The 72,089-nt window shown below is 34.4% G+C and overlaps 1 protein-coding gene and 2 long non-coding RNA genes across 3 annotated transcripts; all 3 read left to right on the top strand.

Moving 5' to 3' along the window:
* The first annotated feature begins 8,963 nt into the window (after window positions 1-8,963).
* LOC145269619 (uncharacterized) lies at window positions 8,964-19,877 on the top strand. Its single transcript, XR_013865139.1, has 2 exons — window positions 8,964-9,092; window positions 18,364-19,877. It is a non-coding gene; the product is annotated as an uncharacterized LOC145269619 (long non-coding RNA).
* A 10,802-nt stretch (window positions 19,878-30,679) lies between these two features.
* Window positions 30,680-35,177, top strand: LOC145269189 (uncharacterized). The gene is given in 2 exon segments (XM_080124802.1): window positions 30,680-33,133; window positions 35,154-35,177. Coding segments are annotated over 2 exon segments (2,424 nt in total). The 5' UTR covers window positions 30,680-30,733.
* Window positions 35,178-40,694: 5,517 nt separating this feature from the next.
* Window positions 40,695-60,891, top strand: LOC145269089 (uncharacterized). The gene is made up of 4 exons (XR_013864948.1): window positions 40,695-41,030; window positions 55,665-55,693; window positions 55,960-56,063; window positions 60,828-60,891. It is a non-coding gene; the product is annotated as an uncharacterized LOC145269089 (long non-coding RNA).
* Window positions 60,892-72,089: the final 11,198 nt, after the last annotated feature.

Raw genomic sequence — 72,089 nt, 5'->3', positions numbered from 1 at the left:
AGCAGAGCGAAAAATAGCTTGACGTGTCAACTAAAACCCAAGAATCACTGCTTGAGAGATTGTAGGGGAACATAAAAGCTCAGGAGTGAACGTTTCTTGACACACAGTTGGTAAAGTTTTGAAGAGAGCTGGTTTGAAAGCATGTCGCCCAAGACTTCTTTATTGAAACCTGTGCTTCTGAAAGTAAGGCTAGAGTTCGCTAAGTGCCATATTGATAAAGATGCTGCTTTCTGGAAACGTGTTATATAGTCTGACGAAACAAAATTTGAGTTAATCGACTATAATAGTGTTTCTTCCGTTTACAGGAAATCTGGCAACGCCTTATTGCCTAAGAACACCATACCAACTGTGAAGCACGGCAGAGGCAGTTTGATGTTTTTGGGATGATTTGTTGCCACTGGACCAGGAGGACTTGTTAAGGTTACATACACCATGAAAAAGGAGGATTATGCTAACCTTAAACCTGAAGGACTCTGCTATAGAGCTGTCACTTAGTCGACGTTGGTGCTTCATGCAAGATAATGACCCAAAGCTTTCGGCTAATCTGACTAAGAAATGGCTTGAAGACAACAATATCAATGTTTTAGAGTGGCCATCCCAGAACCCGGACTTCAATCCTATTGAAAATTTGTGGAGGATTATAAAATTGAGGGTAATGGAGAGGAAGCCTAAGAATCTCGCTCAGTTAAAGGATTATTGTCAGGAGGAATCGGCTAAATTATTTGCTGAAGAATGCTACACATTAGTAGAAAAATATTATAAACAACTACAGCAAGTAATTAAGGCTAAAGGCCATACAATCGATCATTAGAATTACGGTGCCAATAAATTTGAACAAGGGAAGTTTGAAATATCGTTTGTAATTTCGTTATTATTCTTTTTTTTTTTTAATTGAATTGTTCAGTTGGAAAAACCAGTTCAAAATATATATTATACTTTGTGATTTCCTTTTCTGAAGGATTTTGAAGACAAAATGAGGGTTTTATTGGACCATCCCAATAAATATGATCATGACTTTAAGCAAAGATATAATGCACATATAAACTCCTGTAGGGCTAAAACAAGGATAAAAACGGCCTTAGCAACCCGCGTGTGGGAGCTTAAAGAAAGGGGTGCATCTTTTACCATAAATGGAGAAAAATTGAACATAAACCATCATACGCCCCAGAATTAACACAATGCTTACTTTGTAATGCGGAGAAATACCATATCCTATGATCAATTCATAGCCCAGAAATAAACTGTTTAAATGTGAGGAGCGAATCTCTGAAAAACTGTATACACAGAAGGAAAGCACTTCTTATAAACTGGGACAGTAAAAAAGACAAGACCTAAATGAAAAAAAAAATTACATGTTTATATATTATTCCTTAATTGGAATTCATTTTTTAGATGAGCATTATATATATTAATTTATTTTTATTTCGGACTATTATTCTCATCTTTTTTTTATTAGTTGTTGTTTTCACGACGTTTCGGCCAACTATCCCTCTGGCCTTCGTCAGGTGGTAACCGCGACGGATAGGAACTTCGAATCTCCTAACTGCATTCTCAGCAATCACTGCCATCCATAGTTGTTGTCGTCTCACCACGTTTTGGCCAAGTAAGCCTCTGGCCGGCTTTGGGTGGGATTGAAACCGCTATCTTCAAACAATGCTCATCTGGAACCGTAGAGATTCAACGTTTCTATCAACTGCACCACGGGCCCCGAAGGGCGATCAAGGTTGGATTCTTTGATCTTATAAATCCACGTTTATTTATTATCTGATCTTCCATAGTCGGGTCCGTACTGATTGGTAAATATCTTATTCCTTAATTGGAATTATTTTTGAGATGAGCATTATATAAATTCATTTATTTTATTTTGGACTACTATTTCTCATGGCTTGGCCTTTTGGTCAAGATCAAAGTGTAGTATCTGTTCCGGCAGATACTGCAAGCAAAGACCATATGTGTGGGCAACCTCACATATAAGACCTTGGTCAATGTAGGGGCAACCCTTCATACCAATTGTCACTATCCAACTCCCCTACTCCCCGGGGAGTTGGTCCCCATTTCCCCTTCACTCCTCACATTAAAAATCGGCCTTGTGCCTAATTTGCTCGGTGGGGGAGCTAATAAATACCATCTGTTCTTCAGATGCTGCACTTCCATTTCTTGTTCTCTTTCGGTGGAGGAGCAGTCCTTCACGACTGAGACAATTTTTTATTTTTGTACCTTTTCTCCACGTTAAAAAACGACCCTGGTGTCTAACTCTAACTATATGGGGAGGCATTATAAATAGGTACTATTCTCATCTTTTTTTTAGTTGTTGTTTTCACGACGTTTCCACCTGACGAAGGCCAGAGGAATAGTTGGCTGAAATGTCGTGAAAACAACAACTAATAAAAAAAAAAGATGAGAATAATAGTCTGAAATAAAAATAAATTAATATTTACTGTATTTATTTGCTTCCCCACCAAAGCAAATTAGGCACAAGGCTGTTTTTAATGTGGGGTAAAAACCAGCTCCCCTAAAAGTAGGCAAAAAGGGGGCACTCTGGTTACCAAAAATAATAATTGTCTCCTCCATTGACTGGTACAAATTATCTTAGGTGCAACATCTGCAGAACAGATACTACACTTTGATTCCAGACGCGATGCCGAGAACAATTAATATTTATATGTTTATTTAAATTTTAAGGTCTAATAGTTTTATTTTTTTAGTTTTGTAAATTTTTATTTAAATTGTATTTATATTTTATACATCATATTTTATAAAATGTATTTTACAATTTATTTCAATTTAAACCGATTATGGAAATAAAAGGAATACAATAGTAAGAGGTTAATATAATAGAAAAAAAAATCACTTAGGCAAGATGAGTAATACTCATTAAGTATCTCCCTCCCAAAGAAAGACTACCTTGATGCATTTCTATAAAATTAAATGTGAAATAATTTAGAAATTGAGATAAATTTTATCTTTTAAATTTAGAAGGTTTTAATTTTAAATTGATTTTGGGGTTAATATTAAAGCTATATATATATTTTTTAAATAAATTGAAATTAGACTTTAAATTTAATAAAATCGCCCCATCCAATAAATAAGGGGGGTTATAATAAAGGTTTATCAATAAATTTATATAATCTATACGTCTTCAGACTACTTAAAGATATTCATACTTTTTAGCCATATTAAATAGAGCGTATGAAAGAATATAGGTGTGATACGTGTGGTATATAATATATAATAAGGGGAATAAAAATTTATTTCGATTTGGAGATCGTAGGAAAATAACATACATTTTCATAGAAGACGCAAAAACAGGCCAAATATATATAAACAATAAATAACAAAAAAATTTTAAACATATACAATGCCACCTTTCCTTCCTTTACTTTCCGTTTCTCCTTTTTTTTCTTCCTCTTCTTTTTTCTTCCCTTTTCTGCCTTCTTGTCTTTTATTTTTTAAGGGTTTAGCATCCAAAGCACTAAACGCACTTTTCAAAAAAAAAAAAAATATATATATTTTAAAAATTTAGGTCATACACAAAACGAAAGGTAAATGTGGACTCGTAAGGTATCCATATGTTTCCACTTCCGGCTGTAAAACATGAATATCGGATGAAAAGAACTTGATATGCGTATCTGAAATGGTCCCTAATTACCAGGTTTGAAAATGACGGAACCCATGATTTATTTTATCTAAACTTTCTGTATATAAAACATGAAAATATTATATATATATATATATATATATATATATATATATATATATATATATATATATATATATATATATTGTGTACAGAAAGTTGTTAGTTGAGACAGATCATTGGTACCGTCGGTTTCAAGCCCGATAATAAGGCCCGTTTAAGGTATCCTTATCAAGCTCTCTTCAGCCAATATTCGAACGAATATTGGCTGAAGATAAAAAAAACATATAACGTATAAAAACAACACTAGCAAATAAATACTGGGAACTCAAAGAAAGCGGACATTCGCCGGTAGTCGAATGGAAAATAATGAAACAAGCTACCACATGCAGACATTTAGACGACCCATGTAAATGATGCCTCCATGAAAAATTTTCTATCCTGTACTTTAAAGAACCTCAAAATCTATTAAACTGTAGGCGGGAAATAGCAAACAACTGTGTTCACAAAATAAAACTTACTCTAGGATAGCGATACAAAATAGCTCTAAAACTAACAATAACAATAGAAAACAAACAAATAAATAAATTAAATAAACATGAATATACATAAACGATCACACACACACACACACACACACACACACACACACACACACACACACATATATATATATATATATATATATATATATATATATATATATGTGCATTATTGTGTACACATAGGTATATTTATATGTATAAAAAAAAAAAGGAGAACGGCCACCTAAAACCACTAACCTAGTTCTAAAACAGATCCTTTGTTTGATAAAATGCATGCCCATTGGCTGATAGGAAGGGGCGCGGTGGAGACTAGAAAGCTGATTGGCCAACTAGAAACCCTCAACATATATAAAAACAAGAAGCAACGACAGAATTCGCGCATAAGCCTGACGAATCCTATAGTTGGATGAAACGCAGAATATTCAGTGTAGCTTAATCGCCATATATATTTTATAAATTACTAACTAGCTCTACCTACGTATTGAGCACTTTTGAAGTAAATACTTAAAGTTTACGCATAAATCTATACTTTCGTATATTAAATTTATGTGAATAAATGAAGTAGTTATATATATATATATATATATATATATATATATATATATATATATATATATATTCACATTTAAAAATAAAAATGTTTAAATTTCAATAGTATGTTTTGCGATTAACGGTGGCCAAATGGATTAGGTCCTTGCTAATGAAGGCAGATATGGCTTCTACTTCCGGGTTGGAATCTATCGACCGGTGTTAATTGTTATATCCTGCACTGAAGATTCCCAAAAGGTTGAAACACTAGCGTCTGTAGGTATGTAATAATTATTATATTAAATAATTATGTCAGCCCCTTTGAGAAGCTCGTTTCTTATCGTTGAGCACTTTCAGTTGAAATAAAAATGTCGGTCAATTTAGCTCTTATGCTCAGATCATCATATAATGTTTAGATCACTCTGACAGACGTTAAAAACACATTAAAAAAACAATAAATAAATGCTTACATTTCAACAGTATTTCTCGCAGTTATGGGTGGCTGAATGAAATAGGTCCTTGCTAATGAAGCGAGATATGGCTTCTGTTGCCGGGTTTTAATCCATCACAAGTGTTACTCGTGACACCCTGCACTGATGATTCCCGAAAGGATGAAACATTAGTGTCTGCAGGTATTTAATAAGCATTATAGTAAATATATACAGTGCCAGCAAAAAGGATCTCCCCACTTGTAATTTAAAAAAAAACTGCAAATATAAGCTAAATTTAATGTAACTGTTTGAACAACCTATACCTCATTTGATTTGCCTTTTATTCCTCTATAATTTTACCTGCTCATATTTGACTTTTAATTGTATTAATCTAGTATTCACGTCAATTTAAAAAAAAAAACAAAACTTCAATTTGAGGAGTCAAAAAGAAAGTCCACAGCAACAAATTCGCTTAAAACCAGCTTTAATTATCGCCCCTAAATAAGTTTAAAATATCTACCAACAGGCAACAAAGTATCTCTAATCGTAATTGTGGTTGTCTAGGTTATACAATGTGACATTTAGTCCATATGCCACGACTTTCTCCTAGTGATCGTCAGGAGCTTATTAATCTCTACCTTTCTGGTTTATCCAATCGAGAAATCAGCCACAGATTGAAACGTGATGTGAAAACGGTACGAAAGACTGTGTGAAAGCACCAGAATACTGGCAGTGTTCGTGATGACCTTAAATCTGGTCGTGCTAGAGTAACTTCTAACAGGGAAGACAATGCTATCAAGATCTGCACCCTAAGAAACATTTGAAACGGCTCCCGGAATCCAACAACAGTGCAATCTTGTTAAAAAGTGCTCTCTTTCTACTGTCAAGAACAGATTAAAGGAATTTAATTTGCAAGGAAATGTTGCAAGACACAAGCCAATGATTTCTGTAAAGAACAGAAAGCGCATCCTGGACTTCGTCAGATGCATTGCAGATCATGACTCTTCATATTGGTCAAAAGTACTTTTAGCGACGAAAGCAAATTCAATAGACTATGCAGTGATGGTAGGCAGTACGTCCCTCGGAGGAAAAATGAAGAATTTAATCCTAGGTGCTCAGTTTCAACGCTGAAATGTGGTGGAGGTTCAGTTTTGGTATGGAACATTATTAGGTGTATCAGAATGTTGGGGGAATTTTTGATACCCCTAACACAAAACTGCGAATAAAATATACAAACCTCGTAATTTTTCTTTTTATAGTGGGTTGTTTATTTTCTTTATGGAACATACTTCCAAAATAAACTATTAAAGTTAAAAAAAAAAATTTATTTTATTTAAAAAAAAAAACAGTGTTTACAAAGTGCTTGCGCGCATTCATGCAGCCATTTTTTTACGTAATGAAATCAATTGAATTTTACGAGTTAAATTTTTTTCAATTTTTAAACTTAAAAATTCTATCAAACTTTTTCTATTGGTTCAATTTTTAAGATATTTTCAGGGTCAATGTTAAATTTTACGCTCTTTCCAATAAACCGAGTATAATATTCTAGACAAGCGTTTTTAAAATTCACGCCTCCGATTTTGAAATGTCTATTAAAATGAAAATAATTAATTTTCTCACCTCAAATTTATATATCAAAAATTGAAGATAAAAAATCAATAAATAAAATAAGTTAATTTAAAACAAAAAAGAATAGTTATTTGCAAATTTACCCGTAAATTCCAAAGTTTAAAACCTTTCTTTTAAAACCACATTGAATTCTTTTTTAAGAGAAACCTTAGAATCTTATTATATTGTTCAGAAAATTTCGTAGAATTACAACAATTTTTTTTATTTCATTCAATGATTTTTTAGATATTTAAAAACAAAATTCACTCCATAAAGAACAAATAAAACATATTAAATCCAAAATTCATGTATTTCTTTGAGAGAAGAAAAATAAAAAGCAATCGAAGATTTCAACTCGAAGAAAAGCAGGCATTTGTCTGGCTTTATTTCAACTGTGAACAAATCTGATGTCGCGTTTTTTTTTTAATTCTTGGTTAAAAAAAGTATTTTATTTAAAAAATACATGGAATATAAAATATAAATATGGATAAATTCTTTACAATGAAGAATGGAAGTACCCATTGATTAGTATTTTTGTAGGTAAGTTTTTTGGAATGTATATATATATATATATATATATATATATATATATATATATATATATATATATATATATATATATATATATATATATTATCGAAGTCAGTTAAAATTCGTTGATTTTCTTTTAACCTTTTTAAAAGAAAACCGATTAAAAAAAAAAAAGAAATATTGAATAATTTGTTATTAAAACTATTATTATTTTTTTTTAATTTGGGCTTTGTTATTGTTAGTTTTAAAGCTATTTTGTATCGCTATCCTAGAGTAAGTTTTATTTTGTGAACACAGTTGTTTGCTATTTCTCGTTGAGCACTTTTGAAGTAAATACTGAAAGTTTACGCATAAATCTGTACTTTCGTATATTAAATTTATGTGAGTAAATGAAGTAGTTATATATATATATATATATATATATATATATATATATATATATATATATATATATGCACACACACACACTCGTAATTTATGTGAAAAACATTCAATATATTTTAGGAGAGAGGTAATCATTGTATCTTACATTTCATATTTATTATTTCTATTATTTGAAAAACATTTTATTCCATGAAAAAAATTCAGTGTATATAACATTGAATATTTATAATTTCTATGAAAATGTGCCTGTAAACAATTTCCTATGACGTGGTAAAACGTAGTCAACAACTGGCTCTAGTAAGTTAATATGCGTGATCGTCAATGATTTTAACAATAAAAAAACTAATATATTGGTAATGGTGTATATTGACCTTTCTTTGTTTACAAAGCCATTTGACGGAAGTGATGTTAGACATATTTTTTTTATCTACGGATGGCCAAAACCGTATAGAATGGACCTTTTTATTGTTTTTATATAAGTTTTATTCAAACAGTTTTTATTTGAACTTAATGGACTGTTCTTTTTTTTTGTTTTGTTTTTCTTATTTATTAACTGTTTTATTCTTTTTATCAAACAAAAATAGAACTTGTATAATGAAATATATATTATGGACTGTTTTTAAAAAATCGAAATTTTAAAATTAAAGTTTTATTTAAAAAAAAGAAAAAGACGAGGTTTTTTTTTCTTTTCGAGATAATTTTTTTTTCACCATTTATCACGTTGACATTTAATTCAACAATGAAATGATAAAAAAAGATTGCTTCGTTAAATAAATTTTTTTAAATTATAATATATTTATAAAGTCTATTCTTATGTAAAAGTTTGGTGAAAAGTTAAAATAAAATTAATAATTTAATTAAAAAAAAACATCTCGTCTTTTTTTTTTTTTTTAAATAAAACTAACTTTAATTTTAAAATTTCGATATTTGAAAAACAGTCCATAATATATATTTTATTATAAAAGTTCTATTTTTGTTTGATAAAAGGAATAAAACAGTTAAAAAAAAACCAAAAAAAAACAGTCCATTAAGTTCAAATAAAGACTGTTTGAATAAAACTTATATATATAAAAAAAAAAAAGAAAGGTTTATGCTATACGGTTTTGGCCATCCGTAGATAAAAATATGTCAGACGTCACTTCCGTCAAATGGCTTTGTAAACAAAGGAAGGCTAATCTACACCATTACCAATATATTTGTTTAAAAATGTTATACGATACAAGAAAAAACAAAAAAACAAACAAAAAAAAAACTACACTTGTAATCACAATAAATAAAAATAATTATTTTTATTTTCTGCGAACTTGGTTTTCCGGTCGCCATCGTAAATTGTTGACTTTAACCCGTCAAACTTGTCTTTCTTTAACATCGTTTCTTTCTTCTTTTTTTTTTAAAGAAAGAAGAAAAAAACATATTGCCAAACATAAGGTGAGTATTACTTGAATTTAATTGGTTTTGAGGTACTAGTGCAGTATTGATCCGTGCTGGAATAATAATGGTATTATTTAAAAAGCCATTCTTAACATGGGGAGGGAGGGTGTTTTGTACCTAGTCTATACTTTAACCTTACAATTGAATAATAATAAAAAAAAAACATGTAATAAAACTTTAATTAAACGTGGAAATACGACTTAAAAAATAGCACAGATCAGTAAGTGCAGTTGGTAGCACCGGTTTTGATACTCGGTTTACTAAAGAGACACGTCTAAACCATTGTGTGGTTCCTTTGTTTTGATAAAGAAAAGAGCCAACATTACACGTTTGCATATAAACGAAGAATAGTATTATAGAATTCATTCTGGCCGGATGTTTTTTTTTTTTTTTTTTTTTTAAATTTTCTGTTCCCTTTTTTAATTTTATTTTTGCGAATGACTTGAAAACTATTTTCATAGTGACATCGCAAGTACCTTTTTCGTTATCACATACTGTCCAAAACGCTAACAAAGATTCTAATGAAAAACAAAACACGTTTTACAGATGGTATAGTATAGTAAGGTATATGGTATAGTAAGGTGTGTCAGAATTTGGGGGGATTTTTTGATACCCCTAACACGAAACTGCGAATAAAATATTAAAAAAAAAACACGTAATTTCTCTGTTAAAAGTGGGTTGTTTATTTTCTTTATGGATTATACTTCCAAATAAACTATTAAAGTTGTATAAAAAGTAATAGAAATATTATTTTTATTTTTTTTTTAAAAACAACATTTTTTTACGTAATGAAATCGATTGAATTTTACGAGTTAAATATTTTTCAATTTTTAAACTTTAAAAATCTATCTAAATTTTTCTATTGATTCTGTTTTTACGATATTTTCAGGGTCAGTGTGAAATTTTATGCTTTTTACAATAAACCGAATATAATATTTTAGACAAACTTTTTTTTTAATTCACACCCCCATTTTGAAATGTCTATTACAAAATAAATAATTAATTTACTCACCAAAGTTTTATGTGTCACAAATTGAAGATAAAAATCAATAAATAATATACTCAAATTTAAAACAAAAAAAGAAATGTTTTTTTAGAAATTTACCTGTAAAGTCCGAAGTATAAAACCTTTTTAAAAAACCACATTGTTTTTTTTTTGTGTTTGTTTTTTTTTAAATGAAACCTTGGTCCTTGCTCCTTTAATTGAAAAAAAAAAAGGATTGAATTACATTTTTTACATTATAACTACTTATAAGCTTGGAAAGACAGGGGGTCGAATTATTCAATATTTTTCATGCATTCGTAAGGTCAATTTCTGACACACCTAGGTATAGTTCTGTTAAAATACCCTTTTAATAACGTGCTACTAAAAACAGCGCAGAAAGATATTTAACGTGTTAATTGAATTTTAATGAACATTTCAATGTCTATAAGAAATATTTATTTTTGGTACTAGTGCACTTATTGATCCATCCTGAAATAATAACGTTATTATTTAGAAAGCCATTCTTAACATGGGAAGAGGAGTGTTTTGTAGCTATTCTGTACTTCATAATATAATTATAAAAGACATTATAAAACTAATTAAACTTGAAAAATACTATTTAAAAAATAGCACGGATCAATAAGTGCATTAGCACCTTATTTTTTAAATATACATTTTATGGAAAAGTGGGTAACAGTACTAATACAAACAGAAAAAAAATCAAAAGATAGTGCCGAAGATACTGAGTTCCAGGCGCATGAGTAACTTTAAAAAGTCAACAATGCAAACAGGAACCAGGAAAGAATGCCATTTGTTACCATGTTCCTTTTATTGTTAACTTATTCACCTGCAAAAGTGTTATTTGTTGGTACGTGTAAAATAAATGGCCGATCTCCAAAGTATAAAAACATTTCTATCTCTCTTACATATTAATTTCTAAGCGGACTCTTCATAGTTGTTGTTTTAACACGTTTCGGCCAACTCATTCTCTAGTCTTCTTCAAGTGGTTAACAACAACACGGTAGGAATGCTGAGTCTTGAAACTGCATCCTCAGTAATTACTGCCTTCCATAGTTGTTTTTGTCTCACCATGTTTTGGCCAACTAATCTTCTAGCCTGTTTGGGGAGGATTGAAACCACTATCTTTGGACAATGCTCACCTGGAAACCGTAGAGACTCAATACCTCAATCCATGATGCCATGGGCCCATTGCAGTTAATTACCTTAAGAAGGCTAGGGTATGAGTTAGCCGAAATGTGGTGGAAAAACAACTATGAAGTTGAGGATAATAGTTTGCATAAAAATGAATGCACAAATTATGAAGCCTTATCCCAAGATTTCCAAAAAATAAAACAGTAAAATAATATATAAATTTTTTTTATCTTAGTAAAAACATTATTTTACATAAACAAAAAAACACCTTTATAAAAATTATATTTTCACATATTAAAATACGCATTAAGTTTTTTTATGAAAATAAAATATCGTAGATTTTTGCTATTAATTGAAAAAACATTTTTCATATATGAGAAATGTATGAAAAATAGTTTCCATATATGAGAAATGTATGAAGAAATAGTTTTCATATATAAAAAAATGTATGAAAAAATAGTTTTCATATATGAGAAATGTATGAAAAAATAGTTTTCATATATGAGAAATGTATGAAAAATAGTTTTCGTATATGAGAAATGTATGAAAAAATAGTTTTTGTATATGAGAAATGTATGAAAAAATAGTTTTCATATATGAGAAATGTATGAAAAAATAGTTTTCATATATTACAAAAGGCACTAAAGTCATATGAAGTATGGAAGACGTTGTTCATTGCTGAAATCCACTCAAATTACAAATGGCTTCTTCCATTTGTTCTTATATAGTATTAAGGGGTAGATAATTCACTGGTACTTCCTATACAATAGGTAGATAACTTCCAGTACTTCCTGTATCAGGAGCGGATAATTCACAGTACTATTTTAACACATTATTAAATAACCTTTTTAGAGCTATATCCCCCCACCCCATGATCACTAGAAAAAATGATCATGGTCATCTTTGTGTGCAACAAAGAACTTGTGAGATTGTCCATGCATTTGTGGTGACAAGCACCCTTGTTATGCCACATGAATGGATGTGTATATCATCCTGTACTGTTGCTGTCTACTACCCTTTTGGGAGCATCAATTTCTATTTCTTCATCATCAGACTCGCTGGATGACATGCTATTGATGTTCTGTTCGACAGCCAATGTCTCTCAGGGGGTAGCGTCTGTGAGGGTTCAAGATTTATAGACAGGTTTTAGGCTCCTGGAATAGCATTATGTGGGCCATCTACAAATTAATATATTTTATTAAAAAACTGATGGTTACAGTGTAAGGCGATTGTTCCCCTCTACTTCGTCAATTAATGACTGTAGTTGCCATTCTGATTTGCGATCTGAACAAGATCTCCAACAATGCTAGTTATTAACTATTCATTCTGCATATGATGCTTTGTCATTGTCAAATCCCTATATTCACCTATTTCTTTCCATTGTTTTCATGTTTGATATTTATTATCTTGGAAAGAAAGGGCGTCTTTAATGACTCAACCATATAGCCTTAAAGCTGAGGACGTCAAGGTCCTGGGAAGAAGTATTGCAATGGTTTAGTAATACTCAAACAGACTGAGCATGGCATGGGTGGCTGTAAGTGTCAGTGATGTCAGATATTATGTTTTGCTCTCTTAACAGCTAAGTCAGCCAGAAGAATGATTTGTTAGTATACCATTTATGCATTTGTTAACAGACAATCCATGCATTGATGGGCATATTTAAGGATCCTGTTCCTCTGCAGAGTTATCAAAGTATCAGAATTTTGAGTCCATTGATAATAACTCTTTCAAGGCAGTATATTTTTTGCCGTATAGTCAATGAGAGATGGTTGCATTACTGGGGGAAATAATTTTGATTGAGCTCTCTTCAGATTCTGCCTTTTACATCTTTGGCTGTTTTGGCAACCATCCTTTTTCATATAATAGCCTTCAACGTTGGATCACGTTCGTACATCAATGTAAAGATGGTTTTCATTGTAATGTCTATCATTTGGTTAGGGTTTCAGTGAAGTACCTGCTGGGTCATGGATGAACACTTGGGACCTAAATTAGTGTTTCAGGGCGATGTTTTTTTTCTGCAATCTGTACATCAGTATATTTTCTTTAGAATTTGACAGATGTGGGTTTTTAATATTTTACAGCACCTGGTTAGAAAATATTTGATTATTAATCCTTTCACTGCCACTAGTTATATCTGACAGAAAAGTTACAGAATTGAGCCTCTTTGGCCTTACCACATCAAGAAGATCCTTTTTATTTCCCAGTGTACCTATCTCACATATTCCAGATTGTGACTGGGTCTTTTAACCCACAACTATTTATTGGGCCTATGTGCCTAAAATGTAATCCTATCAAATGTCATTCTGATATTTAACCTTCAACATGTTAGAATGATTGTGAAGCATTTCTTTTCTGACTTATATTTTCCTATATGTCAATAAGTTGCTTCATCAAATGTATACTATATTGCTCCATAGTGGTTGTTGACAAGTTCCATGGCTTACATAGTGTTTAAAAATTCACCATTTACAATTTTAAATCGTGTTAATAGAACTATTTAAAGTATGAAAGCCGTTCTGTTTATTGCTGAGTTTTACTCAAAACGTAAATGGTTGCTTCCATTTGTTCTTTTGTAGTGATAAAGGAAAGATAACTCACTGGCACTTCCTGTACTAGGAGTAAATGCTATCCCTTTGCTTCATTTCAGGGGCACATAACTCCCTGATACTTATTCAATGCAGGAGTTGGTAACTCTTTTATCTATGCAAGTCCATATAGAATAAGTTTAAGAAAAAATAATTAATCAAATTTATCGACTGGAAAGCATGTTAACCTTCTCAGTTGCTGTGCAAACTACATTATGATTGTTGGAATATTAAGAATGACTTGAAACCTTTGTAAACTTGTTCCTGATATTGTGACTTTATTCCCTTACCAAGCACACAATTTTCCACCCTTAGAATTATTCTTTCACTTTTTACTATTATTCATGCAAGACGAGAGTCCACTCTTAAAGATTATGCCTATGACGTTAAATTTGAACTCAACTCCAACTCCAAATCCAACTCCAAATCCAAGTCCCACTCCAACTGTTCTCTTCTCTCTGCACTTTCCACACTGACACCCAAAGGAACAAAGACTGCTCTTTTATAGAGAGACCCAACCACATCTCATTTGCATACCCCCCCTCTCCTCACATCACGTGATCATCAGTCCATAAATACCAGGGGGGCGGCCATTTCTATTTTCTCTTTTTTTTTCTTTCCTAACACGAGCCGCACGATGCATGAGGTAAGGTTCTTTACTTTTAACCACCGCCTATAAGCACACTATGTAGGGAGTTGAGAAGCAGAGTAAAGGAATCACGAAATTAGGAGAAGAAACTATTAGAGTAGAACATTTTTTGGCATCTAAAGATCTATATAGTAAACAGGTGATAGGTTACCACCTTTTTGGTGAGTTGGGATATTCAAGTTCAGGGGGGGCACAGGTGCTGTAAGTACTTCAGAGCAGATTCCACTAAAGTACTTGTAAAATAAACATGTATGCAACATTGTGGTGATGAGACAAGGGTTGGAGCTTAGTTGATACTAGGTAACCTATTATATTATAAACTCTTTTTAGGATCTTGTCTAAATGAACGAATGCTATTGTGAGTAGATTTCTAGCACACAAGATGGAGCTCACATTTAATTTCGACTTTTATAAATGTGGTTAGTAAATTTCGACTTTTATAAATGTGGTTAGTAAATTTCGACTTTTATAAATGTGGTTAGTAAATTTCGACTTTTATAAATGTGGTTAGTAAATTTCGACTTTTATAAATGTGGTTAGTAAATTTCGACTTTTATAAATGTGGTTAGTAAATTTCGACTTTTATAAATGTGGTTAGTAAATTTCGACTTTTATAAATAAAAATACCGTTGAAAATTTCAAAACGACTGTATAACTGGTTACGGCCAATAGTAGTCCTCGCCAGCGAAAGTCTTTGTTTTTGTTATTCTATTATTATTATTTAAAACATTTTATGCCCTGCTCTTTCGCGCGAGGACTAATATCTATCTGTGTGTGTGTGTGCATTTATTTCAATTCATGCTGACTAATAAGAAAATAGAGTTTTCAGGTAGTGTTATTCTCATAATTGTTTAAGGTAAGAAGCTTAATCTTAGCAGCAGTAAATGTTGCCGTCTATTTAAGTCCATTCCATTATAGACTGGAGGGAATTCTCTAAGGTTTCTGACATTGCTTGAGCATATGTAAATTAGTTTTCCTCCCATGTCTATTATACTGTCTGATATCATCAACAAATATACCCATCTCAGATGACATTTTACCAAGGATGTCGTTTATGAATATCAGGAATAATACAGGTCTAAGTAGAAAATGCTGAAGCACACCTGCGTTTGTATCATTTTAGCATATAAATAATTTATTTTAATTATATATATTAGCATACAAATTATCTATTTGATTAAATAATTTTTTATTTTATTTTATTGAATTCTTTATTAATCTCCTTTTTTTAAAACATTATTATTAAAAACTTTGTTGTAAGGTCGTAATGTAGTTATGTTCCTATTTATGTGCGCCCACACAATTTCATTTTTTAAAAAGTTAAAATTATGTCCGAATTTTAGCTTTTTTTTGTGAAATCCTTAGCTAGTACAAGATTGCAACATCAAAAATGATATTAAGTGATTTAAATGTGTTAAAATATTTTAGTTTTTTTAATGCTATTTTGGAGCGTTTGTACATATAATATGGGCAGGAGTGAGAATAGTACAAGAAAGAGATCTCACACTATTTGCAGCAACTTTGAAAGTTTATTCTACGAATTTAATCCATGTTACTTGTGAATGCAATGCTGTGGAGTTTGAATGGTGAACTTTCGAAAAATTTTAAAGAAAAAGAGGTTTCTCTTAGTAGCAGTAAATCTATATATGTGCGATGGTTATTGTTATATCTTTTTATGCCTTTTGTGTTTCTTTCATTTTTTAGTTTTCTATTTTTATCTACATCGATAGCTTTATAGCCATCATGATTTTTCTACATTCATCTTTAATAATTTGTTTATTAATTTACATTATGGAGTTTTTTTGTTTTTACATGAAGGTCACCACTTATCAAGGCCTGGAAGCCATTTGGGGATAAGGGTTATTGCGTGTACAGTAATCAATAAGATAGTATCGTAGTAATCATAAGTATTGGATATTTGATAGGATGTCTTGCTTAAGAGAGCGGTTTGTCAGGAATTTATTTATGTAGAACTTGAAGACATCCAAGTTGTAGTTAGGTGGGAAACAGGCAAACGGAAGAGAGTTTCACAGTCGTGGACTTCTAAGAAAGAAGCTCGGCTCATGGAATCTATGTTTGGATTTAGGCACAGATAAATAATGGGGAAAATTATTGACTGTAGTTTCAGCTAGACAGGTGTTTTTCATGAAAGATTGGCGAGGGGGGACCAGAGATTGGAGCTCAGACGAGCACTTGCCATGGAAATAACGATAAAACAAAGACAGGCTCGCAATGTCTCTTCTGTGGGAGAGAGGCTGCAGGGAAGAGAAAAGGTCATGTCCCACTAAGCCACAAAGTCTATTTTGTACTCTGTCAAGGCGGGATAGGTTACTTTTAGCAGCCCCTATGCAGATGTGGCAGCAGTACTCCATCCTTGGATGTACTTAGCTTTTATGCTGATAGAGAATATCATCAGTAGTGAGATATCTTCTAGACTGGTAGAAAGATCCCACCATTTTCCCAGCGTGCCTGGCAACAGACCTGATGCATGTGTTCAATTTCAGATAAGGAGTAAAGGTCAAACAAAGAAGCATGTCAAAACATGGAGCCTCCCCAAGACGAGAGCCATCCATTTCTATTGATGCCAAATGGGGATCAGAGTGTTGATGATGTAAAGATAGAAGTTTGGTTGTGGATGCATTAGAAGTAACCGGCCACCTCTTCCCCCACTCTACCACGCACTCAAGATCAGAGGAGAGAGCATCAGGGAGAACTTTGTCATTTACGGCCTTTGATGTGTTGCCATAGATAGTCGTGTCATCAGCATAGATGTCAATGAATGATTTAAGTATATGTTTTATTTTACTCTTGGTAATATTTACAGCATTCTGGCTTAAGTTTGGTGCTGCTTCCATGGACATACTGTCTCTCATGCATCATTTCCAGCAGACTGATTTATATTATTGATTTATTATTATTATTATTATTATTATTATTATTATTATTATTCAACCATTATTCTTTTCAAGCGTTAATTCAGCTATCAATCTTGGCAAGTTTACTTTCAACCAGTATTGCATTCAAGGCTTCAAACATTTTTACATTCAAGTCTTTTTTTCAACCAGTATTGCATTCACGTTATTTTGTTTTAGTATTAATATGTTAAAGTCTTTTTTCAAACAGTATTGCATTGAAGTCCTTTTTCAACTATGATTGTATTTAAGTCTTTCTCGTCTATATACGAAATATAATTTTCTGAGATTAGAATTGATAAAATTATTAAATTACCGAATATTATTTCACATTTTAATAAAATAATTGAGTCATTAAACTTAAAATATTGTGTCTGATATTTTGATCATTATTTTTTAAATATTTGCCATGAAACAATATTAATTTATCATCGAAAATGAGGATGCATTTATAAAAGTAATTTTTCATAATTTATGTACATTTTTGTTCTAAGATTAAAAGTGCAGAAAAATGTTTTACCACTTTAGATATTCATAATTTTCTCTAACAATATTTTCTTGTACTTATATTAAACCGTCTATATGGTTATACGATATGCGATAATAGTTAATGGTTTCACTTTGGTTAGATTATATTAACCATGTGTTGGTAAATTTGATTATTTTAATATATTTAATATTTATACAGAGTATTTATAATTGCATGCATGAACTTATTGCAACTGATTTTTTTTTTAAATTAACGAAGTACTAATTCTTTTCAAATATTATTTAGAAGAATTTCTGGTGTAAACTCTAAAATTGGTGTACATTATTAAAAGCTAAACTTTTACACTTTAGATCTAATGAATGAAAGCTTTTAATTCATCCATTTAAGAAAACCCTATCTACACTTTCATAATATATTAGAATAATTTTGTTTTGAAAATACATGTATAAAGTAAATCTTTATGTTCATAGTTACATTTTGTTTTTAATTTTGCAGAATATCCAGCAATCTATACAAACGAAAAAATAACGCAAATTACCTAAATCCCAGAAATGACAGATCATATTCCTGATGACTATACGATTTTTGTAAATTTTAGCAAATATACTGAAAAACGACATTCCATCATATCTTAGTCTTTTTCAAGCTTGAATACTATTGCAAATATTGGTTCAATTTAATAGAAAAAAATTGTATTAAAAGTCTGACTTCAAAAATGACCTCTAAATCTGATATTAGAGAGAAACCATATTATTGTAAACTATGTGACTCTTCTTTTACACAGAAACAAAGTCTAATAAAACATATGAGAATGCATACTCAAGAGAAACCATATTCTTGTGAAGTATGTGGTTCTTCTTTCACAGAAAAACGAAATATGCTGCGTCATATGCGAACACACACTGGAGAGAAACCATATTCTTGTAAAGAATGTGGATCTTCTTTTTCACAAAAAAATAATATGTTGCAACATATGCGAACACATACTGGCGAGAAACCATATACTTGTAATGTATGTGGCTCTTCTTTTACACAGAAAAAGACTATGTTGCAACATATGCGAACGCATACTGGAGAGAAACCATACTCTTGTGATGTATGTGGCACTTCTTTTACACAAAAAGACAGTATGTTAAAACATATGCGAAGGCATACTGGAGAGAAACCATATTCTTGTGAAGTATGTGGCTCTTCCTTTACACGGAAAAATTATATGTTGGAACATATGCGAACACATACTGGAGAGAAACCATATTCTTGTGATGTATGTGGCTCTTCTTTTACAAGGAAACAACATGTATTGCAACATATGATTACACATACTGGAGAGAAACCATATTCCTGTGAAGTATGTGGCTCTTCTTTTTCAGCAAAAAAAACTATGTTGCTACATATGCGAACACATACAGGAGAGAAACCATATTCTTGTGAGGTGTGTGGTTCTTCTTTTACACTGAGAAATAATATGCTGAAACATATGCGACGGCACACTGGAGAGAGACCATACTCTTGTGAAGTATGTGGCTTTTCTTTTACCATGAAACATCATATGTTAAATCATCTGCGAACACATACTGGAGAGAAACCATATTCCTGTGAAGTATGTGGTTCCTTATTTGCACAGAAGCGATATATGTTGCTACATATGCGAAGACATACTGGAGAGAAACCATATTCTTGTAAAATATGTGGCTCTTGTTTTGCAAGGAACTCTGATATTTTGCGGCATATGCAAAAGCACACTGAAGATAAAACTCATTCATTATGAAATGTATGATACTTCCTTTACACAGAAAAATATGTTTGAATATATGCAAATCCATACTATAGGGCAAATATTTGTAAATATCTCCACTGGACGATCTGTAAGAAATTGAATATCGAATATAGTAGCAATTTTGGGGAACATATACCTGAAAGAACAGTTGGAAAATGCAATACCCACAGCTACATACCTAGAAAATGGAGCCATAAAACATGACATAATGATACGGGACAAAAAGGAAAAAGAAGCAGCAAAAAGGAAAAAGATTACAAAATACCAGGGTTTTATGTATGACATGAAAAGAAACTGGAATCTTAGGAAGATCTCTATCATTCAAGTACTTATAAGAGCAACCGGACTTAGCAAAAAGACTCTTAAAAACCACCTGACAAATATACCTGGTGAACAAAATGCAAAGGGGATTTTAAAAAATTGTACTCAATGGGCGGATAGCATCTTTAAACGATTTCTCGATTGGAATGTATAAAATAGCAGGTGAATGTTTGGCATTTGGTAATATGTTATGTTCCATCCCTGACTTGAACAAAATAAGAAAAAGAAAATGATGAAGAAATATTCAATTAGAGATAGGAAAATTATGTCCTTCATTAACCTCGTAGTTGAGACGTAAATGAAAAGTTTAATGCAATATTCGAATATCTGTATATCTCATATAGAAATCAAATTTAACCCATAAAGAGTGGTGCCTTTCTATTTCTTAAAAGTTCGACTGAAGTAAAAAAAAAAATAAAAATAGAAATTATATTCTAATTACGTCTTATTCTTTAAAATGATATCTAATATGTTGCAACACATGCCTTCTTGAAGAGAACTTGACTGCATAGTAGACACAATCCTTGAGTGTCAAATTTATTTCAATGGCATGACAGATTCTTTTTGCTAAATATTCAAAATAATATAGTATTTGCATCTCAACTAAGATCACATTGCTTTGACTGAACCACATTGGTTTTTACAAAAAGGGAGCACATTTTCTATGTGATGTTACCTCAAGTAGCACGAAACTGCATACTCCACCAGTCTAAATTAGATCCTGTCCTGAAATCCACTAAGACCAAAAGACCACAATAAAGATATATATAAATTGTCAAATAGGGAGAGAAGAATATGTTCTAAACCTTTTTAATAACTCTGTCTTTCAGATATAAAGTAGAACTTTAATGGCATATTCGAATAGCTATGTATTTCATATGGAAATCAAGTGTTTGCTCCAAGGAGTCTTCCCCTATTGTTTTCTGCGAAACTTATGCAACAAAAAGAAAAGGTGTGTGCAGCTATATCAGAAGAAAACTACATGTTGTAACATACACGACCACATACTTGTATTAAATCATAATCTTAAGTATTAATGTTTTCTTTTTCAAGGAAATCAAATATGTTAACTGTGAATACATACGCACAACAAAATAAAATACTTGTAAAGTATTTATTCCCATGCAAAACTGAACACCTACTGCATAGAAACAAAATTCCGTTGAAAATTGTAATTTGTTAATGCTAAAAAGAAACTTAAAGTATATGTATCATTTGCAATGTTAAATCATATGCAAAAACACAAACATATGAATGAAAAGATATTATTTTGTTGTCTTACACATCCACCCTGTGTGATACGGCATAAGTGTATACATAGTGAATGGAACATTTATCACTGGGAAATGTGCAGCTCTTTTTAATACATGACTGATTTGCATCAAATACAAATAAATATGAGCAATGCTATTCTCATGGAATATGAAACGTTTCTGTTTAAAAAAAATTCGATTTAAGAATAATAAGATTTCAGGAATTATATGTAATACACTTGATAATTCATGAGCACTTTTGTTCAGATATACATTAAATAAAGTCAAGTAAAGTTTGAACAATTACTGCCCTGAAAGTGAAAATGAGAGATCCTTGTTAACTGAGGAAATCATGTGTTTTTATGAATTAAAGCAAAATAAAAACATTTTTTTTCAATTAATCAGCTCCAATAGGAGGGTAATTTCACTCCATCTATGTGTGTCTGAGTATCCGGCTGAATTTGAAATCTTAAAATCGAGTGGCAAAGGCATTTTTTCTACTCTGCGAGATCCTTCTAAACTGAGGAAATCATGTGTTTTTATGAATTAAAGCAAAAAAAGAAAATTTGTTTTCAATTAATGAGTCATGCATGTTTGCAGCATGTCGGCTGAAGCAACAAAGAGTGTTAACTTTGGCACGGTTCATTTTATACTGTTGACATCAGTACTTTCCGGAAAACCGATGTATGGGTCAGAATTGTCTCTACAAAAAATGTTTTCCGAGTGGAACCACTACACAGCATACACAATTACATCTGAGAAATTGTATTTTTGTAGAATATGTGACATTCTTTTTCAAAGAAATTCGATTGCAGAATAATAAGATTCCAGTGAAATATCTATTATTTATTCAATATCTAATTATTTACACGGAGGTTAAATATCATATACGGCATAATCACATTGACAGACCGGTTCCCATCAGATCACAGAAGTTAAGCAACATTGAGTCTGGCCAATACCAGATGGGTGACCATCTGGGAAGGCTAGGCGCTGTATGTATCTTCTGGGAAGGTTGGGTGTGAGGCCAGCACCTTCACCCTGTAGAAAGAACTCCTCGCTACACAAACATCTACAAAAAGTTAAAGATGGCCTATGCCCCTCCAGGGGGCTCAAGGGTTATGGATTGAATTTCATACGAAAGTGTAAGTGATAGAAATGAAAATATTATGAAGTATGTTTCTCTCTTGCAATTAAAATGCTGAAGCTTTTCAAACAATTTTTATTGTCATTAATCATATGCACCATTTGCAATTGATGTTTGAATCACACAATGATCTCTCAACGTTGAATATTTGAATCATGTTAATACGAATAAGAACCAATTTAATTTCAGCACAAACCGACATACAGTAGAGATAACTTCCACTAATTATATGTGCGAATTGGATCATGAGAAAAACTATACAAAATTACCTGCCGAATATACTTGGTGAACTAACACAAGATAACTGAGAATTGTAATGAAAGAAACGGTGTTATCTTGAAATTATTTCTTAGGTTTTAATATTTGCATACGGTGCATAGAAAACTTTTCATGCATATATTAAAACACATGTTAGAACACATATTTGAGCTGACATACAAAGCCCAATCGTAGATTGGACAATATAAATGCAGACCAAAAACCTATTTTCAAATGTAAGAAATTGAGCAATATTTTTAAAGAATACCTTTTATTTTATATCAAATAAATATAACATTTAAGAACCTTTCTGGATTGGCCAGACTCAAACAGTTTTTTTTTAATTGGCTAATGTTATATGACGTTTTATTATTTTTATTCGGTGAAATATCTAATTATTCACACAGAGGTTGAATAGCATACAAAAGCATAATTGATAGATACGAAAATATTGTAAAGTATATTTCTCTCTTGCAACTGAAATGCTGAAGTTTGGAAACAAGCTTTTATTGTCATTAATCATACGTGCCATTTTACAATTTTTGTGATTTAAAATGTATAATGGGCTTTCAAAGTAGAATAGTTGGATCATGTTAACATAAATAAGAACCAAGTTGCTTTCAACAGAATCGAACATATATTCGAGATAAATTCCATATATGTGCCAATTTGATCATGAAAATAAACTATACACACTTACCTGACGAATATTCATGGTTAAACACAACCAATCTCTTGGGTTTGAATATTTAGATGTACTTCATACAAAACTGTTAATGCATATTGTAAAAACACATATGATTAAAAAAATATGCAGGATAAAACCTGGGTCCATCACTATGATCCAGAGACCAAAGCCCAGTCAATGCAGTGGAAGCACTTAGACTCACTACCTCCATAGAAGGAAAGGGTGCAGCCCTCCGCTGGCAAGGTCATGCTCACAGTCTTCTAGAACCAGGACGGAGTAGTGATGACAGATTTCCTGGCAAAATGTACCACAATTACAGGAGCCTATTATGCTTCACTTTTTAGGAAATTAAGAGAAGCTATCAAAATCAAGAGGCGGGGCAAGATCAGCAAAGGTACCCTCTTCCTGCAGGACAATGCTCCGGTCCACAACTCGTATGTCGCCAGATCAGATCGAGCATGTGGTTATAAAATCCTCCCCATTCTCCCTACTCTCCTGACCTTGCACCCTCTGACTTTCACCCAGCCATGAAGTTGTTTTTGAAAAGGAAAGCGTTTCCCAGATGATGCAGCCTTGATTTCTGAAGTCACGTCATGGTTGCAGGACCAACCTGGGATCTTCTACAAACACGGTCTCCAGAGCTGCATCAAACGATGGGAGAAATGCATAACTCTGGGTGGTTCCTGTGTAGAGAAAGACTAATAACTGTGCCAAGTTTCGTTTCTCTACTGCTATGGGAAGTGAGTCAGAGGCATTACTTATTGCACGCCCCTTGTATAATTAATTATGGCAGTAATTACTGGAAATACAGTTACAAGACTCCTATAACTATGAACTATATATGGCAGTAATCACTAAGGATACAGTTACAAGACTCTTATGAGATTTCTTTCCCGTTGTTAATCACAGGAAGGCCAGATGATGACTTGACCGAAACATGGTGAAAACTGTCCGCAAAAAATCAATAGATATAAGCTAATTAACATATTGATACGTGATAGAAAATTAATATTTTTATTCCGTTTTATTTAGTTGTTTGTGTGTCGTGAATTGACTAAATGTTATTCCAAGTTGTACTTTATATGAAGGGACTGTCAGGAAAACCCCGTTTTCTTAGTACAATTAGGGTTCTAAATCTACAGTTGGTTCCTAATTGATTAATATGATTCTTTATATGTTTTTTTTAATAAATATTACATTAGTGATTGTGGAAAATATTTTTCAATGTTTTGGAGATGGGAAATAAACTTTTATCTCCAAAGCACTGGTCGAGTCACTGGTTTGAGCAAGCATCACTTTTCAACAGATTTATGAAAGCTTATCAAAAACGAGCTTCATGGCGTCAGACCGAAAATAGTTCGGTTGCTTATTTAACATAATCATACAGAAAGCGCCAGAAACAAGCCATTATATGAAATTGCATTAACCGCGGTGCTAAAGGGGAGGTCATTAGTGATCTTAAAATAATGTAAATATAAGTAAATGTTATGATAAAGATAATATCACATCAATCAAATGTTATGATAAAGTTAATATCACATGATGCAAAAACAAGTAAAGTTATTACAAAGTTTATACCACATGATGTAAAAAATAAAGGTTATAAAGTTAATATATAATGTAAAAATAAGTAAAAGTTATGATAAAGTTAATATATAATGTAAAAATAAGTAAAATTATGATAAAGTTAATATATAATGTAAAAATAAGTAAAAATTATGATAAAGTTAATATATAATGTAAAAATAAGTAAAATTATGATAAAGTTAATATATAATGTAAAAATAAGTAAAATTGTGATAAAGTTAATATATAATGTAAAAATAAGTAAAATTATGATAAAGTTAATATATAATGTAAAAATAAGTAAAAGTTATGATAAAGTTAATATATAATGTAAAAATAAGTAAAATTATGATAAAGTTAATATATAATGTAAAAATAAGTAAAAGTTATGATAAAGTTAATATATAATGTAAAAATAAGTAAAATTATTATAAAGTTAATATATAATGTAAAAATAAGTAAAATTATGATAAAGTTAATATATAATGTAAAAATAAGTAAAAGTTATGATAAAGTTAATATATAATGTAAAAATAAGTAAAATTGTGATAAAGTTAATATATAATGTAAAAATAAGTAAAAGTTATGATAAAGTTAATATATAATGTAAAAATAAGTAAAATTATGATAAAGTTAATATATAATGTAAAAAATAAGTAAAATTATGATAAAGTTAATATATAATGTAAAAATAAGTAAAATTATGATAAAGTTAATATATAATGTAAAAATAAGTAAAATTATGATAAAGTTAATATATAATGTAAAAATAAGTAAAATTATGATAAAGTTAATATATAATGTAAAAATAAGTAAAATTATGATAAAGTTAATATATAATGTAAAAATAAGTAAAATTATGATAAAGTTAATATATAATGTAAAAATAAGTAAAAATTATGATAAAGTTAATATATAATGTAAAAATAAGTAAAATTATGATAAAGTTAATATATAATGTAAAAATAAGTAAAATTGTGATAAAGTTAATATATAATGTAAAAATAAGTAAAAGTTATGATAAAGTTAATATATAATGTAAAAATAAGTAAAAGTTATGATAAAGTTAATATATAATGTAAAAATAAGTAAAAGTTATGATAAAGTTAATATATAATGTAAAAATAAGTAAAAGTTATGATAAAGTTAATATATAATGTAAAAATAAGTAAAATTATGATAAAGTTAATATATAATGTAAAAATAAGTAAAAATTATGATAAAGTTAATATATAATGTAAAAATAAGTAAAAGTTATGATAAAGTTAATATCATGTGATGTAAAAAACAACAACACTTGTCTCTATACTGAGTTGTTACTTGTGATGAAAAGTAGGTGCTTTACCACAACCAGCAGTGCTCAACTCAATAGTTAGACGTTGATGAAGCTCTATGACACTTTTCAGTGCCAGACTTCCTCTAACAGAATGGCATGCTGACTGTTTGCTGGTCTGCAACTGGTCTCATCCATTAAAGTTTTTGAATGCAGACAAAATCATTATGGCAGAGAAATACTGTTAATAAATGGATGAAATACATCCGAAACTTTGACAACACCCAGCATTAGTCAACAGAAACGACTCAATTGTACGGGACAATGACCAACCACACATTGCTAAACTTACTCTGCAGAATTTGAACGAAATGGGCTAAGAAAACTCTGCTTCATCCGCCATATTCTTCAGAGCTATCATCTACCGTCTACAACTGTTCCAAGCATCTCGACAACTTTCTGCTGGGAAATGCTTCAAAAACGTAAGCAATGTCAAAATGGTTTCAGCAACTTCCTTGCCCACAGAAGGCAAGATTTTTACATAACTGACATACATACTTGCTTTGCGTTGGAAAAATTGTGTTCATTCTGATGGTGCTTATTTCGATCAATGAATTTTTGTTTGAGATGAGATATGTTCCTATGAATTTAAATGAAAAAAACACTATAATTTTCTTGTCAACGTGATATGTATTTAAGAACAATTTTTATGTCTTTATAATAACAGTCCCAAGATGTTTATTTTTAGGAACACGAACATATATTTGTAGGATGCTAGCCGTAACTCACAAAAATAAGTTAGAGATTGCACAAGTAGAATAAGTCTACAGATAGTATGCATACAGTAAATTATGTGGGAAATTGGCAAAAATTCATCCTAAAATAAAATCTGTGTTTAAAAAAATAGTATTTCGACATTGCTGCGACATTTACTTTGGTGTCAATGTAGTTAAAATCAAAATAGTAACACCAATAATCGACTATGGTTTAGATAAAAGAAATGAGAGATTACAGAATATACCGACAAGCGTTTTCCTTTTTATTAATAATATATATATATATATATATATATATATATATATATATATATATATATATATATATATATATATATATACAGTCTCCTCATTAAATATAATGGAACCTGATTCTTGGTGATTCTATTTGAGGAATAGACAATAATAATCTACTCTTATATGCAGTTCCTTCAGCCTAGAAACAAACACGTCACAATTTAATTTTGCTTAGAGGTATATAGAGAGACAAAGGCTCTATTCGATACTGTGTACTATGGCATTCGTAGCTTCGAAACTGATGAACAGTTTGGAAGAGTAAGGTGCAATATTTAGGGACACTAATTATATGTATGGTGAGTAATTAATGACAACCGTAACTGAAGAGATGACTTAATTTGAACGATAACAGAAATGCTTGAAGACTATTATTTGGATTATTCATACTACTGCTGTCATTGAGTGTTATTTGAACAATTTCGCAGACGATATGGACCAATAGCAGTGTCAGAAATTTCGTGAAAACTATTGAATAATTCCACCTGCTATCTTTCGAAGCTTATAACTCATCGAAAAATGTAATTCAAACCCTATTTTTTTTTCAATTAAAGGAGCAAGGAAAAAGGTTTCATAAAAAACAACAACGTGTTTTTTTTTTAAAAAAGGTTTTAAACTCGGACTTTACAGGTAAATTTATAAAAAAACACTACTTTTTTGTTTTAAATTTGAATATATTAGTTATTGATCTTTTATCTTCAATTTGTGATATATAAAACTTTGGTACATAAATTAATTATTTACTTTTTAATAGACATTTGAAAATGGGGGGGGCGTGAATTAAAAAAAAACGTTTGTCTAAAATATTATATTCAGTTTATTGGAAAGAGCATAAAATTTCACACTAACCCTGAAAATATCGTAAAAATAGAATCAATAGAAAAATTTTGATAGATTTTTAAAGTTTAAAAATTGGAAAATACTGAACTCGTAACATTCAATTAATTTCATTACTATTTAAAAAAAAATATTTCTATTACTTTTTATTAAACTTCTGCCCGACCAATAGTATTGACTTAGGCAAGCCTGTCCTACTGCAGATATCCTTACTGTAATCTCTTAACATATATATATTTTTACAAAGGCATCACCACATTATCAAGGCCAAGAGGCCACTCAAGGATAAGGGTTAAAGAGTGTACAGTAGAAATTGGAAAATATAGTAATCATTAGTAATGAAAATTCGGTAAATTTGTTAACTTATATGGAACTGCTCATCAAGAACTTATTTACGTTAGACTTGAAGACAACCATATTGTACTCAGCCGGAAAGCAGGAAAACGGAAGACAATTCCACAGGCGTGCAGTTCTAAGAAAGAAGCTTTGTTCATGGAATCTACGTTTAGGTTTAGGCACAGATAACGAGTGGGAGGAATTATTGATAGTGTTTTCAACTAGACGAGTGTTTCTTGTGAAAGTTTGGCGAGGGGCGACCATAGACTGAAGCTCAGTCGAACACTTTCCATCAAAATAACGATACATCAGAGACAAGCTCGCAACATCTCTTCTGTGAGATAGAGGTTGCAGGGAAGAGAAAAAGACATCTCCCACGAGGCTACGAAGTCTATTTTGAACTCTATCAAGGCAGGACAAGTTCTTTCTAGCAGCCCCTGCCCAGATGTGGCAACAGTATTCCATCCTGGCTCTTATATAGATAGCGAATTGCATCAGCAGTGAGATATCTACTGGATCTATAGAAAGATCCAACCATTTTTCCAGCTGCCCTGGCAACAAATTTGATGTAGGTGTTCCATTTAAGATCAGGAGTAATTGTCAAGCCCAGAAGCTTGTCAAAACTTGAGGCCTCCTGAAGACGAGATCCATTCATTTCAATTGATACCAGATGTGGATCAGAATGTTGATGATGTAAAGAGAGAAGCTTGGTTTTAGATGCATTAAAAGTAACCAACCACTCCTTTCCCCATTGTACCCCGTGCTCAAGATCAGAGGAGAGAGAATCGGAGAGAACTTGGTCGATGTGCTACCATAAATGGTAGTGTCATCAGCATAAATGTCTACAAATGATGTAAGGATGTGATTTGGATGATCATTAATGTAGATCAGGAATAGAGTTAGGCCCAGGATGGACCCCTGAGGAACTTCAGCATTAATACTGTGAGCTTCTGATTTTTGCCCCTCAACTACTACTCTTATGAACCTATCAGGAAGAAATGATTTAATAATTGAGAAGACATTTCCAGCTAAACTATAGCTAGCGATCTTGTGAAGTAATAAACCTTTATGCCATAGCCTATCAAAGGCCTTAGATATGTCAAGAGCAAATGCCCTAGAAAGCTTGCCTCTGTCGAGAGATTTGCTAACCCTATGAGATATAACTGTAAGCACATCTGCTGTAGATCTAGCAGAACGAAACCATATTGAGTGTCACTAAGTGTAACAATGTTTTCGTTTCGTTACAATCCTAGGTTTGTAACAACGTTATCATTTCGTTTCGTTACAATCCTAGTTTTGTAACAACATTATCATTTCGTTTCATGACAATCCTTGTTTTGTAATAACCACGCATGCGCATTGGAAATAAAGGCCTCCATGTTTTATATTTAAAACTAACAACACGCGTCTTTTCGTTTCTCTCTATTAACCAACCACACAACACGAGCTAACACAGCGTGACATGGTGACAGCGGCGAGATAAAGGGAAAAATAAAATAAAACTACGATAAAAGTAAGACATATTTTTTTTTCTCTTTTCTTTCTGAACCAAAACTTCGTAAACACACACACACACACACACACACACACACACACGCTAGTTGAAGCTCGCAACAACACTGCTACTACTATGGCTAATATATCGATACCAGTTCCCATTCTCGACTGGGACTCGCCTAACACTGCAGAGTCATTCAAGATATTCCAAGAACGTTTGGAACTTTATTTCACAGCGAAGGGAACTAAAGAAGAAGAGAAAGTGCCTATCATTCCACTCGCAACTGGCGAGGAAGGAATTCGGAGATACAACAGTTGGTCTATGTCAAACGAAGACCGGAGAGATGCTAACAAAATTTTCAACGCATTTTTGGAGCAGCTGGAACCGGCAACCAACCACTGTATATGTAGGCTCGAACTCAGTAGATACCAACAAAAACCTACCGAGACGACCGACATATTTCTAAACAGGTGTCGCTTACAGGCGAAGAAATGCGATTTCACAGTCCATGAAATGAACGAACGTTTAGTAGAAATACTGATAGCCAACACGCCCATACCGGACTTACAAAAAGAACTGTTGAACAAGCCGAAGGGCTACAGTCTACACAATAGAAGAGGCTGTGAAATTAGCACGCACATATGAGGCTTCAGCCGTGTATATAAACAAAATACACCAACTACATGGCCTGTCACAGATAGATACCATAAATCGCGATGGTCGTGAACGCCAGGAAGGCAACAGAAATACCAGCAACTTGTGTAAAAATTGTGGACGGGATCACCGTTTTGGCAAGGAGCATTGCCCTGCCAAGAACGACATATGCAGCTCCTGCGAGAAAATGGGCCATTGGGCCAAATTGTGCTTCTCAGCGAGACTCAGACCCAGGAAACAAGAAAAACCCTGGCACAAAAGCCGCAGCCAGCCAAGGCACAGACAACATGGAACAGGCCGAAAAGTCGACAGCGTTGCTGAACATGACGACCGAGCCACAACAAAACTACATGCGGCGATGGAGCACCTCACATTCAGCACTATTAACAGTGAACATCCACTGCACAAACAAAAAACAACACAAAATGAAGCGTTTGTCAATATCAACGTTATATTGACAGACCACCCCGGTACGCACAGCCTCAAACTGAAGGTAGACACGGGTGCACAGGCAAACACACTACCTTTACGCATATTCCGCAGTATGTGCCCCTCCGCCATAAACGAAGATGGAAACCCAATACCTGGATCACTAAACCCAACGAAATGCGTACTGACAGCATACAACAACACTGAAATAAAATGCCATAGCACCACAAACATCAGGTGCAAATACAAGGACTCTTCATGGCTCAACACTCAATTTTATGTGGTCAACACTCCAGGACCAGCTATACTGGGTCTGCCAACATCTGTAGCCTTCAACGTTGTGACAATGAACTCTGCCATATCCGTTCAGCAACAACCTATCAACAGCATAGATGATCTGATGTGTTTATACCCCGACAGATTCGACCACATTGGCGAGTTCAAGAAAACGCAACCACCACATGAAGAGAAACTTGAAGTGCGAAGACAAGAAGAAGAACGACAACGGCTTGAAGAAGAACGGATCCGGGCTGAAGAAATTCAGAAACAAGAAGAATTACAGCGACAGGAAGAGTTAAGGCGTCAAGAAGAATTACGCCGCCAGGAAGAATTGCGCCACCAAGAGGAATTACGCTGCCAGGAAGAATTACGACAACAGGAAGAGTTACGAAGACAAGAAGAATTACGGAGGCAAGAATTACGGAAACAGCAAGAACAGCAGCTGAAACAGCAGTACGAGCAAGAAGCCCGTCAGCAGCAGCAGCAAAAAGCTTTGCGTAAAGTCAAACAACAGCAGAAAGAACAATTGGCAAAAATACAACTTCCTGCTGGTGCCAATTGGGCCAAGACCAATTCTGCTGCTGCCCACGCTGTGTCACTTGCTGAAATCCAACAGGAAGAAGAGTGTCGACGTAAAGCTGAAGCTCAACAATTACTTCTTCAACAGCAGCAACAGCAGCAGCAGCAACAACAACAACTTCTTTTGCAGCAGCAACAGCAACAACAACAACAATAGCAGCAGCAACAGCAACAACAACAAGCAACCAATTCATCTGTACAGCAGGCGAAGATATGGGCCAACAATAAAGCAACTGTGTCGAAATCAGCTGCAAAATCGTTGCTTGAAATCCAACAGGAACAGGCAAAACAATTGGAAGAGGAGAAGAAAAAGAAAAAAAATAACAACGCCCAACCTCAACAACCAGCACCGAAAGTCTCTATGCCATTGTCGACTGCCGCATGGGGTCGTACCTCTCCTGTGTTATCAACCTCTCCTACCTCCGGCTGGAGCTGTGAGTCATCTCCCTGGCAAGTGCAGGCAAGCAGCAAATCGAATGCCAGTTCAACATGGGAAGTTCAAAAGAATAATAAAAAGCAGTCAGTCTCATCTCCTACCAAAAATAGCAACGAAACGATTGATACAAACAGTTTTCCCAGTCTGACTGCAAAAACGTCTCAAAACACAAAAACAAAATCATCCAAAAACAAACATAATACGGATGGTGCGCTAAAATTGTTTCAGTCATCCAATTCAAATGATGATTTTATCCATTGGTTCGAATCTCTGCGTAAGAACCTCAAAGTTAACCTTGATGTTCCAACCTTTGTGGCCTTTCTTCAAGAAGTCGATTCCCAGAAAGAGGTTATTGACTACGTACATTCTTACCTGGGAGAGAGCAAAGTTGTTGCTGAATTCACCCGCCAATTTTTTAGAAAAACGAACTACACTAAAGAAAAGTGGTCAACAAACGAAACCAACCAGCAACAAGAAAACAACCACCAAGATCAGGATCAAATATATGATGCTTTTAAACAAAGGCAACACAAGCAAAAGAAATATTTTGACCAGCATGCGTTCAAGGAAGACCTACCACCTTTATATCCTGGCCAGAGGGTAAGAGCACAAAACCCTACACACGGAAACTGGGACTTAGCAACCGTAGCTTCTCAAGCAGATGGTCCCCGATCATATCTCCTACAAACTGCAAACGGATATATGATACGGAGAAACCGGCAGCATATATTGGGAGTGCTCCATTCTCCAATAAGGCCAACACCCCCACAAACGCCAAAGCATGTAACATTTGCAGAACCACCTGCATGTACAACTCAGTCTCCACAAAGAGACTCCCAACAATACACTCGCAGTGGCAGGATGGTACGACCACCATCAAAAATGAACTTGTGAACATTTTCTAGAGAAGTATAGCAAGCAATTCATGGGGCAGAATAATCCCCTGCTTCGCTGTAGCTATTCAGACAGTCTACCCTGAATTAGCCCTTACCTTTTATCATATATTGAATATGCTCAATATCATATTCTTCATATTGGTAAGGGGGGGATGTAACGATGTTATCGTTTCGTTTTGTTACAATCCTAGGTTTGTAACAACGTTATCATTTCGTTTCGTTACAATCCTAGTTTTGTTACAACATTATCATTTCGTTTCATGACAATCCTTGTTTTGTAACAACCACGCATGCGCACTGGAAATATAGGCCTATATGTTTTATATTTAAAACTAACAACACGCGTCTTTTCGTTTCTCTCTATTAACCAACCACACAACACGAGCTAACACAGCGTGACACTAAGAAGGTTATTTTTGTTGAGATTGTTGATTACTGCTGTATTTAACACAGATTCCAGCAACTTACTCATGATGCACAGGAGACTTATTGGCCTGTACTGAGAGGGGGATAACCGATCACCTGAATTCTTAAATATAGGGCATACTGATGAGATTTTCCATGGTGATGGGAAGCTATTCTCATTAAGATAACGTTTAAACAGTTTTGTAAGTATGGGTGCTAGTCCTGGTTGAAGTTTTTTGAGTTCTATAATTGGAATACCGTCAGGGCCAGTTGCTTTACTGGAATCAAGGTTTTTTGATTAGCTTGGCAACATCACGTACAGATATATGTATATCAGATAGCGTGTTTTCTGATACAGGAGGAAATATTGGGGGTTGGCGGCTTTGGTCGTAAAGGGTAGAATTAGCTGCAAAGTTCTTGGCAAAGAGTTTGGCTTTGTCTGATGCTGGCGAGATTATCTCAGGTCCATTGATGATAGTTGGGATAGAGCACACGCTTCTGTTCAGGATTCTGTTTGCTATTTGCCAAAACTGGTGGGAACTAAGCCGCTGCTCAGCTACTTTGGACTTGACGGATTGAGCATACAACTCTCTTGCGTTCTTTATTACTTTCTTACAATGATTGCTGGCAGTCCTGAAAGCGCCTTTAGTTTCCATACATCTATTTCGTTGGAAGCAGTAGAAAAGGTGATTTCTGTGCGCAATGGCAGCAGCACATTCTGGAGAGAACCATGGCTGGCTGTTAGGTTTTTGCTGGAACTTTTTCGAGGGTATGAAACGGTCTTTACCTACAATTAACCATTCCGTCAAGTCTGATACTATAGAGGACACATCCTTTTTAAACATGAAACGCAGAGGTAGATCCAATATAAATGTATGGAAGCTATCCCAGTCAGCCTTAGTGTATCGATATACTGTACGATGGAGACGTACGTATGCATTGGATAAAGTTGAGGATACGAGGCCAGTATCTTTAGATATATCTAAGGTCTTTAACAGGGTATTGCCTTCTCATGAAAATCAAACACATGATATTAATTGTCCGATTATGTTTGTTTCATTATATGACACGGGATGAACCATATTAAAAAAGACACCAGAAGACCAGATACATTTAAGCGTGATAAGCCATGGAGCAAGTCAATGTATTTATTTTTACTAACCACAAGGGACGCAACTCTTGTATTATTTTATATTAAAGATTTGACCGAAGGGAACATAACTCATAATACGACATCCCTCTTTTCCAAAGAAAAATAAAACAAAAACAATAAAAATTACATAAGGAAGGAACCTTGACACTAGTACAATAATGTGAGTGTCCAACTAAGGGCTGTTCTCATGATAAGAAAATTTTTTGGGTGGTCTTATTATACGACCGAATCTGGATACTTTCTGAGTTCCAGGATTAGTGTTCAGTATTTTGTGGGGTGTATTTGTACCGGGTCTGTCATTGGTTGTGTTGGGGCTGGTATGCTCCATTGGTATACAATTCATTGACGAATCGTTCGATTCTGGGGTCATTATGGGTGTGGCTGCATACGTTTTGGAGTTCAGCCTTGTTGCAGACTTATTTGTTCTCAGATATCTGCGGTTCCTACAATGTGACTTCCCCGATGGTGTCTGCACCACATATGATCTTGGTTAAACACATCTCTGTGTGACGACTGCTGGAGACCATTTGCTGGAGTCTGGATCATATACGCGGACGTGTTGTCCTTCTTGTATCTCTGGTAACTCTCGGGTGTGTTCGTCATAGTATGACATTTGGTAGGATTGCCTTTGATAGAGGCGAGTTGCTGTTTTTTCTTTTTGGGTCGAATTGTTGGGGCACTTCACTGGTAAGTTTCCCACCAGCTTTCGGTTCCATAGCAATTCACCCGGTGACGGAATTGCATGGTCGAATGGGCTTGACCGTAAACACAGCAATACCATGTCTACATCACGACTACTTGAGGCAGCCTTTTGCATCGCTGATTTTATGACTTGTATACAGCGCTCGGCCAGACCATTTGATTGGGGGTATCTAGAAGATGATGTGACGTGTTCAAATCTCCATTCGCTTGCAAATTGTTTGAAAAGACTGGAGCCATAGTGAGGATCATTGTTGCTGATGACTCTGGGATTCCTTGTTCACCGAATATCTGCTTTATTAGTTCGACTACTTCCTGACTGGAAAATTCCTTTAATTTCCTCACAAAAGGAAAATTTCAGTAATAGTCTACCATTAGCAGGTAATTGTGACCTTCACTATGGAACAGGTCAGTGGTCACTACTTGCCAGGGCCTTACAGTAATCTCATGTGGCATCAGAGGTTCTGCACTCTGGGCTTTTTGGTGCTGTTGACATATGGTACATTGTTGTGTGATGCTGTCTATATCTTTATTAATGTTGTGCCAAAAGACACAACTTTTTGCCCGCAGTTTGCATTTTTCCATACCCTGATGACCATAATGGATTTTTTGTAGGATTTCCTGCTGCATCACTTTGGGTATAATTATCCGATTACTCTTCATCAAAATTCCATTTTCAGTTCACAGAGTATAGGGTCGGCTTTCATTGCTAGCTTTATCTGTGTTACTTTTTTAGCAGAAAATTGAACAAAGTAAACTCGGATATTAAGGTCGATCTCCTCGTTACTCCTTCTGTTGGGTAGTCGGGAGAATCCATCCGCCAAGGAAATTTCCTTACCTGGGCGATACATGATGGTCGTGTCATATCCTTGTAGGCGCAGCAGCATGCGTTGCAAAAGAGGTGGAGCAGCAATTAGATTTTTTAAGCTGATCATTTCCAACGTCTTGTGATCGCTTTCTACTTGGAATTTGCTTCCATATAGGTATGTTTTGAAGCGCTCACAGCCAAAAACTACAGCTAAAAGCTCTCTCTCTATGTTTGCATACCTTTGTTCTGTTGCTGTTAGAGCTTTTGATGCAAATGCAATGGGCTATCCTTCTTGCAAGAGTACTGCACCTAGACCCTTGTTTGAGGCGTCTACCTGTAGGGTTGTCTCTTTCATTGGATCAAAGTAAGCGAGAGACATTTCTTTGCAAATTTCATCCTTTATTTTCTGCATAGCCTTCTGGTAACTAGCAGTCCACTGGTACTCTGCTTCTTTTTTAACAGATCTCTCATGGGTGCAGTTAAGTCTGATAGGCGTGGAATAAATAGTGATAAGTAAGTGATGATTCCCAACACTTTTTGCAACTCTTTGACGTTGGTAGGGCTGAGAAGCTGCTTTATAGCTTCTACCTTACTAGGATCTGGTTTAATGCCGTTCTTGTCATAGATAGCCCCCCAAAAGCTTATCTGCTTTTGATCTATCTCACATTTATCACCATTAAAACACGATCCTTCCGTTTGTGCTAATTTAATAAGCCGGTGGAGGTTGCTGTCGTGCTCCTCCTTAGTCTTTCCGAAGACGATAACATCATCTATTAGTCCAATTGTACCAGGGCATTTTTCCAGTATCATGTCCATTCTCTGCATAAATACATCCTGTGACATTACCAGACCAAAGGGCATTCTTAGGAAACAGTATCTTCCAAACGGTGAGTTGAAGGTCGTTAGTAATTGGGATTCTGCGTCAAGAGGTATGGACCAATATCCGTTTTTGGCATCTAGCTTGGAGAAGTGTTGAGCACCTGATAGCTTGTGTGCTAGCTCTTCCACGGTGGGAGTCTTGTAATGACATCTTATTATTGCCTGGTTCAAATCCTTTGGGTCAAGGCATAAGCGAAGTTGTCCATTCTTCTTTCGAACATATACTATGCTGCTGACCTATTCAGTCGGTTCGGTGACCTTTCTGATGATGCTTTGGGCTTCCATGGATTTCAACTCCTCTCTAAGATTGATAGGGCATTTCCCCGGTGCATGTATTACTGGAGGATGATCAGATTTTAGGACGATGTGGTAGTCACTTTTAAAATGTCCTATGCGATCGAACTGACTTGCATATGCATTTTTTAATTCGCCGACGGAGTTAATTGGATCTTTCTTTTGTTGAATGGTGCAGTGGAGGCTTATCAGCTCCAAATCTCTGAGAGAAGGTAATCCTATGATTGTAGGCCCTTGTGTTGTGACAACAAAGAATTAAACATTTTTCCATTTATCTTTGTGCCCGCATTGTATGTAGATCGATCCATGCTGTATTATGTTTGAGCCGTGAGAATCGTGTGCTCTTTCTTTGTGGCGCCTGGAATGGGTTGTCATAAGTCATCAACTGTTGGGAAACATGTTTCAAAAAATTCGTAGAGGAAGCGTATTCCCTTCTGCACCTGTGTCCACCTTTGCTTTGAGTATATGAGTGCCTGGTCTATTGGGAAGCTTTATTTTAGGCTGGACATTTTTCTTTTTCATGTTTATTTCCACAACGTCGACACTAGCCTGTTTTTATTGCAGTAATTTCCTGACAATCGCCTCGAATTTCAGCCATTTGCTGCATGTGGTTAACAGACGCTACGTGCGTTCTGCCACTATTTAAGGCCTCTTGGAGTGTAAGCTCCATGCCTTTCGAAAGTAGAAGTTTTTGTAACTCCGGGTGTCTAGTGGCGATAATCATTTGTTCCATGAGACGTTCTTCAGTCTCTTGGTTATCCCTAAACCTTCATTTTTTTTGCCTGTAGTTTACATCTCGCCATGAATTCGTCGATGCTTTCTGTATTCTTCGGTTTATATTCACACAGAAAGAAACGTGCAATACGAAAATTGGTTTGGGGCTCTAGACGCTCCTCAAATTTACGCCAAATTGCCCCGGGTTCGTCCGGTCAGCATCATCGTCAAATGTCCAGGCGTTATATCACTGTAAACCTTCCTCACCAGACAGCAGTAGAATGTGGTCGACCTGCTTCTCGACGGGAATGTTTTTTACTGAGAAATATAATGCGCACCGTTGCTTGAAGAATCTGAACGATTCAAATAGATTCTCAGACCCCCAGTGCATAATGGGTTCGCTTGCATTAGAACTCATTTTACTTTAATTTAATTATTGTTTTTTTTATATACATTATTATTATACTAATACCCCTTTTTTTTAAATAAAAAAAAGAAAATAAAACAATGGCATGACTGAATGAAATTGGCGAACTTACTTTGTGCATCGATTTTTTTTTTTTAAGATAGCGCTTGTCGTCGTCACCACGTGCGTTTACGTGCAACACGAAGACTGATGTTTTCTTTTGCGTTCATTCTATTTGTGGATGGATTTCTTTTCTTTTTATTAAAAGAAAATCCCACCGCTGCCACCATGTCCGATTATGTTTGTTTCATTATATGATACGGGATGAACCTTATTAAAAAAAGACATCAGAAGACAAGATACATTTAAGCGTGATAAGCCATGGAGCAAGTCCATGTATTTATTTTTACTAATCACAAGGGACGCAACTCTTGTATTGTTTTATATTAAAGAGTTGACCGAAGGGGACATAACTCATAATATGACAATGGGGGGGGCGGTAAATCGTTTATAAATAAAATATTCTGCAGTGTCTTAACTTGTATGCATCACAAAATGTTCGGGTGTATATAACGTCTCGTTTGAATCTGAGTCTGTGTTTACATATACATAAATAGCATATTCTTATCATCTCCTTTTCTTAATGCTGAACAAGGTTTGTGATTTCATAATCTTTTATTTTTAAATTATTCTGTTGGGGTAAAATTTCATCGTTTTCTACTCTTTACGTCGCCCCACTCGTATCATTCCATATCCCACCCGGTCAAAGCCCAATACACGATGCTTCTTCATAACTAAATAAAACTTCACTTCTACCTCCAAAATTATCTTTCTAATTTATTACGCCATCACCTGATAGTTTTCGCATAAAAAAAGTTGTTATTATTCCAAACTGCCATCTTGATTCCTCCTCGAAGTAGAAAACATGATTGTCTGAATAAATAAAATTCCATTCTATCAAGTTAAAATGCCTAAGTTATTCTTTATAAATATTTTATTCTAATATACCTCTTTTACAGAACATTCCATTTAAACTTACAAAACACAACCATGAAATTGATTTAACAGTTTATTTTCCAACAACATATCGATGATGACAAGTTCTAGAGCATTGCCAAAGTATCCCAACTGGATGAAGTCAGCAGTCAACAACAGCGAAACATTACAAAAGAATTTAAAGATGGACCCAATGAGTTGATTACTGGAAGATGTACATTTGGAGGTGAATCCAAACTTACCAACTAATTTCGTGGCAGCACTTAAGGTCAAAGTGAAAACTGAATTTTAAAAACTATTGAAAGAAAAGTTAGAAGGCAATTAAACTAATAAATGAGTCAACACAGTGGATAAGCACATTAGCACTATTATTAGATAATAACATGGTTAAAATTTTAATTATTATCGATCTATCGGTCTATCTATCTATCTATCTATCTAGTGATATTGTTAAAACAGTTTATATTGGGAGTTATTTATTGTTTACAGAAAAAAGTGTTGTAATGGGTTTTAGCTGAGGATGTTTACATAAATTAGCTAGGTTAAATAAACAAAATGACCTGGAGTAGACATACGTGGAAAGGTCGCACGTTGAGAGACGTGTGCTTTTTAATGATGACGTAACGAAACTCAGGTCAAGAGGTCGGGTAGGTTAGAGAGAGTTTGAGTTTAGTCATGGAAGTGAACGGTGTGCTTAAAAAAAAAACCGGGAAGCGAGGCTGCAAAGAACAAGCATGTAGACCCGTAATGCAGACTTCATGTGATGACTATTTGAGACAGCTGAAATAAATTTATTTTTTAAAAATATAAAGTGTTGTTCTTTGCTTTCACAAAAAAAGGAACAACAGAGGTTTCAATTGGTTATGGTGTTGGTTATTTCATGTTTCATCACAGAGAACAACAATGAAGATAGAAAAACTCTTGATGAAAGAAAAGGTGCGAAAGATATATTATTCTTATAAAATTTTATTTTTTTATTTATTTGCTCCCATACGAAAGCAAATTAGACACAAGGTCGTTTTTAATGTGGTGTGGTTGGGGGGGGGGACGAGCTCCCTTAAAAGGGAGGGGGAGCACTCTAGCAGTTTCCAAATAAATAGTAATTTTCTCAGTATAAACGTTTCTCCTACATTGACTAAAGACAAATTACAGAACAGATACTACCCGGTCGGAAGTTTAAAAATATCTGTAACTTAATTGACTAACATTGTCACTTTTCTATGACGTAACATGACGTATTCAACAAACAATGGCTCGAGACATTTTATATACGCGATTGCCAATAATTTTTTTACAATAATTTATTTTTTATTTAATATAATGCAAAAAAAAAAAAAAAATACAAAAAAACTTGAAATCACAATAAATAAAAATAATTATTTTAATTTTCTGCGAACTTGCTGTTCCGTTGCAATCTTAAAATGTTGACTTCCACCCGTTCAAACGCATCTCGTTTGAATTAATTCATCTTATAACTGTTTTTCTGTTGAAAACAGATTGTCAAACAAAAAGTAAGTATTACTTGAATTTAATTGTTTTCAGATGTTCTTTTTTACTACTGGGTGGGGCGCGTACAAATCGTTATGTTTCACTTTTATTTTATAATCGTTTGCGAATACACACTTAAAATACATTGAGGCAATATTTATCTTGTATAATCGTTCTCCTTGTTAAAATTTCACGATAAAGTGCATCATGGTCTCATCTAAACTGATGGAAAATATGTGCTTTCATTTTTATCCTCATTTATATTTAAAGTGGTCATATTTTACGTATATTTAAAATATTAAAAGTGGGTTTGTATTACTGTACACATAGATTCGAAAAAATTGTCAAAAAACAAATATATAACAAATAAATATTATCAAAGGTAAGATAAGTTACTTTTCTACCTAACTGGATATATTTTTCGTGTTTTTATTCAATGTAACATGTTTATTCAGCTCGAAAAGCATACAGTGTTTACCGATGTAATGGAAAATTCAAAATGACGCCCGACACTCTCTTTAACACGGTAAGTTCAGGAAAAGATGTTATAAATAATAAACTAGACAAAATACTGTTAGAAATTCGCTCATGATATGTTACCGTGACATAAGTTGACATATATTCGGTGTTTTTAATAGTATTTTGTCTAGTTCATTATTTATAACACCTTTTCCCAAACTTACCATGTTAAAGAGAGTGTCGGGCGCCATTTTGAATTTTCCAATACATCGGTAAACACTGCATGTTTTTCGAGCTGAATAAGCATGTTACATCGAATAAAAACCAAAAAATTGTGTCCAGTTTGGTAGAAAAGTAACTTATCTTGCCTTTGATAATATTTATTTATTATATATTTGTTTTTTGACAACGTTTTCGAATCTATGTGTACAGTAATACAAACTCATATGTGATAATAAAAAATAATAAAAACAAAGCTTAAATCGCCCAAACTTTAAATTATTCTTTTAATTTTCTGCGAACTTGCTTTTCCAGTCGCCATCTTAAAATGTTGACTTCCACCTGTCAAACTCGTCTCGTTTTAATTAAATCATCTTATAATCGTCTCTTTGTTAAAAGCAAATTGCCAAACAAAAAGTAAGTATTACTTGAATTTAGTTGGTTTTAAATGTTCTTTTTTACTACAGGGACGCGTCCAACTTATTATGATTCCTCTTGTTTTACAGGCGTGTACTGTACAGACGTGAAAAAGTCTTTGAAGTTTGACTTTTGCCTTAAAAAGAACTTATTTTATATTAAAAAGTCCTTGAACATATAGAAATTGTTTGGAAAATTTCTTGAAAAGGTCTTTATATCCAATAATTTTTTGTTGAAATATTATTAAAAAAATAGAAATAATTACTAATTTTTATTTTTAAGTATTAATAAAATCACCATTAATATATTTTTTGCATATTAAAAATAAATTCGAAATACATTATTTTGAAATTGCATTGTATTGTTGCGGATAAAAGAGTCACGTCTATTTATCAAAAAAAAAAAAAACTACCTTGGGTAGCTTCGTGATAAAGATTCAGATCTATCTATTTTTGTTCCCATATATAATTTATTTGGGGAGAGGGCACAGAGTGGCGGCTGCCATAAATAAAATTAATCCCCCCTCTCTAAAAAAAAAAAAATACTCTCCTTGGGTGAATGGGACTCTCCAATGGGAAATCCCCCACCCCTGGAAATTTGTGATAATGAAAAATTAGGCTAGCTAAGCAAAAAAAAAAAAAAAAAAAAACTGAACTAGACGACAGTAATCTTGGTTGAAAATTTCATAGTCGTAAAAGAAGTTAATATTTGAAGTGACATAAAAAACATTTAAAACTACTTAAAACACGAAAAATGATGAAGGTCGGTTGCAAAGTAACTGTTATTGGCTATGGTAACATTTATTTGTTGTATATTTTGATCTTTCCCATTTTTTGGAATTGAGGTGAATTGTAAAACAAACCCAAAATTTTGCTTAGAAAACTTGAATTTTTTTCTGGATAAGGCCTTGAAAAAATTTGAAAATTCCTTGAAAATGGATATTAAAAATCTGTACGAACCTTGTTTTACTAAAGAAATGAGTCCATGCTCCATATAGACAAAATAGTAGGATGATAGAATTTGTTTGAATCGGTAGTTTTTTTTTGTTTGTTTGTTTTTCAAGAAATCTTTATTTTTGTGAGTGCATTCAAACTAGTTGTATATTGAAAACGTTGTAATTAATTTTTTTGATTACTCTAACATAATCTCTAATGGCCCAAAATACATAAACAAAAACAAAACAGTTTGCAGACCGTATGATTTAGTTAAAACATTTCAAAAATATTTAACATGTTACTAAATGTTTAAAAAAAATTCAATCTTTAAAGAAATATTTTTTAAAAATGTTTTGTGGAAAAGGATGGCAGGTACTGACAGATAAAATAAATCAACAGAAAGTGTCAAATAAATTAAGTTATAAACGCATGCATGGTTGAGCTTTTTAGAAAGCCATCACAGCTAGCAGACAATATTGGTTTAGCAAGAAACTTTTAAAAAAATGCCACTGCTTCCATGTTTCTTCTATTATTAATTTATTCTCCTGTCAAATGCACGGCTGCCCAAGAACTATTTGTAGGGACAAAATAAATGGCCGATCTCCGAAGTCAAAAGACATTTTTTACAGTTTTCTTCAATTAAACATTCATGAAAATTTAGGAATCCAAGCAATTTTAATGAAATTTTCTGCATTTATTAATTAACGATCACAGAATATAAAAAATGATTTTTAATCTTAGTAAAAATGTGGTATTTTAAAACGTTTATTAAAGTTATATTTTAAATATAAAAAAAAAGCTATTTACTCTTGTTTTTTTTGTGAAAATAAAGTAGATTTTATAAATTAATTAAAAACAATATTTCTCATATATTTTACAAAATAATGAAGTCCTGTAAAGCATGAAAAACATTCTACAGTTCATTGCTGAAATCTACTCAAAATACAAATGGCTTCTTCCATCTGTTCTTATATAGTCTTGAGGAACAATTAACTTACTGGTACTTTTTTTTACATGGAGGTCACCACTTATCAAGGCCCGGAAGCCACTTGGGGATAAGGGTTATTGTGTGTACAGTAATCAATGGGATAGTATCATAGTAATTGTTAGTATTGGAGATTTGATAAAGGGTCTTACTTAAGTTTTCATCAGGAATTTGTTTATGTTGGACTTGAAGACATCCAAGTGCATAGAGAACTCATCAGCATATCCTGTACAATGAATATATAACTCCTGAATACTTCTTGTATCAGAGGCAGATGATTCCAATTTGAAAACATGAGTAAATAACTCTCATTCCTATCCATCTGTGACAATAAGATGAATTGTTTTTATCATCATTGTGTGTGCCCGAGAGCTCATGCAATTTTCGATGCATTTATGATGACAAGTTTTTTGGTGCTCTTGTCCTGCGGCATAAGAATTCTTTTAATGGTGTGGGACTGCCTGGGTGTGTATATCATACCGTGTTGTACTCTACTTCTGTGATATGGTCAATTTCCTTTTCTTCTTCATTAGGCTCGCTGGACAATCTGACATTAATGTTTAGTCTGATATCCATATCATTGCTTAGTCAGGGGAACATTCCTGTGGTAGCTCAGCATCTATGGACAGATTTGAGGTTCCTGGAGTTGTGTAATGTTGACTATCCACATCTGGATATATTTTATCGAGAAACTTACAGTTACACAGCATCAGGAAATCACCCCCCTTCTTTTTTCAGACTTATTGATTTGACTTATGATCCGCACTACCTTTTCATCAGTGGGAATAGTTGCCATTCTTATTTGAAGTCTGAACAACGTCTCCAACTTGGGAGTTCTGATAGTGAATGACAATGCTAGTTGTGCAACAGTTTATTCTGTATATTAGTTTTGATCATTTCCAACTCCCTTTGTTCATCTATTTCTTGCCATTGTTTTCATGTTTGATATTTGTCCTGTTGTACAGAAAGATTCAACCATACATTTCTGCTGGAGAGATAAGAATATTGTGCTGGGTTAGTAATACCTAAGCATTATTCATGGCACTGCTGCTTGGAGAATAATAAGCAGATGAGCAAAGTTATCTTATGCTCTAGTTCTTCAAAAATTAGTTGTAATCCTTGGACTCAAGCAGAAATAATCCCTACAAATCATATTCAATTCGTCCTCACAGATGTTTTAGAAATAAGAAATACGATATGCCTGTGTTGCTGTCATCTGTCGTCAGTTCTGTCACTCTGTTCAGTTTGAATGTTTGGACACTCTGCTTTATCCTCTTCAGACTTGGTAGTGTTGATTGCCCTATGTCATCATGATCCGCATTATCTTTTTCATCAATGGGGATAGTTGCCATTGTTACTTGGGGTTTGAACAAAGTCTCCAACTTGGGAGTTCCTAGTGTGAACAACAATGCTAGTCGTGTAACAGTTCATCCTGCATATGATTGCGTCACTCTGTTCAGTTCAAACGTTTGGACACTGCTTAATTCGCTTCACTGTCATTTGATAAACAAGAAATACGATATGCCTGTGTTGCTGTAATTTGTCGTCAGTTCTGTCACTCTGTTCAGTTCAAATGTTTGGACACCTTACTAAATCCTCTTCACTATCATTTGAGGATGCACAAATGCTATGAATCTGTCAGCATTTTCTGTTTAATTACTTGTAAAATTGGCACAGGGATGCAACATTGTAGTAATGGGCCAACGTTGGAGTTTTGTTGAGAGTATGTTAATTATTAGATTGGAAAGTTTTTTAGAATCTTATTTGAAGGAAGAGACTAGTGGTAATTGCACCCATTTTGATGAGGCAACAACACTCCACACATACCTGAATTTGTAGAGATACAAGATACTGGGAAGTGTGAGTAATTTTATAGTATGGCAGAAGGGAACTACTGTCCTTGTGTCAGTCTAAGCAATTTATTTGTTCGACTTCATGTTCCCTGTGAATGTTCTGTTAAGGACTTTGAATGAAGAGTTTTCAGGTACAACGTTATTAGTCATAACAATCAGTAGATATGAGACTTTTTTTTATTTGTTATTGGAAAGAAGCTGAGTCTTATCTGCAATAAATGTAACCATCCATTTAGACCCCATTCCATTATAGACTACAGGTCATTGTCTTAGATTTAAGATATTTCTTGGATATGTGCAAATTCGTTTTTGTCATCAGCAAATATATCCATCTCAAACACAATCATATTCGGGAAATCGTTTATGAATATCAGGAATAAAAACTGGCCAAGCATCCAATACTGATTATTATCATGTTGTATAGATATGCCACTATTGAGAACAACCTTGCCTTTTTCTTCTGTCTAAGAAGGATCTGATTAAGTATCCATCTAGTAAAAATGTAGGGGAAGTCGGGGTAAGTTGAGCCAATTTTCCATTTTGGCTCTTCAGAACCCAAACGACTAATTATTTTTCAAAGATGAGTGTATTATTATAAAATTCTTTTATTTGGGAACATTTTGAAACAAGTTGCAGTTTTCTGCTAGTACACCTAAACCGACCATGTGCTTTACAAAAATGCATATCAAATGGCTCAACTTGCCCCGACCATGGGGCAAGTTGATCCAACCTTTGGGGTAAGTTGTGCCACACAGGGTTAAGTTGTGCCACGCAAAAATGTGTTGCAAATAAAGAAAGAACAAGCCCAAAATTGTTGCTGTGGTTATAAAAAAAATTATAATGAAGTAGAAATGTTAATTGCAGCGAATGAACCAGCGCAAAATTTGAAACATATATCTGAAAGTAAGTTAATGAAAGTGCCATTGTAACAAGTCACAGCTGAAAATGAGCTGGGTAGAACAACGGACAGAACTGCCAACACTATTTGGCTGTGGCAGCTTGTAAACAACATCTTCTGCATTGAAACCCGCTTTGTCGTTTGGGTTTGGAACAAACACAGGCTTGTCCGTTCCTACCTTCCCAGCAACTTTTTGAAGGAAAACACCTTCAAACAAAGTCCTCCCCGTTGAGAGTGTCAACCCGGGCAATATAGTTCACAGTTCGTGATTTGCCAGCACATTTGACAGCCACAAAGTCACCTTCGATTATTGGGCTATCCAGATCAATATCACCATCACTATCTGATGACACATCATCAAATTCAAAATCGTAATCATTAGTGTCACTTGAACATGGGGTTTTAGATCTCGGGGGACATGACTTTTTCCCACCAGCATTGAACAAACGCTGCTTTGTTTTTGTTAATAGGCTCCTCTTTCTATTTTCAGAAAGGGCTATCAGCTTCTGTCGTTCAGGGCTGTCAGTCAAAATCTTTGAGCTGCCCTTTTTGTGACCACCCCTTCTTGCCTTTCTTGGTGCTGCTTTCGGAAATGGCTGAATTACAGATGGTGAAATATATGGACGATGCATGACATCATGTGAGCTAGATGAAACACAAGACCCAGATGCGGATGGTTGCATAAGATCATCTTCTTGCTGTTTTTTTGGTCGGACATAATCACTGTGCATGGGTCCTGCATCTTCCACAGTAGAATTTGCCTCAAGGCTTTCTGCAGCCACATTTTGCTCACGGTCAGTTGGAAGAGAAGGGGAAAAGTCAATTTCACTAAAGATGTCCCGGTTAAATGGATGAATGCCCGAGGTTTGGAATCCAGCAGCAATGTTCAATGGTGTCATGTCAATCATCTGGGCATGGTTCAATAGAGCTGGGATTTCATATATTGTTACTGTTTTCCCTGGATTGGATCGTAGCCACCCATCCATGGCTCTGTTGTACGCTGCTTTGAAGGGTCCATACACTGACCGGTCGAGCAGCTGGAGACGATGGGAAGTGTATGATGGAATGGTCAGTAAGACAACGCCATGAGATCTTGCTGTGTTCACAACATTCAAAGAAATGTGTGTGTCATGGTTGTCGAGGATTAAGAGGATTTTCTTTTCTGATGAGCATCTGGTGTGCTTGATGATGTGATTTAAATATTCCACAAACACCTCTTCATTCATCCAGCCACTTCGTGTTGCCCTCCCTATGCACTGTGTTGGTCCACCTCTGATGAAGTGATCTCTGTAGTGGACTCTGGGAAAGATGAACAGAGGAGGCACGACTGATCCAATTGCACTCACAGTGTACACCACCGTTACCAATTCCCCGCGTTCAGCGGAGGTGATTGAACCAATTTGTTTCTTTCCCTTTTCTGTGTCAACGGCGCCAGGGTTTTGAATGGTGGTGCACCCAGTCTCATCAGTGTTGTAAATGTCACTTGGTGAGAACTTGTACTTGTCCATTATCTGACTCAAGTTGTTGAAAAATTTATCAACAACTGGGCGGTTGAAGGCTGTGGCACGCCTAAAAGATGTTGCGTCTGTCACTCTAATTGCTAGGTTCCGGTGCTTCTTGAAGCCTAACCACCAATCATGCCCTGCTTTTTTCTCACGATCCCAACTTGGTGGCAGATTGAGACAGTTTTTTTTAGCAAACTCATATGCCAGTGTGCGACATCTTCTCAATGACAAACCATGAAACATGTCTGACAATTGTTTCACGTGGTCAGCCAAATCCCTTTCCATTTCAGGACTAAAAACTAATTGCCGTAAGGAAACAGGTGTGTAAGCAGTCCCTGCTGGTTGACTGTCTTGTTTGTCCATGTACCGCTTCAGTGTCATTCGATTAATGTTAAAGTCCTTTGCAGCACTCCTCACACTCTGACCTCCAGTAACAGCGGCAGCAGCCCGTTCCATAACGTATGTAGGAGTTTGTCCATGATTTGTCTTTCACACGTAGTGGCGCATGTCTGGTGGGCTTTTTTTCTGTGAAACACAAAAAAGAAAAATGAAGTTAACACAATAAATCCGATAAGGATGTAGAATATTACTAGAGTGAACTAGTTGATTCAGTGGAGTTCCTGGCATAAGTCTGGAACATTGAACAATGAATGCCAGAACAGCTGGCATTTGTAGAGAGGCACCTGCCTCTCCTGGCATGTTTAGCCAATCAGGCGCCTCCAAATGGAATAACCCACCATGCCTGACTAATTGTAGGCTATTCCATAATGGTGGAGAGGGGAGGTAAGTGCATTCTTGATTCTACAATGATAATAATAATAATAATGTTAAAAATAATAATGGTAATAGTAATAATAAAAATAATTATTATTATTAGAATAACAAAGCGCCTGTACAGCATGCAAATTCCTATCCAAGCACGGCTTACACATCTTAAACATTTACCAGGTAATCTATAGATCTAATTCTTATACAAGTAGAGCATGTAACTTATACAACATGCATTTTGAATTCACTCTATAACAGGCCTACTGATGTGGTTGCACATTCATCTGTTTCTTGAAAACGTGTAAAAAGACATATGGGGCAAGTTGAGCCAGTGGCACAACTTACCCCATTAGCATTGGCTCAACTTACCCCAGTCTGACCTCATTGAATTGTCTGTTCAAATGCATGCATCTCATGTGTGGTGAATGTAAAAATCTTTACAGGTATGAAGGCAAGTAATTGAACAAACAACTACCACATATTATATCTAATCAAACTATTACTACACACAAGAAACATGAACTCACCTCTGTAACGCTTTATTTTACTTTTTTGGCACGAAATCTGATTTTCTTTTACTGTATCAACCTCCGATATTGGTTCAGCAAAACAAAATGGTGGAAGTTAAAGTCACGTGATCAGTTTATAGATTGCATACAAACTTGGATTGGCTTAGTAAATTGTAGTTAAAAGGGGGTGGCTCAACTTACCCCTATGCTCAACTTACCCCGACTTCCCCTACAGTTTAATTTTAATGAGAAGACCTTCATGCTAGACTCTCAAAGGTTTTTGCTATATCAAGGAATATCACTAGTTTCTCCTGTGCATGGTATATGCGTTCAGCGATGACAGTTAAGATATCCGCAGTAGAACAAATTTGCCTAAATCCATACATTTTGTCAGAATGATGTTTAGCATTTACAAACGACTGTTAATCTGTTCCTTTTATTGTGATTTATTCCCCCTGATTCACCCCTAAGGATTATTTATTTACTTGAAAACTAGTGTTAATCTGGCTCTAGTGTTGTGAGTTGAACTTGATTTTTTTCAATGCTGAATGTATCCACTATTATTTGACGAATGCTATGCATTCGCTATCAAATACTTGTAATATCCCAACCTTTAAGCTTTTGCCTTTGCATAATAATAGAACGTCTACCTGCAGTGGCAATTCATATTGAACAACCTCTTTTAGTTGTTCAAGCAGATATTTAACAAACCACAAAAAAGATATTGTCAGATTCAGCGTTTTCAAACTACAATTACTTTTATTCCCTTTAACAAGAATACACAACATATTTTTTTTTTGTTTTTGACATTGATTCAGTAGAATAAACTCAGAAATAATGCCATTGTTAGTATGTTCCTTATATTTCCCCTGCCAAGTACATAGCTGCTCATTCGCTCATTTGAAAAGCCTTGTAACCCTGGCCCTGTTACTGTAACTTTATTTTATTGACAAGACCATATATATATATATATATATATACACCTTTTTTTTATTTTAATAATTTTATTACTCTACCCAGCACATTGTCACACTTGGAAACCACTGTTATCATTCCACTTCATTTCAGTTTAACAATTTATCTCCAGTTTCCATTCAAGCTGCTAACTCACAATATTCCGCAAGACAACCACCTCCAACGATCACAATTTACTCTTATACGATTTTCCTTTCTAAAAGCAGAACAATTTCTCTGATATTCATTTGTGAACCTGATTTTCAGTTATTTAATTTTGCTTCATAACCTGATGCAAATTACTTGTTGGTGGGAAAATAACTTAATTTAGATGTTGAAATATGAATTCAGTTTCATATAAATTAAACAGTAACTTCATAATGATGGCGAGAAAAGAATAATGGATGGCCCTCGTCTTGGGGAGGCTTCATGTTTTGACAAGCTTCTGGGTTTGACCTTTACTCCTGATCTGAAATGGAACACGTACATCAAGTCTGTTGCCAAGGTCGCTGGAAAGATGGTGGGATCCTTCTACCGCTCCAGAAGATATCTCACTACTGATGCAATTCTCTATCTGTATAAAAGCCAAGTACGTCCAAGGATTGAGTACTGCTGCCACATCTGGGCAGGAGCTGCTAAAAACAGCCTATCCTGCCTTGACAGAGTACAAAATAGACTCCGTGGTTTAGTGGGGTATGCCCTTTTCTTTTTCCTGCAACCTCTCTCCCAGAGAAGAGATGTTGAGAGCCTCTTTGTTTTATCGTTATTTCCATGGCAAGTGCTCGTCTGAGCTCCAATCCCTCGTCCCCCCTCACCAATCTTTCACGAGAAACACTCGTCTGGCTGAAACTAATGTCAATAATTTTCCCCACTCTTTATCTGTGCCTAAATCCAAACGTAGATTCCATGAGCAAAGCTTCTTTCTTAGAACTGCACGCTTGCCTGTTTCCCACCTGACTACAACTTGAACGTCTTCAAGTCCAACATAAACCCCTGACAAACTGCCCCCATAAGTAAAACACTCTATCAAACCCCCCAATACTAATGATTACTACAATACTATCTCATTGATTACTGTACAGGCAATAACTCTTATCCCTGAGTGGCCTTTGGGCCTTGATAAGTGATGACCCCCATGTAAAAAAAAAACTAAAAAAGGAAAGTAAAACCGATTGTCATTTTTCATTTAGGTTTAGTTTTCTTTTGTTCTGTAAAAGTTTGAAAAGTTGTAGTTTGGCCCGGTTTATGTTCATTAAATTTTGCCGCATCACATCACTTATCTTTTTCCTCTCTATAAATCATGTCACATCTCTTGTGTCTTTTAATTTTCTCACACTGTTAGCAGAGCGAGTAAATCCTTTGTTTCTTTGACGTGAGATTTTTTGTATCGTTACTGCCACCCTCTGATCTTATAATCACATGGAACAAGGTGTTTTTTGTGCTGTGTTTTTCTTTGCAGCAGTAAAGTTACTGGGTTTTCATTCAAAGTTTCATCAGAAGAGGCATCACCTGCATTCCTGCTGGAAGCCTGTTCATCTAGCTTGCCCAATTGTCAAAAATCGTGTACTCAAATTCTCTGAATACATGTTGGAACATGTCGTCAGGCCTGGTCTTATTATGGGCAGCTGATCTTTGACATGGTGTGGTATCCTGTTGACCAATATTGTCTGTGTGCTGGTAATTCTGATCACACATTCCACTCCATACTTTATGTCCAGTGGAGCTTTTACCCACACTTAGTCATCTGTTTAGAAGAGAACCGTCTGTTGATTGTGTACAGTGCTGGTGTTCCATTGATACCTTTCAACTGTATGTGGTACCAATTGTTAGCAGAGAACACATCACCCTTTGGCAGGTGTACTGCTTTTAGTATAGCACACCATTTTCTCGCTGTAATCCTTTTTACTATTTTGTGACATCGCTTGATAAAGCCATTACCAGAGGGGCCATATGCACAAAAGAATCAAGGGCAGATTCACCTATCTAGGAAAGTTTCGAACGTTGCTCCAAATGCAGTGTCATTGTCTGTCAGAATCTCCATTGACAGCCTTTCATAGTTTAATTACACTTCTTGCGTCTTATCAAAGAATATTTTGCTATATAGCAAAAAAATGAGGTTACATTCAATTAATGTAAAAAATGGTCACCTTTAAAATAAGTAGTATTCACTGCTTTTGTTTTTTTAATATTTAAAAACGATTTGACCAGTGCATGGCTAATCAAGAAAGTAACTCATCACATTCTCTGGCGGTTTTCACAGCTGCCTAAGAATTAGGTCAATATGTTTCTTAAAGTAGAGTGGTATTTTTACACCAATATAACCACTTTGTTGGTGGAGAATATTAATCTTGTTATTCCCGACTGAGCCTATGAATGAAGTGCATGCAGGTTGTGCAGGCTCAGTTTTCTTCTTAATTGCATTAAAGTTCCTCTGAGGTGTTTTTGGTAGAATTGACTGAGGATAAATCCATTGATAGCACTATACTTTTTACTATACTGACGCAATTTTGTATTTGAAAACACTTCTCAAGAAATTGACTACATAAAAAGACCCCTATACCGTATTATATGACCCAAATAAGGTCGATATGCGAGTTAAAAAAATCAAGCAATAAACCAACCAACAACTACATTAGCAAATTCATACTTTTGAAAACAATCGAAATGCTGGTTCAACAAACCAATCAATCAACCAAGCAATCAACGGCATTAGCACTTTGTTATATTGTTATTGAATATAATAGTGTAGTTCTTGCAGGATTGTGACATGCTAATTAAATTAACCCAGAATTAAATAGTATATGCTAAGGAATCAGTAAGCCACCTAGTAAGATCAACCCTACTTTCAGTGGTGTAAAACTTGGGTGGAATAGCATCTAAGAATATTTAAAAGATCTCTAATGTGTACATCCCAAGAAGAAGATTGAACTGAAGAATCCATTTTACAAACATAGTGAGACTTAACCTTATACGATCATTAGCAGGTGAAGTGATTGGAATGAATACTTGAATGAACTATCCAATAAACCAGAGAACATTTCCAACATGGAAGCGATATCTCATGTAAAGGACTGGATAATCTTTGCCTTGAACTGAACAGCAGCATAGTTTGGAAGAAAAGACAGAAACCCTTGCAGTTAAAGCCTAGCAAGAACAAGCAATGCTGTTGTGTAAATACTTCACCATTCATTAAATGCTCAGTTAATGTCGTGATGGATCAACTTGTAATGACCAAGAATTTATTGATTGTAAATTACAAATGTCAAAATTATTGTTTTTTTTTTATTTTTATAATGTCAGTTTATTTCCATAGTATATTCTTTCTTTCATATGTAAACTAAGCATTATATTTTCTAATCATAATAATGTGATTACCTATAATAAAAATATAATTTCACAAAGATTTGTCTAAGCCTTTCAGTAACATTTCATTATATTTTGATTAATGACTTTCTTTGTTAACTGTCATTTCTGATTGCAAAACAATTTACTTTATGAACACATACAGTGCCACACAAAAGTATTGGATACATTACATTTTTCTTCATAACTTTAAATAGGGTTCAGGATTTTACCTAAAATTTGGTTAATATATTCCTATTTCTATTCTAAATTATATTTGGAGTAGTAATTACAAAATCAAAGTTTAGAAAGTTTATATTTAAGGAAAAATGTGAATTAATAAACGAAAAAATATTGGATACATTTTTTAAAAATTCTTTTTCTGAAATAATTTAAATGACTTTTGCTTAGCATGTTGGATTAATACAAACGAGTTATCACTGACCAATCAGAGAGCTTTATATTAAAATAATTTTATAAAATTCTTCCAGTTTGGGTGCACTCCTTCAAAGTCAATCAGTTCATTTATAAAAATGCCTAAAACGAAAGAGTTTTCAATAGACGTTTTTCAAAAAATCATTGATAAGCACAAGGAAGGAAAGGGGTATCGAATAATATCAAGGGAACTTACTCTACCACTTAGTACAATTGGAAACGTTATTAGAAAGTTTAAAAACCCTGGTGAAGCTTTTGCAAATCTTCCAGGATGTGGTCGGCCAAGGAAATTAAAGAGAAAAAAATCAAGGTGGGTAAGCAGAAAGGTACAAAATAACCCTTTTCTTACTCGTGGTAAAATTCAAGCCGACCTCAGAGAAGCTGGGATTAATGTGAACAAGGATACAATCAGTAGAGTTCTAAATGGTGCAGGTTTTGTATTAAGATCCCCAAGAAAAGTTCCATTATTGAAGCTTTAACATGTCAGATCATGTTTGAATTATGTTAAAACATATGGGCAACAACCCCAAGAATTTTCGAACAAGGTAATCTGGTCAGACAAAATGAAAATCGAAATCTTTGGAAGAAACACAGCAACACATGTATGGCGTAAAAATGGCACCGCCTATAACAAAAAGAATACAATTCCTATCGTAAAGTTTGGCGGTGTTTCTATTATAGTATAGGGGTATTTTTCATCCAAAGGTACTGGTGAACCAGAAATCGTCAGTGGTAGAAAAAATGGACGTATTTACAGGGAGATTATTGAGAAAAACCTCCAGAAATCTGCTGATTTGTTGGGACATAATAACGATTTCGGGTTTCGGCAGGACAATGATCCCAATCATACTACCAAACTAATCAAAGAATGGCTTAGAAATAAAGGAATTGACGTTCTTATTTGGCCCAGAGTCTCCAGACCTCAACCCAATTGAAAATTTGTGGAAAATATTGAAGATCAATGTTCACAAGTGGAATCTGCAACATATTCAACAACTAGAACAGTTCTGCAAAGAAGAATGGCGTAAAATACCTGCATATCTTTGCAAAAAAAACATGTGTGCAACTATAGAGAGCGATTGGAAGATGTTGAACGCAATAAAGGCTATGCAATCGAATATTAAATCAATGTATCCAATACTTTTGTGTTAGTTCATTTATATTTGTTCTTTAATATAAAACTTTTGTAATTACTACCTTAAATATTAGTTAGAATAGTAATAAGAATATACTGACTAAATTTTAGGTAAAATCCTGAACCCTAATTAAAGTTATGAAGAAAAATGTAATGTATCCAATACTTTTGTGTGGCACTGTAAATCATTTTGCTGTATTTTTCTTTCTTTATTAAATATCAACTTGATTTCTTTTTTCTCAGGTAAATCACAAGAATATATATAAAAAAAGGTAAGTATAATCTCCATGTATCTGCTTATTGTTATATTTTAAAAACATTCGGTAGTTTTAACTTTAATTATTAATTATTGATTTTTTATTGTATTATTTTACCTTTAAATTTATGATATAAAATTCTTGTATAAAACGTGAGATATGTTGTTCGTGTTTTTAAAGATATTAAAAAAATACAATTTTTTAATACATTTTTCATAAAGAAAAATGAGAATGCCTCACGTTTTTTATTATGTAAAACCAAAATTATTTTACTTTTACAGATTCATAACAGAAGTCTTAACTACAGATATCTATAGTTAAAATCCTCAAACATCTTCGAGACATTTAAAGAGAACATACAGTTCAAATATGTTTTTAATAACATGTAAGTATTCTTATTTGTAAAACTTTAGTGTCCATAATTTATTTAATAATTATTTTGACTGTGAGATTATTTTTTGAATTGCAGATTTTTATAAGGTCAAATAATTTGTAATGCAACAACCTTTTAAGATGTTCCCCCAGAGATTAATAATATCTGTAGTATTTTATAAGAAGATGAAATTCTAAAGTTTTAATATATTAATTTAAAAAAAATGATCTTAAATGTCTTTGAAATAATTTTTAATATTATTGTCACTTTGCACTGAATTTTACTATTTTATTAATTATGTCATGGGTGTTTTCAAAACATGTTATGCAAACAATAGAAGAGGGACAGTTTGTTAACAGAAAATATTTTAAAACGTTTATAGTCTTAATAAAACTTCAAAAATGAAACCTTGAAAGACAAACTGATAAATCAAAAAGGGGATATTTGTGAATAACATGTCTAAAAACAACCAAAGCAATTTATGACAAAATAATATTCACACTTGTTTTATCAAAAACAAAAAAAAACATATGAGCTTATTTTTTCTTAAAAATAAAATATAAAACTAAACTATTATAATGATGTTATTTGCTTTAAGAAAAGAACACACATTTACATTGTCATGTTGAAATGAGACAAAACAGTTTCGAATTCAAGATTATATCTGACATTTAACGATTACATTTTTATTAAGGTAATGCGTTTTCAATATATGACTTTTAAATATGAACACATTAATTTGCATATAAGCAGAAGAAAGACGAAATGGGAGGACAGTGAGTGGAATGTTTGGCATTTATGAAAATGTTGAAGTTCAAAGTTTATTGCAAATTATGACGTCAGTAAAAAATGAGTGTTGCCAATTTTTAATTAAATTACACGCTAAGTTGATGGGAAAATAAAGTTATTGTAATGTTGGGATCACATCAAGTGTTCACCACAATAATAAAGGAGACGATTAAGTTAGGTCATGTTTTAGAGAATTGTTAATCATGATTCAAGTCAATATTTTTAGAGATTAAGTTTTAGGGTTTTAGAGAATTGTCAATTACGATTATGGAGGCGAACTTAGTAAGAATTGGAGGCATTTTCAAGGGCTTTGGATATATTACTCCCTACTGGCTTCATCTGACAATGAATATATAGCTCCTCTACTTATTGTTTGCAGAAACTTTGGCAAAGTCTATTTACTATTCTCTTATGCACTGCTTGTCTCTTTAAGCATATGCTTGGATATGATCAATCCAGTTATTCTATTGACAATGTGCTTGCTGTTTGCATAGTATACTACTATATACTCATATAGGAAGCCGTGAGAGATTATCCATTCAGTTATTGTATTGAGAAGTTGGTGGTTATTTGCATAGTATGCCACTAGATACTTGCAGAAGCATGATGTTCATTACAAAAGTCTGCAATTTCATCTTTGTATGAAATAGTACAGATATTATTAATCTCTGAGGGGAACATCCATAATATGAAATAATGAAATATATTATGGCACACGAAATATTGTTTTTGAATACTGATATAACTGCTACATAGATTTGAGACATCTTCACTATTTCTTCAAAAAAAATTTTTTTATTCTTTTTTTGGTGAAAGTAAATCTATCAAATAATGGATATGTGAATAGGATGAATGATTTTGAGTTGGTAATTTTATCAACAATTTTTTAATGCTTTAATTTCTTAGAATCTTCACACGTTTATTGTTGAAGTAAAAGTACTGGAAAAGTATTGTTTTATTCATTACTTGCATTGCAAAACGTTTGTTAGAATATTCATTAGAACATGTTGCTGACAAAACATTCATTAGAATGTGTAACGAACAAAACTTGATTATTATAACTCTTTTATGAAGACCATCAATAAAGTATAAATTTTGATATATGTTGAAATAGTCACTGCTAGAACTGTACATATCAACAAGATATAAGAGCTATTAGTTCACAAAACAGCCAATTTTTCTTTACTCGTCTGAAAATCAGCCATTAGAATTGTTCAGTTTATATTGGTTTCCTTTATTCTAAAACTGCTTCTGACTGAAATTTGACCTCCCTATACTCTATCAGGAGTTTTCATTGCAAGTATTCTCATCGAGTTATTAAATTCAAGTAGAACTTTAACCATTATTATGTTATTATAGTTACCATAGCCAATTTACATGTCAAAATCGACCCTATGTCAATTACATAAGTAGGATTGGCTCTACTCCTTACAATTGGTTAGCGTATGTCAGCAACACTAGTCTATGCTATCAATTTGAAGTTACAATTGTGTGTCATAATGTCACAGAGATGACTTATAATGTTCATAAGTACAACACTTACAACGTTGATTTATTCTTTCGTTCAAATATTATCGCTTTCATGTCTTTATTCAACTATCGTTTCTTCTAAAACTTTTTTTCAAACAGGATGGAAGAGCTATTAGTTCACAAAACAGCCAATTTTCCTTTAATCATCTGAAAATCAGCCATCAGAATTGTTCAGTTTCTATTGGTTTCCTTTATTCTAAAACCGCTTCTGAATGAAATTTGACTTCCCTATAGTCTATCAGTTTTCATTGCAACTATTTTCATCAAGTTATTAAATTAAAGTAGAACTTTAACTATTATTTTGTTATTATACTCAGCATAGCTATTTTACATGTCACAATCGACCCTATGTCAATTACATATGTAGGGTTGGCTCTACTCCTTACAATTGGTAAGTGTGTGTCAACAACACTAGTCTATAGTATCAATTTGAAGTTACAATTGTGTGTCATAATGTCACAGAGATGACTTATAATATTCATAAGTACAACACTTACAACTTTGATTTATTCTTTCGTTCAAATATAATCGCTTTCAGGTCTTTATTCCACTATCTTCTAAAACTTTGTTTCAAGCAGCATTACTTTCCGGTTTTCTGAAAAAAATTATTTATTTCAAAACTGTATTCAAACTAAGCCTCTCCACAAAACTTCTCGTTTTTATTATAGTTGCCATAGCTGTGATACATGACACAATTTACCTTATGTCAATTAAATCCGGGTGATAGTTCTGCCATTTAAAATTTGTTGCATTGTAGATTTTATATACTCATAATAAAATTGACTTACCAGTATTGGAAATAACTTATTTTCAATAACACTAAATTGATGTTTAAAGCATCATCACTTGCTTCATCAGTTGTTAAATTATATAAAAAGCCAGAACATAAATGATAATCAGTAGTCGCATTAAATCTTAATATTTCCTTACGAAAAAAAATAATTTCTAATAAAAAATTAAATTCTTTCAATGATGGTGCCTTTATATAAATATCTTAAAAAATCTGAATGCCGTTTTGTATTTTAGCTTGCAGATGCGAAAGTTGTTTTAACACCTTAAGTATTTCTATCTTCCCATGACAAAATTTTATTATATTTACATTTTTAATCTTCCACTTGTTTTGTGAACAAGCATACAACTGTTATGTTCTTCGATAATAAAAATTTGTTTTTATTGTTTCATTAAAAACATTTTTATTTTTTGATGTAAATGAATATCATATTTGGTACAATTAAATATATGAAATGATGAAATATATTCTTACATATGAAATATTGTTTTTTGAATAATGATACAACTGAAATTTTAATTTCGGACGTCTTCAGTCTTTTTTTAAAATTATTTTTATTCTTTTTTGGTGAAAGTAAATCTATGAAATAATGAATATCTGAATATGATGAATGATTTTGAGTTGGTAATTTTATCAACAATTTTTGTGATTTTAATGTTTCAATTTCTAAGAGTCCCCAAACATTTCTACTTGAATTAAAAGACAAGAGTTGCCAGATTTATTACTTGCATTAAAAACATTGGTTAAAAACAAAACAGAATTTTTATAACTGTTTTATGAAGATCATCAAGAAAGTATTGATACTTCACAAAAATTTTTCCGAAGAATTTCTTTCTTTTGTAAACTATAAAAATGTGTGAATTTATATTAGAAAACAAACTTGGAAAAAATTGGAACTTATTAATGAAGGTTTTGTGAATATTTATTTCAGAATCATCTTTGAAAATAATTTAAATGCACAGGGCTCTACATTGACAGTGAAATAGTCGCATTTGTGAGTGAGTTTTTTAAAGTGGCGATGAGAAATAATGAAATGCTTATCTTTTGGCGATTGTATTTCTTTCACTGACAATCTACCAAAGCTCATAACTGAATAAAAAATATCTTTTCAACATTTTTTTATAAAACGAACAAAGTTAAATTATTTAAAAAAATAAAAGTTTAATAGAACAATATACACTTTTTTCTTTTTAACAAAGGCTGTTTTAAAAATATCTGAAGAAATTATAATGTTTATACCTTCAAGTATCAACATAAAATTTGTTGTATATTTAGAATTACATTATTAAAAAAAAACACACACACAGGAAAATCTTTATGTACATGCTCGTCACAGAACGAAGATGTCATATTCTAAAAATCATGTGGGTTTGGCTAGTAACTTTTCTGTTTGGCTAGTAAACGAAAATATTTAGTTGTCAAAAGTCAACAAAGATAAGTTTGTCTGTAGAGCCCTGATGCATAAGCATACCACCAAATATTATTATATTTTTAATTGAATTAAAATTTTGACGACTTCTTAAATAATTGTACATGATTACTTTAAGGTTGCCGTTAGATGCATTAAATGCAGAATTAATCAGTTAATAAAAATTTCTTATTGATCAATTAAGTAACATATGCAGCTTACCGTATATTGCATATCTCTTCTTTTTTTAATTTTGCAGAATATGGTGCACCCAATATGATGAAAGGCAAATGCAGATTACATTAAACCAGAAAAACAAGAAATCGAATTTTATGATAATATAGTGAAAAAAAATCAGAAAATGATCATTTTTACTTAAACAACACTTGTAACATTATTAAAACAACATTTTAGCAAAACGAAATTGTTTCTCTACTGTTTCTGTTTTCAGCAACACTAAAACAATATAGTTCAACACAATAAAACAATATAGTTCAACACAATAAAACAATATAGTTCAACACAATAAAACAAATAAATAATTCAATACACTAAAACAATATAGTTCAACACACTAAAACAATATAGTTCAACACACTAAAACAATATAGTTCAACACACTAAAACAATGTAGTTCAACACAATAAAACAATATAGTTCAACACAATAAAGCCTTCAAACAACACAAACACCAACACAATGCACCAAATTATTAGATTCTTTGTTATGATCTATAGATAATAAAGTGAACTAATTAACAGAAAGGCACAATTAGTTATATTTATAATAATAGACACGCATACATAAAAATTACATTAAAAAGCAAAGTTGTAATGAAAAATAGGAAAATATCAATTTAAAATACCAGTGAGAAAATATAAATATTTCTTAATTAATTCCGTTTATTCCAAAAAGAAGTAGAAGTATATAGAAAAAGAAAACGTACTAAAAAAGCTGAAATATTTTTACTTCGAAAATGAACTCTAACTCAGATATTATAGAGAAACCATATTCTTGTGATGTATGTGGCTCTTCTTTTAAACAGAAACAAAACTTGGTTATTCATGTGCGAACACATACTGGAGAAAAACCATACTCTTGTAAAATCTGTGGAAATCTTTTTACACAGAAACAGAATTTGGCCAGTCACATGCGAACACATACTGGAGAGAAGCCACATTCTTGTGAAATATGTGGCTCGTCTTTTACACTTAAACAACACTTAGTAAGTCACATGCGAACACATACTGGAGAGAAACCATATTCTTGTGAAGTATGTGGTTCTTCTTTTACAAGTAAACACTACTTGGTCAGCCATATACGAACACACACTGGAGAGAAACCATATTCTTGTGAAGTATGTGGCTCTTGTTTTAAACAGAAACAATACTTGGTTCATCATGCACAAACTCATATTGGAGAGAAACCATATTCTTGTGAATTATGTGGCTCCTGTTTTCTACAGAAACAATACTTAGTTCGTCATGTGCAAACACATACTGGAGAGAAACCACATTCTTGTGAAGTTTGTGGCTCTTCTTTTAGAACTAAACAAAATTTGATCATTCATATGCGAACACATACAGGAGAGAAACCATATTCCTGTGAAATATGTGGCTCTTGTTTTCAGCAGAAACAATACTTGGTTCGTCATAAGCGAACACATACTGGAGAGAAGCCATATTCTTGTGAAGTATGTGGATCCTCTTTTACATCTAAACAAAACGTAATCATTCATATGCGAAAACATACTGGAGAGAAACCATATTCTTGTGAAATATGCAGCTCTTCTTTTATACGTAAAGAAAACTTGGTGAGTCATATGCGAACTCATACTGGAGAGAAACCATATTCTTGTGAAATATGTGGTTCTTCTTTTACAAGTAAATACTATTTGATTATTCATATGCGAACACATACTGGTGAAAAACCATATCTTTGTGAAACATGTGGGTCTTCGTTTAAACAGAAACAACATTTGATCAGTCATATTCGAACACATACTGGTTTATAAAGAAGAAACTGAAGTCCTACCTAACTAATATTCCTGGTGAACCAAATGCAAAAGAAATTCAGACAATTGCACTTAAGGGAACGAGGACACTTAAAAGAGCTCTCAGTTGGTTTCAATATAAAGCAGTGCAATGTTGGCAGCTGGTTTGGCTGCCCCATACCCAATGTTACAATCTTCAAAGGAAGAAAATTTTTAAAAAAGACAAATCACATTCTTTGTGAAGTATGTGGCTATTCCTGTATGCTGAAACAAAACTTGGTGAATCATATGCGAACACATACTGAAAGCTGACAAGAGGAAATCCACTGAAAGTATGTAGCTTGATGAGAATAGTGAAATCAAAGAACTGCGTGAACAGAAACAATAGACATAATTCAGCTTTGATTAAAATGAGTCCATCTTGCATGCAAAGGTGGGAGAGAATCTAAGCAAAGAATATTTATACTGAGTAAGGAAAATTTGTAAAACTCAAATTGCCAACAAGAATAAAATTCCTGCTATTAACCAATTTGGTATGCCAGTCCTAACATATAGTTTTGGTATTATTGACTGGCCTCAGAAAGATATAAATTGGCTCGACACAAAGAAAAATGTTAACCTTATAACGAGTGATTTACAGACACCTATGCATGCCTCAGTTGTATCTACGCAAGCGAGAAGAAGGTATTAGACTCTCAGAAGTTAATCATCAACATAGAGCTACAATTGTCAGCATAGGCCAGTACATAATAAGTTTCTGTAACCCAAACCTGATGAAAATTAAAGACGACTATGAGAATTGAGCCAGTAGTACAACATCTATAACTCAACTTTCCACTCATTTTGGAAAGGACTACCTCACAAATGTAGTAGAGGACCCAAACAAGCCTGTATATAATAATATACCTACCGACTGAACTATCCCAAGAATAGAGATCAGCATATGCAATGATGCAAGGCTTAATATAGCTGAGAAGGACAGCTAACAAAGTATCAATGTTTACGTTTTGACATGAAAGTAACTTGAAGACTAAAAGAGGTTTCAATTATAACAATAAGCATAGGAACAACTGGGCTTATGAAAAAGAACTTTAAAAAGTACTTAGCAAGTATACCTGATGAACCAAGTGCAAGTGAAATACAAAAGATTGCACAGAAAGGGACAGCTAGAATCCTGAAAGATCTCTTGGTGGACTTACTAAAATATGGGTAAATGTCAGACATCTGCAAGGATGTCCCACTCCCTAGAAAAAAGATGAAGAAAGATTAAAACAAGATAGAAATCATATTCTTGTGAAGTATGTGGCTCTTCTTACACAAGTAATCAATGCCTTATCTTTCATATGCAAACATATACTGCAGAGAAACCAAATTCGTGAAGAGTGTGTGATTCTTTTAAAATTAAAAACGTGACAATTCATATGCCAACACATACTCGAGAGAAACCATATTCTTTTAAAGTATGTGTTTTTTGTTTAATGAAAAAAAAACATTTGACCGTTGATAACGAAACACATACTCAAGAGAAGAGGTGGATAAAACTGTAAAATAATCCAGCGATTGTTAGAATCTTTAAGCGGTTAAATCAAAGTTTACATTTTAAAACCATATGAGATAGAGAGAATAGCAAGCATCTTTAACGTAAACAAAATTTTGAAAAAGAGAAGCCATATTGTCGTATAGTATGTGACATTTCTATTCACAGTCAAACATGGCATGTGGAAACATGTGAACAAAAACTTTAGGGAAACCATATTCTTATGAAATATGTGCCTCTTCTCTTACACAGAAACAGTATATTTTACATTATATGTGGATCAATACTACAACTGAAATGAATATGTTTAATGATAACATATTTTTAAAAATTCCAAAATTGTATTGTATAGTTTATATAATCTACATAGGTACAATATATTGAAGCAATCAAACACGTATGGTATACAACTAAATTGATGTTATGTTCGTCCTGTTGTGAATACAAGTGTGTGGCCTCGACAGACCACCAACCCTCAACATCGTGCTTCATAAATTTTTCATTCAACTATTCTTGTAATTGCTGAATCGTCGTTTTCTTGCTGGCGAATGTTGTGGGAACACATATGGATCCACAAAGTAAAAGAATAGAGAAAAAAACACAACGTTTCACGTATATTTGAAGGTCGGGCTTTTGAGTGTGTGTGTGTCGTCACCCCATTCTATTGATGTTACATTCGTCTGTCAGTTGCAATTCGTATCTATCTCTGTTTCGCTATCAGCTCTAAAAACTGTCCATCCATTGTCCAATGCTACTGGCCATCAGCTCCCATCCATCGCAAACAGCAGCTCAAAGTCAACTCATATTCTTGGCGTCGCTATCTGAAGTCATCCACCCCGGCTACCTAGAAGCTGCTCTTCCCTCCCTAAGTATCTCATTGTCGTTGGTTATCTTTGTTATCTGTTCTGTAGGTTTCTATTGTCATTGTCAAATCTAAAAGGCTCGATCTAAAAATATCTACGAATTCATTGTTTGCTATTTCCAATTTCATTGTACATTGTAAGACACTACTTGTATTTTTATTGTCCCCCTTCTCAGTACTGAGTGACTCAGATCTGTATAGTAGCACACACCTCCCATGCCCAACTTTTCATTTATTACATAAATTACGAAAAAATCAAAATCATATCAAGATAAATTATATAAAATTCATACATATTACATAAATAAAGAAACATCAGAGATATGTCATTCATTTCAAAAGCAAAAACAACAAAGTGGAAATTCTGCACATCATTTCTAAACCAGAATCACAGGTGTGCACTTAACTCTCTTTGTATTGCAGTGGTATTTGAATACCCTTAAAGAACTCTGCAAAGCAATTCATTTTTGACTGGCTCCAGCCAACTGGTACAGCTTCTCATACTAGAGAAAGAAAATAATTCTCGCCCCTCCATCGAGGAAGAAAAAAACAGGAGGAATTTTAACCACCTTAAAAATAACGAGCATTCTGCCCCACCCTCCTAAAAATAAATAGGAGGAATTTTAACCACCTCCACAATATTCCCCCCCCCAAGAAACAAAAGTAAATCAAAAGGAATTTTAATCACCTCAACTATAACAGGAATACTGACACTATCCTCTCCCCCCCCCAAAAAAAAAAAAATTAGGAAGATTTTTTCACCACCACCGGGAAAACCTTCTGCACACCCCTAAACATGTCCAGTCTCTTGCCATTTTTTTTTTTCAATAAAAAGGACGGTCTTATACATCTTTACTTAAACAACACTTGTAACATTATTAAAAAACAACATTTTAGCAAAATGAAATTGTTTCTCTACTGTTCTATTTTCAACACAAAAACAATATAGTTCAACACAATAAAGCCTTCAACCTGAAAAAATATAGCATTTAAGAATTATAACTTTTTTAATTCTCATTTTCTGTAAGAATCGATTTAAAAGCCCCTGTTCAATTTTACACACAAGAAACTCATGTAATCGTCATTGTAAGAAATACATAAAAATACAACATTTAAGCAGTTTTTTTAAACGGATAACATAAAAGGGTTTTCCTCAAAATCAAGACAAGTCTCTGTTGTCTTTATCCATCTTTTTTTGAACAACAATAAAAATATAAAGTTCGTATGAAATATGCACAAAGCGTTATGTGAACAGTCTCCAATTTTAGCATAAAACGACAATTTCAATAAAAAGAAATTTTCACTGTAATTGTCTCTTTATTCATTTTTATTTAATTTTTTTAAAGCGAAGGGATTTCCCACTTTCTCTCCGCACAGTATATGTATCGTCTCATTTGTTAGGTCTCACTTGAACTGGAATGAATCTCAGCTGTTGCTCGGATCGTGCTACAACCCTCAGTTTGTTGGCATTTGGGCCCTTCTCCATGCCGCTTTCTTCCTCATTTCTTATGTTGGCCAACAATCTACCCTCCTTGATCCTGACGTCTCCCGCTGGCATGTCTTGCTCTCAGAGATCCACCTGGCATAGTTGTCTATAAATTATTATACTTAACACTACAACTATCGTTAGAACATTTACTCTGACCAAAAAACCAAACTAGCATACCTGTTGCGTTCCTGCCTCCACTAGCCCCTCTCTGTCCCATCCTCTCTAACTTACTAACTAGTTCTTGCAAATCTATTTTTCTCTGGGTTTCAACAATTGAGGGAGCCTATTCAGGGTCACACCTCCCCCACCAACAGGCTCGTCCATTAACTGGAGGCAATGTTCGCCAGTGCCAAGAAAGAGTCCTGGATGGCAAACTTCTCTTATGCCCAGTAATAGGGTGGAAGACTAATAGACTTTCCAAAGGCTGAACATCCCATCTGTAACATCTATAATGGCCAGGAACGGGGTGGCCCTTAGATACTCCCACAGGCTTTTCCCCACACACTTGCACAAATTGTAACACCTTCCTCAATGCTGAAGCTCATACTCTGTCGGGCAGGCCTATTGTCTGTGGTAGTAGGTCTCCCATTGACACCACCACTCGGCAGGACTTCTCAATTATCATCTTTTTATCCCTAAACAACTCCAGCAAGCACAGTCTGGTTACCGCTGATATATATATGGAACTTTTGGATGTACAAATCCCCAATATGTCTTATTTGCACCTGTTTCACTGTCAGCTCTAAAAACAGTCCATCCATTGTCCAATGCTACTGGCTATCAGCTCCCATCCATCGCTAACAGCAGCTCAAAGTCAACTCATATTCTTGGCGTCGCTATCTGAAGTCCCCCACCCCGGCTACCTAGAAGCTGCTCTTCCCTCCCTAAGTATCTCATTGTCGTTGGTTATCTTTGTTATCTGTTCTGTAGGTTTCTATTGTCATTGTCAAATCTAAAAGGCTCGATCTAAAAATACCTACAAATTCATTGTTTGCTATTTGCCATTTCATTGTACATTGTAAGACACTACTTGTATTTTTATTGTCCCCCCCTCTCAGTACTGTCGGACAGGCCTATTGTCTGTGGTAGTAGGTCTCCCATTGACACCACCACTCGGCAGGACTTCTCAATTATCATCTTTTTATCCCTAAACAACTCCAGCAAGCACAGTCTGGTTACCTACCGCTGATATATATATATATATATATATGGGACTTTTGGATGTACAAATCCCCAATATGTCTTATTTGCATCTGTTTGTCTTACTTGGAGTAAGCAACATGAGTTTAGTCCTTGCCCGGTTAAGGGCAATGTATTCGGCTTCCAACTTATAACGAGCGACTGCAAAGTTTTACGTGCTATTGAGTGTCATAATATAGGCTAAGAGACTATTAGTCGCCTAGAGTTATGCCCCTTGGCCCATGACGTATGAATCTCGTCCGCCATTGTTTCTCAGTGCAACGTTTACTACTAGACAATAAAGAACGCATTTTACACCACCTTCGAGTCTGTTTATCAATGCTTCCAAAGTATGTATTATCACGACATGGTGTCTGAAGTGGGATCCTCTAAAGAATCAAAGGAATAGTAACAATATTACCCTAAAAAAAAAATTTAAAAAAAAAAACGAACATTTTCGGGATCTAAAAAAAAATTAATACAAAAACACACGTGGTGTCGGTATTTTTCTCGCAATCGACGATGAATACATATTCGCAACTACCACCTCCAACAATCGATTGGAACACTTCAAATTTGGCCAAATCAATGGACCGATTTATCAGGCAAGTTCATTTATATTTCGACGGCCCAATGAAAGATGTAGATTCAGACACAAAGTTAAATTACTTGCTAATATGGTCTGGTATCGAGGGCCAGGAAATAAGTGACACTTTTCCCTTTCGACAGGGAGAAGAAAGGACATTGGATAAATATATCCAATTTTTTAAGGAATATGCGAATCCGCGATCGAACTTTCGTGTAGCTAGACACAACCTACTAAAATGTAAACAAAACGCGGATGAATCGGCACACGCATTTCTAAGTCGGCTGCGTCAGACAGCCAAACAGTGTGAATACGGTCGGACGGTGGAAGAGACCATTGTGTTGGACCTATTCATATTCGGTATTTATTTACAGTCTGCACAAAAGTCCCTAATAAGAGAAGGAAGCGATCTCACGATCGAGAAAGCACTCGGAATCGTCGAGACAGAAGAAGCCACGTGTAAACAAATGGAAGCATTACGTACAACAGCAGTAGAAGACAGCTCTACACTCGCAGTTAGAGCCAGACAGCCCAGTGGACCTACCACATGTGGTAATTGTGGCACAAAACACCATCAATATAAATGCCCAGCTAAAGGCAAATACTGCCTAAAATGCAATAAAAAGGGACACTTTGCTAAAGTTTGCCACTCTAAAATGGGAGACGAGGGGCACACACGCAGACAGTCATTCCAGCCACAGAGGAAATATAATAAGAATAAAATCCACATGGCAGCAGCACATATGGGTAGCAACGACGACAGTTCCACAGAGGAGCTGTACTTTCACACAATAAAGGAATTACCGTTAGCGACCACAGAAGCTTTCACAAAACTGAAGATAGGCAACAGCAAAGCCCAAATAGAGGTTGACGCGAAAATCGACACAGGTGCAATGAGCAACCTGTTACCTAAACAGGTATTCAAGGAACTGAAAGGAGTACCACTGGAAAAATCAGCTATAAGGCTAATTGCGTTTGGAGGCTCAACGATAGACCAAGAAGGGACCTGTCGTTTAGGGGTCAGATCCCGCGACAAGTTCGTTAAAGCGACCTTTCACGTGGTGAAATCAAGAGACCCTATACTAATAGGACTCCAAACATCAAGAGAATTAGGGCTAGTCACCCTTAACTTGGCTATAAAAACGGACACAACTCATGTGACGGACAAAGCATCCCGGCCTGCTCCCCCGCACGACATGAAACCGGTCCCCGTGCAGGAACCATGTACGATGGGAAACCTTGGAGAAAGGAGGAAAATCATTGAGGAATTTCCAGACGTATTCGACTCCATTGGTTGTCTGCCAGGTGAACACACCATCCATTTAAACCCCGAAGTACCACCAGTTGTCCACCCACCACGTCGAGTCCCAATATCCCTAAAAGGAAAGTTGAAATTGGAGTTGGACTCCTTAGAGGCCCAGGGAATAATTTCCCCTGTAAAGGACCCAACGCCCTGGGTAAACTCATTCGTCTGTACCACTAAAAGGAACGGATCGGTCAGGCTATGCCTCGACCCCCGAGACTTAAATAAAGCAGTGCACAGACCACACTATGCGACTCCGACATTCGAAGACATCACTGCGGAACTAGACAACGCTAGATGGTTTACAAAAGTCGATATCAAGTCCGGCTACTGGCATTTGAAACTGGACGAAAAGTCGAGACGTCTCACAACATTCATTACCCCACATGGCAGATACATGTACAACAGGTACCCCATGGGAGTCAAATCTGCCCAAGATGAGTTCCAAAGAGCCATGCAGGAAAACTTTGGAGACCTCGAAAATGTCCTATCCATATGCGACGACATAGTAGTGTACGGATTCGAGGAAGACGGCAGTGACCATGACAAGGCACTGAGGCAGCTAATGTTTAGAGCAAGGGAAAGAAACTGCAGCTTTAATTCAGAGAAATTTGTGGTGAAAACCTCCGAAATCCCTTTCTACGGCCACATAATCTCAAGAGACGGTGTCAAGCCAGATCCCCGGAAAATAGAGGCGATCACACAGATGCAACCCCCCGAGGATACAAAGCAGCTCACCAGCTTCCTAGGCCTGGTGAACTACTTGAACAAATTCTCTCCACGACTCGCGACACTGACAAAACCCCTACGTGAGTTAACATCGAAGAAGAATGACTTCACATGGTCTTCACAGGAGCAACAGGCATTCGAAGAAATCAAAAAAGAGATCGGAAATCATACGACACTCCGATACTTCGACCCTAAAGAACCAATAGTGCTACAGGTAGATGCGTCTTCAATGGGTATAGGCGCGGCTCTGCTACAAAACGACAGACCAGTAGCATTCGCGAGCAAAGCACTTTCCGGACCAGAAACACGCTACTCAAACATAGAGAGGGAGATGTTGGCTATCGTCTTTGGCCTGGAGAAATTTCACAGTTACGTTTGGGGCCACAAAACGACAATTCATACGGATCACAAGCCATGGGAGTCGATAGCATTGAAAAATCTAGCACAAGCACCCCCAAGACTGGCTAGAATGTTATTGAAGGTCGAGGGATATGATTTTACTGTAAAATATACCCCAGGAAAAACAGTTCCAATTGCAGACTGCTTGTCACGACTAGCACCCAGACCCAGTGGGCACATTGAAGGGATCGATCTCAACGTCCATAGCATGATCTCATACCTCAACTTTGCGCCGACGAGAGTTGAAGATATAAGAGTGGAAACATCCCAGGATCCACTCCTAAAGCAACTTGTAAGCATGGTATTGACCGGCTGGCCTTCCAACCGGGCTGACTGCCCAGGAATTCTCCTGCCATTCTGGAATTTCAGAGATGAGATTGGGGTCCAGGATGGAATCCTAATCAAGAGCCAGAGAATCATTATCCCAGCCTCGTTGCAAAGAGGCATACTGGAAGAGCTGCATGCTTCACACCAAGGAGTAGAGAGAACGAGGTTACGAGCGCGTTCAGCGGTGTACTGGATAGGGTTAAATAAGGACATAGAAGATATAGTCCGAGAGTGCCACACATGCCAGAAATACCAAGCCAGTATCCCGCCCGAATCAATACTCCAGCACGAAACCCCTACGTACCCCTGGCAGTACGTCAGCACAGACTTGTTCACATTGGCAGGGAAAGAATATCTGCTTGTGGCAGATCAGTACAGCCGAAACCCCTTCGTACGACGCCTTCCGTCCGCCTCATCAATATCCGTTATTAGAAGTATTAAGACGATATTTGAGGAATAAGGAGTGCCGGAAATCTTGTACTCGGACAATGGTCCACAATTTACAAGTAAAGATTTCAAGGATTTCGCCAGGACGTACAGCTTCCAACACAGGACATCGTCCCCACATTACCCCAAGTCTAACGGATTCGCCAAAAGAATGGTGGGAACATGCAAGAAAATTTTGACGAAGGCAGGGGAAACTGGTCAAGACAGCTACCTAGCAATGATGGCTTACAGAGCCACGCCACTGTCATCAGACATTAAGTCCCCGGCAGAGTTACTCAACGGACGAAAAATACGGACACCCCTAGTATCCAAGCAACAACTTGGCGATGAGCAGACTAGGACAGCCATACAGAAACAGAAAGATCATTCTAAGGTCTGCTATGACAGGAAACATAACAGACACCACTCCCACCTACATGCAGGACAGAATGTCTATGTCCAGCAGGAAAAAGCAAAGATATGGGAGCCTGGAAAAATTCAGCGCTCCAGCGTGACACCCAGATCCTACATAGTTGAATCTGAGAACGGTAACACCTATAGAAGGAACAGGCAGTTCCTCAGACCAGCTGGGAGGAGATCAACAACCGCAAATAGATCCGACCAACCTCGCCCCAGCGACTCTCCACCGGATCCCACCCAGAAGGAAGGCACCCCCCCTAAACAAATCGAA

Source organism: Euprymna scolopes, chromosome 45 (genome assembly GCF_053919585.1).
Source record: "Euprymna scolopes isolate OS-2025 chromosome 45, ASM5391958v1, whole genome shotgun sequence".
Lineage (NCBI taxonomy): Eukaryota > Metazoa > Mollusca > Cephalopoda > Sepiida > Sepiolidae > Euprymna > Euprymna scolopes.
This window is presented reverse-complemented; position numbering and strand designations above follow the sequence as displayed.